The sequence below is a fragment of the Myodes glareolus genome, chromosome 16 (assembly GCF_982192425.1).
Source record: "Myodes glareolus chromosome 16, mMyoGla1.1, whole genome shotgun sequence".
Taxonomy (NCBI): domain Eukaryota; kingdom Metazoa; phylum Chordata; class Mammalia; order Rodentia; family Cricetidae; genus Myodes; species Myodes glareolus.
In genome coordinates this window covers 33751625-33823713 of record NC_142041.1, presented here as the reverse complement: position 1 = coordinate 33823713, position 72089 = coordinate 33751625, and the positions used below count along the sequence as shown (strand labels likewise).

The 72089-nt window shown below is 44.4% G+C and overlaps 1 protein-coding gene across 10 annotated transcripts; it reads right to left on the bottom strand.

Annotated features, from left to right (window-relative positions):
* Positions 1 to 40770: 40770 nt before the first annotated feature.
* On the bottom strand, positions 40771 to 61768 carry Aptx (aprataxin). Of its 10 annotated transcripts, XM_048420051.3 has the most exons (11): positions 61617 to 61654; positions 60638 to 60777; positions 60231 to 60316; positions 57884 to 58039; positions 55438 to 55574; positions 53097 to 53143; positions 52609 to 52908; positions 51215 to 51274; positions 48558 to 48784; positions 42912 to 43015; positions 40771 to 41747 (listed from the first exon to the last, which is right to left on the bottom strand). In XM_048420051.3, exons 4-11 carry the CDS (start codon positions 57925 to 57927, stop codon positions 41593 to 41595), a joined length of 1074 nt encoding a protein of 357 aa, XP_048276008.3. In that variant the 5' UTR covers positions 57928 to 58039; positions 60231 to 60316; positions 60638 to 60777; positions 61617 to 61654; the 3' UTR covers positions 40771 to 41592. The 10 variants fall into 10 exon arrangements, with proteins under 10 accessions (XP_048276008.3, XP_048276007.3, XP_085533369.2 ...); XM_048420050.3 differs by lacking the exon at positions 60638 to 60777 and having other exon boundaries at positions 61617 to 61768; XM_085677243.2 differs by lacking the exon at positions 57884 to 58039 and having other exon boundaries at positions 61617 to 61653.
* Between the last annotated feature and the right edge of the window lie 10321 nt (positions 61769 to 72089).

The following is a 72089-nucleotide window of genomic DNA, read 5'->3' as shown; positions in this document are numbered from 1 at the left end:
AAATACAACAAAAATGCCAAGATTAAAGTACTAGAAAATGAAATTGAACAGGATGCATCAGGAGCCCTCACTGGCTCGCTCCCTTCTCCTGTTAGGCTCAGATCTCCTTTCTTATTTTCTCTATTGAAAAACCAACCTCTATTGAATTTGATGTTTCAGAGTCCCAAACAAAGACCTATACTTAATTGGTTTTTATCCAACAAATGCAACAGGCCCCAGGAAAGCTCTTCTGGCATCCAGCTTCAAGGAAGCCCAATTCTGCAGATGTCTACCTTCTTGTGTTCTGGGGAGCAGAAAGGGGTCACGTGACGCAGCTGAAGCAATCTACAAGCTCCCCATCTAGTTTTCAAGGTTCTCTGCGTCTCTAATGAAATCTTCCTAGCCCTTGGCCAGAGAATAGTCTAGAAAGGTAGATAAAAGGGTAAGATTCAAGGCCAAAACCCTCGCTGAAGAGACTTTGAGGGCCAGAATTTGATGAAGAGCTCTCTATGAGAACTGTGCCTGTCCTTCCATCGCTGAGCCATTGAGACCAGGACTTTAACAAGCGCTCAAGAGGGCTAGTAACTCCGGAATACACACAGAGCGAGCACCAACGGAAAAGGCCTCTAACAATCCCCAAGGGACTAGGATCCGAAGCAGCATTTCCAAAGCCAGAAATCCAATTCAAACAGGATGTCTAATAACAGATGAGGTATAAATGAAAATGGAAGTGAATCAGTTATTTTCACTAAACCTGTAAGCAGAGCTGTTCTTAATAAATATTTTCTAAAGCAAGATAGAAGCAGATGAGAGGTGGGGTGGGGATCCCAGGAGGCCTGGTTCTAACCTAAATGTTATAAAGAAACAAACAGCAGGGGTGAGAGCTGGGGTGGGGTCAGCAAGTGAGGGTGGAGCTGGGGTGAGGGTAGGGACTAGGGGTGAGGGTGGGGTAGGGAGTCAGGGTGGGGGCTGGAGGTGAGAAAGGGGCTGGGGGTGAGGGTGGGGTCAAGGAGTGAGGGTGGGGGTGAGGGTGAGGTCAGGGAGTGAGGAAAGGGGCTGGGGTGAGGGTGGGGTTAGAGAGTGAGGGTGGGGACTGGGGGTGAAGGTGGGGTCAGGGAGGGAGGGTGGAGGCTGGGATGAGGGTGGAGTCTGGGAGGGAGGGTGGGGTTGGGAATGAGGGTGGGGTTTGGGGATGGGAGATGAGGTAAGAGTAGGGACTTGGGGTGAGGGTAGGGGCTAAGAGCTAAGAGTAGAGGCTGGGGGCTAAGTGTGGGGGCTGGCAGCTGAGAGTAGGGGCTGGGAATGAGGGCAAAGGCTAGTGGTAAGAGTTGAGGTGTGAGGGTAGGGGATGGGGTGAGAGTAGGGGATGGGGTGAGGGTAGGGGATGGGGTCAGGGTAGGGGATGGGGTGTGCAGGGGCTGGGTGATGAGGTGGGGGCAGAGTCAGGAAGTGTTCAGAGCCCACGTGGAGTCTAAATCTGCTGAACCAGCTTTTCCTTGAAATAAGTGCTGCTCGGGCCAGAGCTACAGGAAGACTAACCCTTCCTTTATGCCGCTGACCTGGTTTCTCTATCATGACTCAGAAACAACCTTAAGAGAGACGTAAATTGACTGGCAAACTGTATGAGAAAGAAGAGATGGGACAAAAAATATTTTGGCATTTAGATTGATAAGCTGCTCCCAATATATCCCTCTAAGATCCACAAGCACGCACACACACACACACACACACACACACACAACAATTACTTCATTAAATTGTTTCTTCCTTTCATCTCTCAACATCCTGATCAGTTCTTTGAGAATTTCATACAATGTATTTTGATCATATTCAGCTCCATTCCTCGCATAACTCCTCCCAGATCTACCCCATCTCCCTACTCCACACACAAACACACACACACACACACACACACACACACACCTCATCTTCCTAAAAATTCAAAAAAAAAAAAATGAAGTCCAACTTTTCTCGCCCATAGCCCTCTGGGTATGGAAACGTTCATGGGAGCATGTTGGTCCAGTTGTCAGGACCACACCCTAAGGAAAACCCTCTTTTCTGCCAGCCCCAACCCCCACCCACCATAAAGCCAGTTGCCAGTTGCTCCTAAGCTAGGAATAAAAAGTCGCGACAACCTCTTTCTTCCATGCTAGATCCTTACCTCTCACCTAGCCCAAAACTCAGCTCCAAACAGCTCAGCTCTAGAAACATAGACCTGATTGATGCCCTGAAGCTGACAGAAAGTGGGGAACTCACTTGGACTTTCAGGCACAGGGAAGGACTTCTGAGCAGGATACCAGCAGAGCAGGCTTTAAGACTAACAGTTGCCATATGGGACCCTGTGAGACTTCTTGCGTCTGCACACCACCGTTTGAGGAATCCTACAGAATGGAGCGATCTGTCTCAGCTCTATATACGATAGGAGCTGATGTGCAGAAGACACAAACAACTCAGAAAACTAAATACCAAGGAAACAAACAGTTCAAATAAATATCAGGGCATGGAACGAAGCAGAATTTTCAAGAGGATAAATTCAAATCACCAAGAAACATTTCTTAAAGCATTCAACATCCTTAGCCATCAAGGAAATGAAAATTAGAACTGCTTTGAGATTTCACCTTACCCCAGTCAGAATAGCTCAGATCAACAAAAACAAATGGCAGCGGTGCTGGCATGGATACAGGAAAGGGGAAACCCGAACTCACTGTCGGCGGGAATGCAAACTGGTGTAGCCACTGTGGAAATGAGTGTGGAGGTTCCTCAGACAGCTAAAGCTAGTTCTACCCCATGACCCAGCTGAACCACCCCAGGACATGTACCTAAAGTGTTTTCTGCCACAGAGATGCTTGCTTATCTGTGTTCTTTGCTGTCCTGTTCTTCCTTTCATTAAAAAAAATAGTAATAATCAAAATACATCTCCTCTCGACCTTCCTACTTCTGTTTACTTCCTACTTCCTACTTCTGCTCTAACAGGTGTTCTCCAGAAAAGCTGCTGTTGTAAGTTGCCTAGCGTGTGCACGGTCCTGGACTCCATCCCCAATATCACAAACAAAAGGGAAAAGGGGGGTCCTTCAACAACCCAATGGACATGCCTTCTCAGCTTTCAGGCTTCTGCTTTCCAGATGAGTGTGAGACTCTCAGATTCCATTTCTGCAAGAGCTCTGTCCCTGCTGGCAACTCCCAAATCCGCACCTCCAGCCCTGTAAGTGCTCCCCACAAACAGCAAGTCCAAATCCGCGCCTCCAGCCCTTTGTAAGTGCTCCCCACAAACAGAAAGTAGATATAATAGAACTGGCTTCAAATGCACACATCCAAAGTGGCATCTTCCTTGCTTCTGCACATCCCACTTGCCTTCAGCTGACACCAAGTCCAGGCATCATTAGCCGCCCGTTCTCCCAAGCCAGACACTTAAGAATAAGCCTTTATTCTCCTCAGTCTGCTACCTGCTGGACTCAACTCTGCATCCCACCTCCCATAACCCAGATGCAGCCCTTTCCGCAAGCCTCTAGTGCAAGGGCTTCCATGTCGGAAGAAACCTCTTACGTTTTCCCCCCGCCAGTAAAACCAGTCCTCCTTCCACAGCTGCCTGACTCTCTTCCTAAAAATTAAATTGGGTCATGCCATTCCTTCCCCTTAAAGCACTCGCTACCATCGCGGTGCTGGGTTCAGGGAACCTACCACCTAAGAATTGACTGGGGAGCTCATTAAGCTGTCAAGTCCTACTGCATCCCATCTCCTTGGAGAGAAGTCCTAGGAATCCCCATTTTTAATGAGGTCCCCAGGTGACTTTTACAGCCACTAACAGTAAAGGACCGCTGTCCAGCAGTAGACAACCCGAGATTCTTGGCAGAGGTGGAAGGCCTTCAAGCCTCTGGGACACTAGCCTCAGTTCCTCCCCTCTGTATCGTGTATCCCCAAACCTGTCACGTTGAATTCCTCACTCTTTCTCAACTTTAGCCCCTCCCGTGCTTCAGGACTTTCTCTAGAGACTGCTCCTTGGTTGTCTTCTGTGCCTAGCAGACTCTACACTCTCCCTTCCTCCGTGGACCTTTCCTACCCACCATCACAGTCCTAGATCCCGTGTTCATCCTGCATAGCCTTTCCTCACATGTGTCGGCTTCACTGGATTATAATCTGTCTGTTTAGGTGGTGGCTGCCCAGTGTGTGTGTGTGCATACATACATACAAACAGATAGGTTGTGTGTGTATGTGTGTGTACATACATACATACAAACAGATAGGTTGTGTGTGTGCATACATACAAACAGATAGGTTGTATGTGTGTGTCCATACACTCATACAAACAGATAGGTTGTATGTGTGTGTACATACATACATACAAACAGATAGGTTGTGTGTGTGTGTATCCTAATAAATTACCTGAAAAAAATTAAATCATAAATATCTAATGAATTGATTAACTTTTTTATACAAGCTAACTAACTTACCTAGGAAGTAACTAATGTTGGCAGATTCACTGAATTCAGTACCATTCAAAAGCTCAGGATCTGGGCTGGAGACATGGTTCAGTTTTTAAAAGAACTTGATATTCTTGCAGAGGACCCAGGTTCAGTTCCCAGCACCCACATGGTGACTCATAACCATCTGTACCTCCAGTTCCAGGAGATCTGGCGCCCTCTTCTGACCTCTGCAGGCACTGCTTGCCTATATGCAAGGAAAATGCTCATAGAATGTTTTTTTTTTTTTTTGGTTTTTCAAGACAGGTTTCTCTGTAGCTTTTGGAGCCTGTCCTGGAACTAGCTCTTGTAGACCAGGCTGACCTCAAACTCACAGAGATCCACCTGCCTCTGCCTCCCAAGTGCTGGGATTAAAGGCATGCACCAATACCGCCCGGCCAAGAATAAAATTAAATCTTTAAAATAACGCATTTTTTAAAACTCATGTTCTATGAAAATCAAACTTTCACAAACAGAAAAAAAAAAAGAAATGTTCTTTTTTTCCTGAGAATTTCAGTTTGTAAAACAACATTTAGAGAAGTCCTGGGCAAAGCCAGCCTGTAGGCAGGATTCAGGCTCTGCACAGGTTATGTTGAAAAGCTTCCTCACAAATCACGAACTCAGCATCCTCTGGATTCCGCCCAACTCTAAGCCAGGAAAGATGCAGAGCCAGTGAGGCTAGGTTGCTTCACCCTATGCACCAGACCAGAGGGATTGCGTTCGCAGAAGTGAGTTGCTCATGAAACATTTGGAGCACCCAGCAAGCCGTCGGACTGTTGTTCCAGCTACGGGTGCCATCCTCATGTGTTAGCACTGTGGTGCTCGAATGAGTGGCCTCCATGTTTGAATACTTGGTGGTTCCCAGTTGGTGGAGCCATCTGGGAAGGATTAGGAGGTGTGGCTTTATTGGAGGAAGTGTGTCCCTGGGGGTGGGCTTTGAGGTTTCAGAAGCCCACACCTTTCCCAGGTAGCTCACTGCCTCGCTCATGCTTCCGTACTTGTGAGCTCCAAGCTACTGCTCCAGAGTGTGCCTGTCTACCTGCTGCCAGACCCCCACCATGATGATCGCAGACATGCTCTCTGAAAGTGTAAGCTCCGATCAATTCTTTCTGTGTAAGTTGCATTGGTCATGATGTCTTCTTACTGCAGTCGAAAAGTAAGGCAACCACCCAGTCATGCTTGATTTACTCTCAGAAGACTTTATCATGGAGTTGATTAGCCAAGGCTGCCTTTCTCGACACCTGAAACCTCGCCTCTCCCTGGCCGCTCCAATTGCTACCATGCAGGAGGCTATTGAATGGCATACAGAACCCAAATCAAATCAGGAGAATTTAAACCAAATCAGGAGACTTGGTCCTCAGTGCCAAGTAAACAGGGGCCAAAGAAATCAAAAATATGCCAGCCTTCAGATCTTCACCTGAGCCCCCAGACTCCAATGGCTCTCGCACTGCGTGGACAGCATGGCCTAAGGCCTGACGGTGAGCTTGACCTGCCCCACTCTTTCCTAGGCTTTTGCCAAAAAAGGTACCAGACTGATCCACAGGCACGGCCATGCGGTGGTTATGGGAGATCTTGTTACCTGCTTGGATGCCAATCAAAATCAGCAGAGAACTCAAGAATGTCAATGGAGACCAGGCCTGGATGTCCAACCAACCAAAGAACTGGAAAACTGAGGAGCACCAAGGGAAGGTAACACCCACACACCGAAGCCTTCTAGAGACAGCAAGATGAAGAAGGCAAGACCCACTCACTGCCCTGAGACAGTTGGTTTTGGGTGAAAGAGAACAGAGGAAGACATGGTCTCTAAAATACCCCTCTTCCTTCAGTCAACCTGGAAAGGTGGGCAGTGGGCTGGGAGGTGGGAGGCGCAGCAGAGCAAGGGCTCCAGCCCAGAGCATAGGAAGGCATCACGTCTTACCAGGGGAGCATTACAGGCTTGGGAGCAGTGCACAGCATTGCCCAGAAGCTGGGCAAGAATCAGAGGCTCATTCAGGGCGCAGGAAACAGGCCAGCCACACCAAACCCCACGCCCAACACAGTCCTTTCTCGGGAGCAAGTATGCCACGTGCCCTGCGTGAGTGCCCAAGGCTCAAAAGCACACATGCATACTCCATTGCTGAGCCAGGAAGACACCCCCCAGCTCAGCTCAGTTAGAAAGGGGGGGGGGGGTGCTAAAGCCATTCAAATGCAAAATGAAGATGCCACAAGGCACACTTTCCTAAACTGTGCCTGTGCCTGCACAGCCTTGGATAGACTCTCAGATCAACTTTGTGTAAATAAAGTTTAAAAAAAGAATGAGGTAATGGAACGTGTGTGTGTGTGTGTGTGTGTGTGTGTGTGTTTGAAAAATGGCAGAGACAGGGACAGACAGAGAGAGAGAAAAGAGGGAGGAGGTCATGCACAAGTGTGCACATGCTCATGGAGGTCAGAGGTCAGCAGCAGGGTTTTTCCTTGACAACTTTCCACCTTTTTTGTTGAGAAAGGGTTCCTTACTATAATTCACCAATGTGACTAAGCCACCTGGCCAGCACACCCTGAGGCACTCCCCTGCCTCCACTCCCCAGCCCTGGAATTACAGGTACACGAACACCTCTGTGGGTCACAGAACTTGGGTCCTCGTGTTTGCCCAGCAAGCGCTTCCCGAACTGAACCATCTCTCCATACGCCTGGAGCAAGCGCTTCCTGAGCTGAACCACACGCCTGAAGCCTTCCCTCAGTTTGTATTCTTGTGTGCTGAGGATGGACTCACGCATGCTGAAGTGTGTGTGCAGCAGTCAGAGGACGACATTCGGAAGCTCTCTCCTCCCACCTTGCTGAGGCAGGGTCTTTCTTGTTTCTACTCCACAATGTATTCCAGGTTAGCTAACCCTTAACCTTCTAGGCAGTTCCTTTGTCTCCCATTTTATAGTGGGAGATTGATTGATTGATTGATTGGCTGGTTGGTTGATTGATTGACTGAAATCTAATACAGGTAAAAGACAACAGAATTCCAAAGCAATACAGTAACATAACGGTATGTAATAGAGATTGTCTCTGTGAGGCCTCAGGCAGAGCAGACTCTGCACTTCCTATGGGGTTTGTGACCGATGCAACGCTGGGACTGCTGCAAGGCTGCCTGCCCTGATGGGCTCCAGAGCTGAAGACGCTTGGGAGATTTGCCAAATGTTCTGAGGGAGAAAAGAACCTCCTCTGGGAGGAGGTGTCAGTGTATTCCCTCAGACGCAGAAAAGACTCCCAGGAACCTGCCAGGGGCTCCCGAGACCAGTGAATCACCAGAGCCCTCTCCCTGGCCATGCTTAACATCAGCAAAGAAACGCTGATCCCTGACTGCATAGTCAAGAGCTCCATGCCCAGCACAGCAACCAAGGAACTCAGATCTGACCCACAGGTAATCAGTGCAGGGGGAGGCCAGGCCTGCAGCTCCTCAATGATTAAATGCTTAAAGCTCTGGAAGACCCCTCTTTCACCAGCATTCTGTTTCAGTTTAGAAACAGAAAAGGTCACTAAAAGAATTGAGTTAATTTCCCACCAATCTAATCAGATGAGACTCAGAGTCAAAACTAAGGCAACTGGATCCACTGGGAATTTTAAGCGTTCTGGGTCCTGTGTACCTGAGTCCGATCCGAGGCGTGTCTGTTCTGTGTTCTCATTAATGTCTTCAAAAACTCTAATCCCGGCACTCAGGAGGCAGAGGCAGATGGAGTTCTGTGAGTTCAAGGTCAGCCTAGTCTACAGGGTGAGTTCGAGGACAGCCAGGGCTACAAAGTGAGACCCTGTCTCATAGAGAAAATAAAATTAATTATAAGCTAGGCACAGTGAACACTTAGGAGGATTAACCCAAAGGTAAGAATAGTCTGGAGAACCCACTGAGCTCCGGTCCAGCCTGGGCGCTCTCTCTCTCTCTCTCTCTCTCTCTGTGTGTGTGTGTGTGTGTGAAGAGCTCCAAAACCTCAACAGAAAAACTGATTTCAACTGAGTTCTAGAGCACTGTGGAGCGCTCAGACTGTAAGGTGCTTGCATCACAAGCCTGAGGACCTGAGTTTGCTCCCCAAACCCAAGTATATGACCCGTTTACAATCCCAGCACGGGGAAGTGGAGACGGTTGGACATCAGGGCGTCTGAAAAGGCTGATCTCGTGGAAGGTGAGCATCGAGAGGCAGTAACTACAAGCTGGAGAAAGTGGAGCAGTGAAGACGGGGAGAGGGGTGGGGGATAGAAATGTTTCACCTGACTTAAGCGTTATACAATATTACATTATGTGAGTTGTCAATATGTGTATAATTCTGTTTCCAGAGTATCCATTTTTAGAAGGAATTGTGTGAAACAACACCTAACCCATCCACCTGGCTTACTTTGTTTCTTTCTTCGCATTTTGGAAAGATGATGTGTCTTCCTTTCAAACGTCCATCTCTGATCTAGTCAACCCAGCCAGCAAAGAAAGGGGGTGCTTCGTGTACCCTGCACCTGCCCCACAGGGTCAAGGGACCAAGGCAGTTGTCTGTACTGGAAATAAGTCTGGCTGAGACCCAGAGAGCCTGGAAAAAAAAAAAAGATGAGGCCAGAAAGGAATATTGTGACAAAGTTACCAGAACAAGGGCTGAAAAGAAGGGGCAAGAGAGATTCTCTGTGGTTAGAAGTACTTATTCTCTTGCAGAGGACCTGAGATGCAGTTCCCAGCATTGACATAGTGGCCCACCATCATCCATAATTCCAGTTTCAGGGAATCTGATGCCCTCTTCTGCCTTCTACAGACACCAGGTATGCATGGGGCACACATATACACACGAAATCAGTGATCAGTGTTTGGACCAGTCTCAGATGTTTCTTTGGGGAGGAGGGTGATAGAGAGAGAAAGAGAGAATGGAAACAAAATGATTAGAAAGGAAATAATAATCACTAATGAACACCCTGGCACCCTTGTGCAATCCTAGCTGTTGGGAAGCCGAAGCAGAGGACACAGTTCAAGGCCAGCCTGGCACTAGAGCTGAACCCTGTCTAAAGAAGGGGGTGGGGGCTATAAGCTACTGAGAACACAGGCCAGCACCTCAATGTTTAACTTGTGTACCCAAAGAAAAGTACAAAGGAGGAAAGAAGCAGCAATCCTTATGAGAAAGGAAAAACTTGTCTGAATTAGGAAAAAAAGAAAGAATTCTATTCTCTAGGGCGGGGCAGGGAAGGACCCTTCAGGAGCCACATAGAATCAATGACCAAAAACTGTCTCAGGTTTTTTGAGGATACGAATAAGGAATTTCAAGATAAGAAATCAATCAATGAATCATCAGGGAAGTAAAATCCAAGTTCTCTGCAAAGAAAGAGAAGTGAGGTAAACTTTCACCACAACACAAAAACCAGAACTCCGGAGGGGGAACACTGTGATCCTAACCCTCCCCACCATCCAACTGGGCTTCACAGGAGAAGCAAAGTGACTTGCTGAGATGTGCAAGGCCCAGGGAGGACCTTACCACCCACACAGCCTTCCCTGGTAACTCCTCAGCCAGCTGCCTGAGCTGACAGACAGAAACTGGAGCCAGAAAGTCACAGAAGAAACCACGGCAAGGGTGTCGGCAAAAAAAGTTCAAATAATTATAGATGTGCTGTTTGTTCAAAATGCCACGGTGTCATAAAAGATGCCCAGTATGAAGAGTAAACACAGGGACATAGTTCAGTGGGCAGAGTCCTTACCTCACGTGCACGAAGCCCTGGGTTCAGCCCCTGGTTCTGCATAAATCAGGTGGTGTGCACATATAGTCCCAGTACTGATGGAGCCCCGGGGATCATCAGTTCAAGGTCATTCCCACTACAGGATAAGTTCAAAGTCAATATGGGTGACAGAAGACCTGTATAGAAAAAAAGTGGTCACGTAAACAAGATTCTGAATTGCCCAGGACTGAGTGAATATCTTTAAGATTAGTTTCTTTAAGATTTAATAATATGGGGAAAAGAGAGAGAGAGAAGGCCAAAGTAGGTCATGCTATAGGAGATCAATTTAAAGTCATCTGAGACTACAGGAAAGGTTTCTTTTTACCCTGAGGCTCTTTTCAAATCGAATAATGTGTATTTCTGCCATTGCTTTTCTTTTTAATGAAGAAATTTGATGCATTAACATATAAACATATATATGTTATTGAATTTGTGAGCAAAATTAAAATCTGGGCATATGGATCAGGAATCTATACTTTAGAAGGTATCCACTGTTCGAAACAGAAAGGCAGACTCCCCCACCATGCTCCGCGATGTAGAATGGCCAGTCTTAGCTGTAGCAACATGCTAAAGACTATGCAACTCCGAAAGCTGCTGGGAAGTCATGAGGAAGGTGATAGAAGATTCAGCTCTCGTTAAATGCGTTGTCCTCACTTAAAGACAGCTAGCTACTCTCTCACTGTGGGTACTTGTGGACTTTCCTTGACATGTACATTCAGAGAGAGAAATCTCTGCCTCTATGTACGTGTGCATGTGTGTGTGTATGTATGAGTGTGCGTGTGTGTGCGTGTGTGTGTGTGCATGTGTGTGTGCATGTGTGTATGAGTGCATGTGTGTGCATGTGTGTGTGTGTATGAGTGCACGTGTGTGTGCATGTGTGTGTGTGTGCGCATGTGAGTGTGTGTTAATGGGGATTGAACTCGGGGCCTTGTGCATGTTACACAAGCACTCTACCACCCATTCCTTGCTCTTCCATCAAAAGCATGGCCCGAGAGGACTCCATATCACGTCACCTACCCCTAATTGCTTCCCGAAGTCCCCAGCTTCAACACCATCACAATGGGAAGCATATTCAAAACAAGATTTGAAGGGGGGGAGTCACACACATCCAGCCCACAATAACCCTCCTCTTGTCAGGTAGGCAGTCAGCACGGTAGCACTCAGTGAAGCCCGCTAGCCACACCAGGGTCCTCCGCAGCATCCACATCTCCCGGTCATGTGGCATGGACTAGCCTACAGGGAAGGATCTCCAGGAGGGCGATTTCTGATTTCCTCGGAGCTCAGGTCCTGCTGTTAAACAGTCTAGCCCCCAGTGTCCCCTCCCTCCTGGCTCCAAACATCTCTGAAGGTGGCCAGTCCCCTGTGAGTCATCCACCTCTGAAATATTTCAGGCACAGGGGAGTGAGTGACTCAGAGAGGATGGAAGCCAGTTCCTTAGATCCCCAAGTTGGGGGGGAGGGGGGGGGAACGGACTGCAGTAGGGCAGCATCCATCCTAACTGTGCCTTCTGTCCCTGCAAGGAAAAAAGAGCCTGGTCAGCCAGCTGCCTGTGCTGACAGACAGAAGCCAGAGCCTGGAAAGGCACGGGGAAAAACAAACTGTGGTGACCACTGCACCGGTGTCAGCTGGCACTCATATGTGAGCGGGCTCATCTGCCTCAGGCTTAGAGTCTGGGAGGGGAAATGGAGGAGAGGGAAGAGAAGGAAGCTAGAGGGAGGGAGGTCCTTCTAGCGCGGGTTTCCCAGTGGAGATGAAGGTGTCCAGAGGGAAGGCCGGGCTGCAAAAGCTGGAGGTACACGTGCAGGAATAGATACCTATTCTTGGCTGTAGGTGTCAACTAGGCTACAATGAGTCCACCTTGTGCCCTGGCTTAACTTTAGTTTAGTTTGCATTGCAAATTGGGGTTATCCCTAACCAAGCAATTACTCACCCTGCTGCTTTTCGGAGGGCCAAAGCTGTCAAGAATTGTGTTTTTGTCTTTTTAATCTGCTATTATAGAATGGCTTACACGTTTATGTCTAGGTTCATTGCAATTCATCTTTAAGCAAAGTCTCGGGATCCTGTTACCTAATATCATTTTGCTAAGCATGGGATGGGGCTGTCGCTCAGTGGTAAAGCACAGGCTTAATATGCACAGGTCTTGGGCTCGGTCCTCAATCAACAATGACAACAAAAGTAATCACTGGGTATTTAGCCCACACCTTGCCCCTCATCACTAAGATAACTATTAAAACTGGTGGCTGTTTTTGGAAACATGACACTCTAGAGTTCTCAACTGAGAAAATAAGACTGGCCTGTGGGCAAGCCTAAGAGGGTTTTTGTTTGGTTGGTTTTTGATAAATGTTCTGAAGGACCCAGGTCATTGTAGGTGGTGCTACCCCGGGGGTAGAGAGTCCTAGGATACATAAGGAAACAAACTGAGCAAGCCAGGAGAAGCAAGCCAGTAAGCAGCCCTCCTCTATGGTCTCTGCAACATTGCCTACCTCCGGCTCTTACCTTGAGTTCCTGCCTTGCATTTCCTCAGTGACCTAATGGCTGTCACTTTCCTCCCCAAGTTACTGTTGGTCATGGTGTTTGGTCACAGCGATAGAAAACAGAATAAGATACTGACACGGATCAAGTGTGGTAGTCCTGTGATGGCAGCACTTTGGAGGCATGAGTTCAAGGCCGGCCTGGGGTCCATGTGACCCTGTCTCAAAAAATCCTGATGATGATGATGATGGAACTAAATGAAATATGTAACAATGAAATATATGATAATAAAGAAATAATAATTGAAAAATAGTTCCCAAGTGCTAGCCACAGTAAATGAAGCAAAGAATCTACTGCATGCAATAAGAAAAGAACAGACAGGAGTGTTCAGTACTGGGAAATCTCTAATCTTTTTAGGAGTCAGGAGCTGGAGAGCAGTGAGCTAAGTCTACGCAAATGCTCTTAGCTCACGGACTTCCTGAACTTTCAAGATGTAGCCAACCAGCACTTTGCTCATAAATTGGTTTCTATTTTTAAAAAAGAAAATGTATTTCTCTTCTTATAATTTTCTTTCCGAAGGAAGCATGTGATTTTCCTCCACAAGCCAGTTGGCATAACTTGAAAATGACATAGTTCTCAGGTCCAGACAACCTCCCTACCCCGGAACCCGTGCCGTGGCATTTTCCCATGATTAACAGGATGCGCAAAGCCCTGAGTAGACAAACAGAAAATGAGAAGTCAATCCTCTGATACATATCTAAAGCTGGGGAGCAAGACAGGGCTCTCCAACATTATAACTGTTTTAAATTGTTTCCAATATTTTGTCAAATGGATAATTGGGTAATTGATAAAACCAATAACTACCAAAAAGAAAAAAGTTATCATGTTCCTTTACCAAAACCTTCAGCACGACTGTTAACCTATCAAAATGAATCAAGATACACACTAAGAAGCCAGTTAGAAAACAAATTACCCAAATCAGTAACTTTTCTATAATGAACAGTCAAGCAAAATAAAATGTTAAAAGCAAGAGCTGAGGAGATGGCCCAGTATTGATAAGATAACCTTCTTATCAATGCAAGCAGGGAAACCAGGTTCCAATTCCCAGCTCCCACGGGAGAGCCAGGAAAGCAGGCAGGCAGATCCTGGGAGCTGGGTGTCAAGTTTAGCCAATCAGGGATGTTCAGTGAGAGGCCCTGTGCACTGTCTGCTCTTCCAGAGGTCCTGAGTTCCATTCCCAGCAACCACATGGTGGCTCACAACCATCTGTAAAGAGATCTGGGGTCCTCTTCTGGCATACAGGCAGAACACAGTATACATAATAAAGAAACCTTTTTAAAAAAATAAAGTGCAGGAAAAATTGAGGAAGATGTCATCAGCAGATGAATTAACAAAGAACACTTCTCACATATACACAATGGAATTTTATGCATCAATTAAAAAAAACAAAGGTATGACGTTTGCAGGAAAACAGATAGAACTGTAGAATGTCATGTGGAAAAACAGGCTCAGACAAATATGAAATGTTTCTCTCACATGTGAAATTTAGATCTAAACATGTATGGTGTGCGTGTATGTGTGTGTGTGTGTGTGTGTGTGTGTGTGTGTGTATTGAAAATAAAAAGTGCACCATAAGAAGGAAAGAGTAAATCATTTTTTTAAATTGATTTTATTGAGCTCTGCATTTTTCTCTGCTCCCCTCCCTGCCTCTCCCCTCCCCTTCAACCCTCTCCCAAGTCCCCATGCTTCCAATTTACTCAGGACATCTTGTCTTTTTTTCTGTTTCCCATGTAGATTAGTTAGGAAGGAGGGAGGAGGAAAACAGAAACTAGCAGGATTCATGTGACTTAGGAGGAGGAAGGGGAGCAATGATGGGGGAGGGCGGGTAGGGAGGGCACTGAGGCAGGGGAGATGAATAAGAGCAAACTGTAATTGTGTGTGTGTGTGTGTGTGTGTGTGAAAATGCCGTGATGAAACCCAGCCTTTTGTGCACTCACTTAAAATTAACTTTAAAATTTGAATAGTTTTTTTTCTTTTTTAATATTTATCCCTCCCCAAATTTCCTCTCCTACACTAAGCTCCATTCCATTCTTCCACCTTTACTCCAGTGCATTCTGTCCTCCCTTGATAGCTGCCCCACTCCTGGCCTCTGAGTTCTCCAAATGAAGTACACACATCTGAAAATTCAAAGTTTGCATTCACATATGAGGGAAAACATGGCATTTGTCTTTCTTGGTCTGGCTGTCACACTTAGAATGATTGTTTCTAGCTTCATCCATGTTTTAATAAAATGCTTTTTAAATCCAGTCATCCTGAGGGAAAGAGAAGAATCCAATTGAAAGGGTCTCTGTCATCGTTAATATGTGGTGTAGTGTTTAAGTGAGAATACCTCACCCTCACGACAGCTCATATATCTCCAGTTGGTCGAACTGTTTGGAAAGGATTGGGGTGCATGACCTTGTTGGAGGAGGTGTGCCACTGTGGGCGGGCTTTGAGGTTTCCATGTGCTCCATGCTCCCTGCTTGTGGTTTGGGATGTGGGCTCTTGGCTGTCCCTGCCACCATGTCTTCACTCCACCACCGTGGACTGTTTGTTTTTTAAGTTGCCTTGGTCATGGTGTCTTATCACAGCAATAGAAAAGAAAGGAATACCCATGGCTCTTCTGGCTGCCATGGGCACCAACATCTTGCAAAAGGAGAGAGGAAAAGGAAACCTTTCTGCCGGATCTAAATGAGATGCCCCTCATGCCTGCTCCTGTTCTACTCAGTGTCATGGCCAGAGAGTGTGGGACCAGAACTCACTGCCTCCCCACCCTTGTCTAACACTGGGTTGTTCAATAAGGAAAGAGGAGCGACCCAACTATCCCGTTAATATAACTGGGCCTGTCCCTTTAAATATTTTCTGAGTTTTTACACACATTTCAACAGTAGTCTTGAGTCAGGGCTCTCTAGAGTCACAGAACTTATGGAATGAATTAGTGTGTGTGTGTGTGTGTGTGTGTGTGTGTGTGTGTGTGTGTGAACATATATAGATATATGTATATATGTGTAGTTGGATATGAATTTATCAGAATGGCTTACAGGTTGCAGTACAACATCAGCTAGCAGTAAATGGGAAGTCCAAGAATCCAGCAGTTGCTCAGTCCCACAAGGCTGGGTGTCTCAGCTGGTCTTCTGTTTATGCCGGAATCACAAAGACATAGGTTCCAATGCCAGAGAAGGAATGAATGCGCTGGCAAGGCGAGAGCAAGCAGGTGAATAACGAACAAACCCTTCCTTCTTCCATTGTCCTTATGCAGGTTCCCAGCAGAAGGGGTGGATCAAAGGTGTTCTGTCTTCCTGCCTCCAGATCTGGATCGCAAGTGTGCCCTCCATTCCTGGATTGTAGTTCATTCCAGATGTAGCCAAGTAGACAACCAAGAATAATCATCACACGTAGGCAAACATGAGCCTCTCCTCTGGTCAGGACTCTCAGCAGGGCCATCAGACCTCTTCTGGTGCTGTCTTTAGGGAGTCTTGGAGAGCTGCTGGCCTCCAACTCCAGAATCAAAGATCCTAAATTACTCTAACCTCATAAACACTTTGAGATGGTCCTTAGGACATTGCTTATTGTGCATCCCTTCTCGAAGTCAGAATGGCACCTGCCAGTCCTCATTACTATCACCATTGCAGGTTCTAGATGCGCTTTCTGGCCCGCCCCATGTCCTGTTTCTGTTAAAGTTCTGAGCTAATTTCCGTTATGGCTGACATAAAAGGAAAATGCTGGCTTAGACTAAGGCCCCCTCCTAAGTAAAAAATAAAAAATTTTCATCACTTGAACTTTTTTTTGCATGATCTGATTTTGACTATCTGATTTTCTTTTTAATTTTTTCCGATTTTTAACATTTACCAATAAACAATATGCTGTTTTATGATATGATACCAGGAAAGAACATAAATCATGCCTCAAAAAATAACCACTTTACAAATAGCTCTATCTGGAAAAAAAATGTTGAAATAAGACCAAACAAAGCTGAAATGCTGAGCAACAAGGAAGCAGACCTGCTGCGTACTCACACATAAAAATAAAAGCAAGCTGCACGGTGGCTAACGGTGGCAATCCTATTTTTAGAAAAGAAATACGTATGTTTATATGTACATAAAAACCCTGAAGGAACTGGGAGTGGTTATTTATGGGACATTGCTGAGATCTTTTACTTTCAATGCATTTATCTAGACAATGTTTGGCTAGTTAATAGGAGCATGGTATCTTGGTTAGTGTTCTATTGCTGTGAAGAGGCACCATGATCAAGACAACTTTTTTTAAAAAAAACATTTAATTAGGGGCTTGTTTACAGCTTCAGAGGGTGAGTTCATAATCATCATGGCAGGAAGCATGGCAGCAGGCAAGGATGTCACTAGAGCAGTAACTGAGAGGTCACATCCTGATCCACAGTCAGGAGGCTGAGAGAGGATAGAGAGAGAGAGAGAGAGAGAGAGAGAGAGAGAGAGAGAGAGAGAGAGAGAGAGAGACTGGGCCTGGAGAGGGCTTCTAAAACCTCAAAGCATACCCCCAGTGACACAACATCCTCCAACAAGGCCATACCTCCTAATCCTTCCCAAACAATTCTACCAAGTGGGAACCAAACACTCAAATATGTAAACCTATGGGGACATCCTTATTCAAGTCTCCACATATGGTTTTATATACATAATATGGGGATTTCCATGAGAAATGCCTCCCATAGACTTCCCAGGTGGTGGCATTGTTTGGTGAAGTTTAGAGGATGTGGCTTGGAACTATGCCACTGTGGGTAGCTTTGAGAGCTTATATCCTTCTCAATTTCAATTCACTTTCTCTGGCATATGCTTCCAGTAGTAGATGTGATCTCTCGGCTTCCTTCCTCTGTCACCATGCTGACCACTTGCTTCCAGGCCATGATGGAGTCTTATCCCTCTGGAACCACAAACCAAAACAAGTTCTTTATTCTGTAAGTTGTCTTGGTCATGGTGTTTTATCATGAAAAAAAACAATAATTAATACACATCAAAACAATAAGGATGACAAGCATAGCGCATGTTATCTTCTCAAAAGCTTCTGGAAGGTTCAATGATAGCTAAATGCTCCTCTATAGACTGTCTGTTACCAGGAATAAGAACCTCATAATAAAAACTAGCCTGCTTAAGCCAGAAAAAGTATATTGAACTCAAAGTCAATGTCGCATCCAGGGAAGTTCCAGCAACTGTCACTCTCCTCCCCCCTGGAAGATTTTGTAGTATGAGGGCCAGCTTGTTGGGGTATCTGTTCCCACCCAGTACCCCACATTCGGCAAACCCCAAAGAAAATCACACACAGGACTCCATAAGATTATAAACTGATTGGCCCTTAGCTCAGGCTACTTATTAGTTCTTATAACTTATGTTACCCCATTATCCTTATCTACGATAGCCACATGGCTCAGTACCTTTTCCAGCGGGGCAGCTTACATCTTTCCTCTCCGGTGGTCTGGGCAGAACTGTAAGCTTCCTGCTTCCCAGAATACTCCCAGTCTCTTTGCTCCACCCCTACTTCCTGTCTGGCTTTCCCACCTATACTGCCTGCCTGGCCAATCAGCGTTTTATTAAAATATGATTGACAGAATACACACAATTCTCCCACACCAAGATTTTGGTTTGGAAACCTGCTGAAACTGTGTTAGACAGAGTTTCAAGAGCAGCTAAAGCTATGTTAACTGGAGCCACCACTAACCTATGCCAGAATGACAGTGAGTAGGTACATAGCTGCAAGTGATCCTATCAACTCTAGAGGCAGGCCACAATCTGTTTCAGCTCCTAATGGAAACATTGATCATTCCACACACAAAGTCAATGTGTAGTTAGTGGGAGATTCATTCCTGGTGCATCCTGAGGAGATCCTACAAGATATCTCTTTCCTACATTCTCCTCCCCCTCCCCTCTCAAACATTCACACAGATCAAGGCATGAACTTCAGAATATCCCAGCTTAAACTGGGCCGTGATGGCACACACCTTTAATCCCAGCACTTGGGAGGCAGGGGCAGGCAGATCTCTGTGAGTTTGAGGCCAACCTGGCCTACAAACAGACAGCCCTGTTTCAAAAAAAAAAAAAAAAGAATACACTAATACCTCAGTTTAACTAAAAGTACATTCACTAATATAAGTACCAGACAGTAGTCACACACACACACACACACACACACACACACACACACACAAGAATGCTGTTTAACAGATTACTTCCTTATGCTAATGTGCTTTCTGTTGCTGGGATAATACACTGACCAAAAGCACCTTGGGGAGGAAAGGGTTTATTTAGTTTACAAATTATAGTACTCCATTCAGGGAAGCCAGGGCAGGAACTCAAGGCAGGAAACTGGAGGCAGGAACTGAAGCAGAGACCAGGGGAGAATACTGCTTACTGACTCACTTCCCCTGGCTTGCTCAGCCTACTGTAATATAGACCAGGATCACTTGTCCAGAGATGGCACCGCCCACAGTGGGCTAAGACCTCCTCCATCAATTAGCAATTAAGAAAATGCCTCATGGATGTGGCCACGGACCAATCTGATAGAGACAATTCTTCAGTCAAGACTCCTTCTACTTAGTATGTCTAGGTTTGTGTCGAGTTAACAAAAACTATCCAGCACAACTCTAAATTGTTAGGCAAACAAGAAGCATTTATTGTACAAATCTAGCTGGGGCAGGTCTACCTGGGGCAGTTCAAACTTGAGCAACTGGTCTAGACGCCATTTATTCTTCTGAAGTATGTTCAGAGCAGCTCAGAACAAGAAGGCAAGTCAAAAGCCATCAGCATATTTGAAGCTGGTGCTAGCAGTGTGTCCTAATATCCCTTTACCCAAAGCCAAAACTAAAATCAGTGAGACAGGGCAATGTATTCAAGCAAGAAGAAACAAAGTTACGTGGGAAGAGGTGGGACCATAAGGAGGGAGTGAAGAATCTGGAACAATATTAAGTCTTTTGAAACTCATGAATTCACTGCTAATCAATAACACAATAACATCTCTGTTTTTGTATGTGACTGATCTTAACAGGAGGCACTAGGGGAAGAGGAAAGGAAAGAGAGATAATTTCGGACACTGTTTAGGAAAGAAGGAAGGAATGGAGTGGGTGCCGCAATGGAGGTCCCTGGAAGATGTCGTGAAACAGAGCATCCTCCTGAAGGACTAGAGTGGGTGTCACAGTGGAGGTCCCTGGAAGATGTCATGAAACAGCATCCTCCTGAAGGACTGGAGTGGGTACCACAATGGAGGTCCCTAGAAGACGTTGTGAAACAGAGCATCCTCCTGAAGGACTGGGCAGAGAAAAATATATAGCTCAATAAAAACAATTTTAAAAAAACCAGGTTATAGGGGAAAAAAGAGAATTTGAACCTTGAATAGAGGGAGATCAAATCTAGTTTGAAAGCTCACTCACGGGCTGTAATGATGACTCCACCATTAATAGCACTGTCTGCCCTGCAGAGGGTCTAAGCTTGGTCCATAGCCCCCACATGGCAGCTCACAAACATTCCTAGCTCCAGTCCCAAGGCACCCAAAGCCTTCTTCTGGCCTCTGCGAGCACCAGGCATGCATGCAAGCAAAGCATTCATGCACATAAAATATTAAAAAATACCTTTTTTAAAAGTTCATTCCTTCTCCAGTTGCCTAGAAGAGAATGTCACATGATTGCTGCCCGAGACTTTCACAGTTGCCCATATTCCTGACCTCCCTGAAGCCCCTCACCCACATATTCTGCAATCCATAAATTGGCTTCTCGCCTTACCAGTATATGTTTTTGCATAAATTAATCAAGGATGATTGGCTTCTTTGATTATTCTTAATATTTTAATTTGTTCTTTGTCAATTTCATACATGTATATAATGTGTTTTGACCATATTCACCTCTCTAATCCTCCCTAACCCCACTTCTACTTCCTATGAACCTCCTCTTCCCAATCAATTTACTTCTTTTAATCAAAGAATTTCATCAGGTACAGGTAAGTCCCTTTCTTGTTTTCTTTTTCCAAAGGCAGATGTGGGGAGAATACATGAGAGCAAGCATTAAATGCCTCAAAGAGAATAATAAGGCATGCCATCACTCAAGAACCTAATATATAAAATCATCTTGTGAAAATTACTGTTACTATAGCAACCTTTCAATGGGTATTCAGTTTATATTAACATTTTAATGTAAACCTAGCTATATCAGTTTATTTGACTCTGATTCATTTTTGAATATAGACTCCACTTAAGTGTTCAGCAATCAGGAAGCTCCCCTAAACCCTCTCCTTTGGGGTTTCTATAGAGGCTTCACTACTCAGGAATGATTGGTTATGACATCATGGACCATTGGTAATCAACTCAACACTCAGCTCCTCTTTAGTCCCTAAGATTTTGGAGGCAGCCATGTGCTGGTTTTTCTGGTGACCAGTCTTATCCTGAAGCCCCTTAAGACTGTAGGAAGCAATAAGCATGTCTTTGGGCTAAATGCCATTTTTCTTTATTAGGGCATGCAGAAGATTGAACTCTGGGCAGTGCACATGCTCACGTATGCCCTATCTCTGAAGAACACTCTTAGTTCCAGTGTCCTAATTAGGGTTTCTACTGCTGTGATGAAACCCACAACAAGAGAAAGCTGGATTTGTTTACTTACATCACAGTTCATCATCACCATCAAAGGAAGTCAGGACAGGAACTCAAACAGGGCGAGAACCTGGAGGCAGGAGCTGATGCAGAGGCCATGGAGGGGCACTGTTACTGACTTGCTCCCCGTGGCTTGCTCAGCCTGCTTTCTTGTAGAACCCTGGATCACCAGCCTAGGCACAGCACCACACACAATGGACTGGACCCTCCGCCCATCCATCACTAATTTTTAAAATGCCCTTCAATATTGCTTACAGCCAATCATACAAAGGCATTCTTCTTAATCGAGGTTCCCTCCTGTCAGATGACTTCAGCTATGTGGAACTGACATGAAACTACCCAGCACATGCAGTTTCAACCCTTCAAACGTTCCATAAACACATGCACGAGACAAGGTGTCACCTCTACTCTGCTACTATACGGATTTATTTCTTCCCTGTATGTGTGAGCACATGAGTGCATATATAGGCACATGCATGTAGGAGTTTGCTTAACATATTGTTTAATTCTTGCTTTCCTTTGATTTATTTATTTATTTATTATTACATGCGCGGACACACATGTCCATGTGTAAAGGTCGTAGGAGAGCTACTTATGAAGCTGGTTCTCTGCTCTGTCTGTGTGCTCCGGGGTCCGACTCCGGGGTTGCCAGACTGGTGCAGCAAGTGTCTTTGCCCACTGAGACACGTTATCAGCCCTTGTTTAATTCTTTTATGTCCTCACTTTTTTTTGTTTCCTGAGGATGTCCCATTTTGATGTGTATTCAAGAAGATCTCTTATATTGTTTATCTCACTAGTCGGTAGGAGTTATAATTAAGGAATTGTACAGCAATAAATTGTGTGTCGTGAGAGCTGAAGTGATCCCTTTGTTCAGCACCTCAAGAGTCCAAAAAAATTAAAAGCAATCAAGACAACCAAATGTAGCTTAATACACTGCAGATTAAATTACAAGATTTTTTTTTTCCTTCATACACACACGCACACAAATGCTCATCATTCTGCTGATGTCAAATCGAGTCCTGCAAGCCCCAGACCTGGCTGTCATGTCATTTGCTTCATTACAGCCAGAAAATCATAATTATTTCCTTTGCTTCATTTTTAATTCTCGCTTTTGTGTAGTTGGAAATTATTATAATTAGGTAATTCTGTTTTTTTAAAAAAAATAGGGCTTTCTCTCAAGAAAACAAAGCCATAATTAATATGGAGATGAGAAACTAAAAGGCAACTTGAAAATACATTTTATTAAAGCACAAAGTCCTGTTACACAGGACTACAAAGGTAATCACATGAAGTGTCTGCCTGCATTGTTCCTCTCTAATGAGCTTCCCTCTTCTATTCGATAACTTAGATAATATGCATACCGCAATTACAAATGCCTGTGGGGTTAGTCAGACAAAAACCAGAGAGGCAGAGAGTCACCCTGACCACCCTGGCTCTTAGTCACGTTGCTTTAAGCTTCATAGAATGTTTGTGGGGACAGAATAGGTGGAAACCCATAGAAAAGACCCCAGACGTGAGATTATAGCAATAGCAGGTTTTGTACTTTATAAAACGCTTCCTTTTCCAAAGGTACAACATGCGTTGGTGGTACAGCAGGAGCATGGCTGCCTCCCAGGGTACAGCAAACCAGACGGGAGGTGAATCTGCACCCGCTCAAAATTGAATTGAATGGCTGCGCTCACATCTAAGGGTTGCCCCACACACCTGTGAGTGACTCACCTCCCAGGTTGTTTCTCCACTTCAAAGTACATAGTTGATATAAGGTAGAAACTACTGCTGCGTGTGTGTTCATAACTTTGGAAAGAAAGGTAAAGGATATTTTCCTTATGAAAATTATTTTTTGTGGTTGGTTTTATATTTTTTGTTTGTTTTTGGCTTTTCGAGACAAAGTTTCTCTGTGTAACAGTGCTGGCTGTCCTGGAACTCACTTTGTAGACCAGGCTGACCTCGAACTCACTGAGATCCATCTGCCTCTGCCTCCCTAGTGATGGGATTAAAGGTGGATGCTGCCTAGCGGAATTTTTTTTTTAATTTTACCTTTTTTTTCATACAGTATATTCTGATTATTATTTTTCCCTACCCCAACTGTTGCCAGATCATCCCAATAAATATAAATCCACTCCCTTCCTGTCTGTTTTTAGAAAATAAGCAGTCAGCCGGACAGTGGTGGCGCCCGCCTTTAATCCCAGCACTCGGGAGGCAGAGGCAGGCGAATCACTGTGAGTTCAAGTCCAGCCTGATCTACAGAGCGAGTTCCAAGATAGCCTCCAAAGCTACAGAGAAACCTGGTCTAAAACTCCTAAAAACAAAAAAGAAAGAAAAAGAAAATAAACAGTCATCTATCTAAAGAATAGTAGTAAAATGAGATAAAGTAAAACCAAACAAATCAGAATAGGACAAAACAAACAAATACAAGAAAAAGGGTCAAAAGTCACAAGAAACACATAGACACAGAAATAGGAATCCCACAAAAACACAGAACTGGAAGCCATAATATATACACAAAGGGCCTGTAAGGTAAAAAAGATATAGATAGATAGATAGATAGATAGATAGATAGATAGATAGATAGATAGATAGATAGATAGATAGAGTTTGATTAAAAGTGTCACCTCAGCCCCAAAAAAATCTGAAACCAACAAGGAGGTAAGCCTGAGCCAGGACCTCTGCCAGTCCAAGCATGAGTCTGGGACCTCCAAGGCAGTAGGCTGGAAACAGAGACCTCTGTGGGTCTGGGTGTGAGTCTGGGACCTCCGAGGGAATATAACAAAGCCAGAGACTTTTGTAGGACCAAGCCCAAGCCAGGGAACTCCACAGGAGTGAGCCCAGACCAGGGACATTTACAGAAACAGGACTGAGCCAGCAACCTGGACAAGATCAAGGCTGAGACAGCGAACTCCATAGGAATAGGTACAAGGGAGCAACCATTGAGGGAGTAGTCTGGAACCAGAGATCTCTGTAGGTCCAGGCATGAGTCTGGGACCTCCAAGGGAGTAGGCCGGAGCCAGGACCTCTGCCAGAGCAGGCCCAAGGCAACAAACTCAGCAGAAGAAGCCCCAAAAAAGCAATCTTTCTGGGAGCAGTCCCAAACACCCGGGAGTGTCAAGCAACCTCCAGGAACATGGAGTGACCAATGGGGTGGCTAAAACCATAGCCCTGACTGCCCCAAGAAGAGCAACCATCTCAACCTTGGATCCACTGGCACCTAGAACAGTGATCACCAGAATCACAGACAGCCCCAACTACACTAATCAGAGGAAAATATGGGTAGACAAGGTAAGAACACACACAACACGCAAAGAGCAACATGACACCAGTAAAAACTAGTGGCCCTACAACAGCAAGACTTGAGCAACCAAATATAGATGAAGCAGAAGAAAATGACCTAAAAGATAACTTTAAGAGAATGTTTGAGGCCCTTGGGTAGGTAATATTAATATAGTAAAAATGGCAATAGTACCAAGAGCAATCTACAGATTCAATGCAATGCCCATCAAAATCCCAGCTAAATTCTTTACAGACCTCAAAAGAACAGTACTCAACCTCATATGAAAAAGCAAAAATCCCAGGATAGCCAAAACAATCCTGTATAATAAAGGAACTTTGGAAGGCATCACAATTCCTGACATTAAACTCTACTACAGAGCTACAATACTAAAAACAGCCTGGTATTGGCATAAAAACAGACAGGAGGACCAATGGAACCAAATCCAACACCCAGATATTAATCCACACACTTACAAACACCTGATTTTTGACAAAGAAGCAAAAAAATATCAAATGGAAAAAAGAAAGCATATTTGACAAATGGTGCTGGCATAACTGGATATCAACATGTAGAAGAATAAAAATAGATCCATATCTATTACAATGCACAAAACTCAAGTAAAAAATGGATCAAAGACCTCAATATAAAGTCAGCCACATGAACCTCATAGAAGAGAAAGTGGGAAGTACACTTGAACGCATTGGCACAGGAGAACACTTCCTAAATATAACCCCATCAGCACAGACTCTGAGAGAAACAATTAATAAATGAGACCTCCTGAAACTGAAAAGTTTCTATAAAGCAAAGGACATGATCAACAAGACAAAACAGCAGCCTACAGAATGGGAAAAGATCTTCACTAACCCCACATCAGACAGAGGTCTAATCTCCAAAATATACAAAGAACTCAAAAACTTGGTCCACAAAAGAACAAATAATTAATTTTAAAAAATGGAGTACAGACCTAAACAGAGAACTCTAAACAGAGGAATCTAAAATGGCTGAAAGACACTTAGGGAAATGTTCAACATCCTTAGTCATCAGAGAAATGCAAATCAAAACAACTCTGAGATTCCATCTCACACCTGCAAGAATGGCCAAGATCAAAAACACTGATGACAACTTATGCTGGAGAGGTTGTGAAGTAAAGGGAATACTCCTCCATTGCTGGTGGGAGTGCAAACTGGTACAATCCCTTTGGATATCAGTGTGGTGATTTCTCAGAAAATTAGGAAACAAGACCCAGCAATACAACATTTGGGTATATATCCGAAGAATGCTCAATCATACAACAAGGACATATGCTCAATTATGTTCACAGCAGCATTGTTTGTCATCGGCAGAACCTGGAAAAAAACTAAATGCCCCTCGACTGAAGAATGGATAAAGAAGATGTGGTACATTTACACAATGGAGTACTACACAGCAGAAAAAATAATGACATCTTGAAATTTGTGGACAAATGAATGGATCTAGAAAACATCATATTGAGTGAGGTAACCCAGACACAGAAAGACAAATATAATATGTACTCACTCATAAGTGACTTTTAGACATAAAGCAAAGAAAACCAGCCTACAGTTCACAGTCCCAGAAAACCTAGACAACAATGAGGACCTAAGAGAGACATACATGAATTTAATCTGCATGGGAAATAGAAAATGACAAGATCTCCTGAGTAAATTGGGAGCATGGGGACATTGGGATAGGGTTGAAGGGGAAAGGAGAGAAAGGGAGGGGAGCAGAGAAAATTGTATAGCTCAATAAAATCAATTTAAAATGTAAAAATAAGAAAAGAAAGGCCAGGTGGTGGTGGTGCATGCCTTTAATTCCAGCACTCGGGAGGCAGAGGCAGGCAGATCTCTGTGAGTTCGAGGCCAGCCTGGTCTACAAGAGCTAGTTCCAGGACAGGCACCAAAAACTACAGAGAAACCCTGTCTCAAAAATCAAAAAAAAGAAAGAAAGAATTGGGCAATGTTCCTTCTGTTTCTCTTTTGCGAAATAATTTGAGGAGTATTGGGGTTAATTATTCTTTGGATATCTGGTAGAATTCTGTCCTGAAATCTCTGGCCCTGGAATTCATGGTTGGTTTGTTTTGTTTTGGTATTTTGGTTGGGAGATTTATAATTATTGTTTCTATTTCACTAAAGGTTAAATGTCTGTTTAAATTGTTCATCTGATTGGTGGGGGGGGCGTTCATGACAGGGTTTTTCTGTTGCTTTGGAACCTGTCATGAAACTCACTTGGTAGACCAGGCCAGCCTCAAACTTATGGAGATCCACCTGCCTCTGCCTCCCAAGTGCTGAGTTTAGAGGCATGCACCACCACTGCCCAGCTCCGCTTATCTGTTCTTGATTTAACTTTGGTAGGTAGTATATATATTGAGAAAAATATCCATTTATTTTAGATTTTAAAGTTGGTGGAGTACAGGTTTTTAAAGTATGTCCTTATGATTCTCTGGATTTTCTCAGTGTCTGTTGTTATGTCTCCCTTTTGTCTCTAATTTTATTTATTTGTATTTTTTTCTCTCTGCCTTTAGTTAATTTGAATAAGAGTTTGTCAGTCTTAGTGATTTTTATGAAGAACTACTCTTTCTTATTGATTCTTTTTATTGTTGTTTGTACTGTTTTGATTTCAAATTTCGGATCTCTTACCTTCTACTCCTATGTGTTGTCAGGGTTTCTGTCCCACCAGGTCTCCCAGCCTTTTAGTCCCAAGAAATCACACAGAAGTCTTCATTAACTATAAACTGATTGACCCATTAGCTCAGGCTTCTTATTAACTCTTATAACTTATATTATCCCATTATTCTAGTATATGTTAGCCACATGGCTCAGTACCTTTTTCAGCAAGGCAGCATCTCGCTTCCTCTGCGGCTGGATAAATAACTGCAGAATAGGACTTCTTTTTTCCCAGAATTCTCCTGTTTTCATTGAGCTACCTCTACTTCCTGTCTGGTTGTCCTGCCTATACTTCCTGCCTGGCTACTGGCCAATCATCATTTATTTAAAATATAATTGACAGAACATAGACCACTGTCTCACACCACCTATGGAGTGTTATTCCTTCTTCTTGTTCTAGGTATGCCAGTAAGTTACTAATATGAGATCACTCCAATTTTTATGTAGGCATTTACTATTATAAACTGGCCTCTTGGAACAGCCTTCATTGTCCCAGAAGTTTGATTATGCTGTGTTTTCATTTTTATTCAATTCTAAAAAGTTTTTATTTCTTAATTTCCGTTTGACCCATTTTCATTCAGCAGTAAGTTGTTCAGTTTCCATGGTTTGTAAACTTCCTGTTGTTCTGTTGTTGATATCCATCTTTAATCTGTGATGGTCAGATAGATTGCAGGGTGTTACTTCAATTTTCTTGTAACTATTGAGACTTGTTTTGTGTCCAAATATATATATATATATATATATATATATATATATATATATATATATATATAATTCTGGAGAAAGTTTCATGATGTGCTGAGAAGAAAGTATAGTCTTTTGAGTTTGAGAGAAATGTTCTGTAAATATTCAAATGTCTATTTTGTTTATGGCATCATTTAGCTCCAGCATTTCTTTTAGTTTTTGTCTAGATGACCCGACTTTTGATGAGTGTGTAGTACTGAAATCTCCTACTATGCTGTGTGAGAGTCAATATGATTTATATAGTAGTGTCTCTTCTGTGAACTTGGGTGCCCTTGTGTTTAGGGCATAGATGTTTATAATTGCACTACGTTCCTTTGATAATTGTGTAGTATCCTTCCCTGTCTCTTTTGGTTAGTTTTGGTTTGAAGTCTATTTTGGCATATATTAAAATAGCCAGATTGCCTTGCTTCTTGGGCCCATTTGCTTGGGATACCATTTTCATCCTTTTACCTTGAGGTGATGTCCATCCTTGATGGTAAGGTGTATTTCTGGAATGCAATCGATTTTAATCTAATCTGTTAATCTTTGTCTTTTTCTTAGGGAATTGAAATCTTTAAAATAGAGAGTTATCAATGAGAAATGATTGTTGATTCCCATTAGTTTATTGTGGTTGTGTGAGCCCCCACCTCTTAATCTGCTGGTCTGAGATTATTTATTTATTTTGTTTTCTTGGATGTGGTTAACCTCTTCAGGTTGGAGTTCTCCTTGTAGCACCTTCCGTAGAGCTGGATTTGTAAATAGATACCACTTAAATTGGGTTTTATCATGCAATGTCTTTATCCATTGTGGTTGAAAGTTTTGCTGGGTATAGTAGTCTGAGCTGCCATCAGTGGTCTTTTAGAGTTTGTAGAGCATTGGTTCAGGCTCATCTGGCTTTTAAGGTGTCCACTGAGAAGTCAGGTGGTATTTGTCCTTGTTATTTAGCAATTTTTTCTTTAAAACTTTTAATATTCATTCTTTGTTCTGTACATTTGTGTTTTATTATTATGTGTGGAGGAGCATTTCTTTTCTGGTCAGTCTATTTGATGTTCTATATTATTCTTGTACCTTGATAGGTACCTCCTTATTTAGGTAATAGAGATTTTTTTTCTTCTATGCTTTTGTTGAAAATATTTTCTGGGTTTCCTCTCCTTCCTCTATTTCTATTATTCTTAGATTTGGTCTTTTCATAGTGTCCCAAATTTCCTGGATACTTTGTGTCTGTGATTTTTTTATTTAGATTTAACATTTTCCTTTGACTGAGGTATCCATTTCTTCTGTTTTGTCTTCAGTGCCTGATATTCTCTCTTCTATCTTTTATATTCTGTTGATGAGGCTTGCTTCTGAGGTTTTTGTTTAAGTTTCTAAATTTTTTCACTTCCAGTTTTCTTTCAGTTTGAGTTTTCTTTAGTCTATTTCCACTTTTGTATCTTGAACTCTTCATTTTATTCCACTGTTAGTTTATGTTTTCATATATTTCATTAATGGATTTATTCATATCCTCTTTAAGGACTGCTAACATATTTATAATAACTATTTTGAAGTCCTTATCATGTGTTTCAGCTATACTGCATTTCTCAAGGCATATTGTAGTAGGGTTGCAGGACTCTAGTGGAAATATATTGTCCTGGCTCTTGTGTTTTTTATGCTGGTGTCTAGGCATCTGGTATTGGAATGACTGCAATTCTAGGTACTGACAGCCAGTCTTGTCTTTGTTGGCTGGGTGTTCTGTTCCTTGGTTTCTATTGCCCTCTTTGGTTCTTAGAAGAATGTGGTGACTGTTGATTGCCTGGTAGGTAATTCTTCTGACATCCTGCCAAGTGTGGCCACTGGGGGTCCTAGGTAGAATGTGTTTCTAAGAATTGGGAGCTGACACTAAAGAATAGGGATAGGTTAGAATGGAGAGGGACTGAGAGGGCCCATCGGAGGAAGAAAGCTAAGTGTGCCAACCAAGCTTTTTGTAGACCCCTGGGAATGGAGACAGAGAGGAAGGCCAGGTCACAGATGTGGTCTGCCACAAAGTGGGGATAAGAGGACAGGAGAAGAGTGAATACTGATGACCTGATTCCCTGCTAGCATGGCAGACAGGTTTCCAGTGAGTGCCTGCTGGAGCTGGAAGCTGAGACAAAGGGATGGGGTAGCAGAGGAAGGCTGGAGGAGTTATGACAATTCTTAAATAAGGGCTGAAGAAATTGCTCAGTGGTTAAGAGCATCTGCTGCTCTTGCAGAGGACCCAGGTTGTGTTTCCAGTATTCACATAATGTTTCACAAATTTCTACCCCAATTCCAATAAATCAGATGCCCTCTTCTGACCTCTGTGAGCAGGATCTACACATGTGTCACACATAAGTGTTGTTGGGAGCTATGAACCCCCAGATGCTGAATTTCTTGTAAACTACTTGTTTTCTCCTGATCTGAGTGCCTACAGCTGCTCTGAGCACGAGACCCTCAGGAGTTCCTGATGGCAGGAGAACGGTTTCAGGTGCGTTGGCTAGGGCATGGCTATCAGTTAATGATCCCTATATAAGCTGCCCCTGGACACAAAAAAGGGGGCATTCTTGGGGCATTTCTGTTTCGGGGATGACCCATGTCTCTGTGTGTCTTTGTGGGTTTCAATCTCCAGCCCCTTGCCCAGTTCATGAACTGTATGGCTGTGCATAGAGTGCAGATGGGTGTGGTGCATCGCAAGCGGAGATCTCACCGAGATCCAAGAAAGAAGGGCTTCTTTTATCAGCAACTAGAGAGGTGTATGCGTGTTTAATCCTGACGTCCTTCGCTCAGTTTCAGTTCCAGGCTGTGTGGCACCACATAAGTGCAGTCAGAATACTCATACACATAAAATAAAATAAATCAAAAACACAACAGGTGTCTTGTTGTCCAGACTGGCCTTTGACTTGCTCTTTATATAATGCAAAGCAAGTAGTCTACTGTGACTGAGCCTGCCTCCTCAACTCTGAACAAAAAACTGAGAACAGAATTATTTTCAATAGTGATTTCTTTAGTCAAAGTTTTAAAATTTGGTCTGAAGGCAAAATACCACCAAAAAAAAATCATCTCTTATGCCTGCTCATGGCTATGTAGTTCCTTAGGATGGAAAAGCCAAAAATTGGAATCCATAATTGAGTAAAGTTCTTTGAACAGAACTTGTTGGTTAATGACTGCTGAGAAAAGGATAGTTTGCCTCCCCCAGGAGTGAGCCCTTTTGTAGTTGTCTGAAGCAGAGTAGTCAGTCTTGAAACCGTGCACACAGAAACAACACAAATAGGCTAAGTAGATTGTGTGTGTGTGTGTGTGTGTGTATGAACACATACATGTAAGTGTAACAGTAAAGAAAAAGAGGTTATTGAGAGTGGGGGGAACATGGGAGGGGCTCACAGGAAAGTAGCTAGGAAGGTCTGGAGGGAGGAAACAGAGAAAAGACAGTGATGTAATTCCCTAAGTCTCTGAACTATCTAGTCTCTGGTTTGTCTGTCTGTCTGTCTCGTAAATGGAGACTGTGCTTTCATTTCCCAGCCACCCAGACCTGAATAATCACACAAATACTATATTAATTACAATACTGTTTGACCAATGGTTCAGGAATATTTCTAGCTAACTCCTGTATCTTAAATTAATCCATTTCTATTATTTTATATTTTATCACAAGGCTCATGGTTTGTTACCTCACATCTTGCTTCTTGAGCGGCTACATGATGTCTGCCTGACTCCACCTTCTTTCTCCCTACATTTAGTTTAGTTTTCCTGCCTAGCTATATTCTGCCCTGCCATAGGCCAAAGGAGCTTCTTTATTAATCAATGGTAATAAAACATATTCACAGCATTCAGAGGGACATCCCATCTTCACTTTTCTGTCCAAATAAAAAGGTTTTAACTATAACATAGTAAAATTATACATAACAAAACAAGTATCATTTACAATATTTAGTCTATTTGTATCTGGAAAAATTAAAGAAAATATTCTATCATCTATTTTATCTTTGTGAGTCTAAAGTTTCATATCTAATTTATCTTTTATCATAACTAAGGAAAACTATAACTATCTGTCTTCAACTAGATCAAAGACCCCAGAAGGATATAATATTATCTAAGTAAACAGGAAGCACATTATAAGCAACTTCCAAAACTCTAAAATTGACAGAGACATCTCGCTGCCTGGACAGTCACCCAAAGTTCTTCTGTAACACTGGGTCATCCATCTTCAGCCTACAGGCCCATAGTATCCAGTAGACTTCCATGAAGCAGGAAATTTGAAAGACAGTTCTGCCTATATTGTCAGTTTGTCAGTCACTTTTTTCTGTGTCCTGCAGAATGTCTGGCAGACTCTTTCATGAAGCAGGAATGCTGAAGAATTGTCTCACCTTCTTTAGGCAAGTTCAGCAGTCATTTGTGTGTCCTGCATGTCCAGTTTATACAGCATACTGTCAAATAGTCGAGGCAAAAGCAGTTTCTTGCCTGAATGACTAGTCTTATCACATTGAAGGCAAATTCCATAACGAGTTTCTTCAATGCCCATCAACCTCTCTGAAGTAATTGGTGCTGCCAGAAGCAAACATGTCTCACTGTTAAGAAACATCTAAGTTCTTAAAACCTTTTAAATACCATATTCTGTAGATCTTTGAAGTGTTGAAGATTATCTAACTGAAATAAATGTATGTGTATCTAGAAAACCTAACATGACCACAAGTTTGACTATTGTAAATTACTATTAATCTGTAATTTCTAATTATACATTATATTTTAAATGAACTGTATAACTATAATACCTTAAACAAGAGTAGAAATACACATATAACAAAATCAACCTTAAATTTGTATTAATAAACCAAAGTTCATCTCAATGTAAAGTATTCATTTCTATATCATATTCCCTCTTTTTAAAAAAAGAAGAAAAAAAGGGCTGGAGAAATGGCTCAGAGGTTAAGAGCACTGGCTGCTCTTGTAGAGGTCCTGAGTTCAATTCCCAGCAACCATATGGTAGCTCATAACTATAGTGAGATCTTGTGCCCTCTTCTAGTGTGGTGTGCAGGCATGTAGGCTAAATAAATAAAGAACTATTTTTTTTAGAAAGAGAGAGATTGTGACCATTAACCATTTATAATCAACACTCTTTCAATGAAAATAAACATTTATAAACAATCATTTTGAAAATTTGGACTTTGTTTTCTCCAAACTGCTTCCTGCTGTTGTTAGGTGAAGTATTTTTAGGGTTCATAGAAACCTTTCTGGGTGGGGTCTTGTTCCATCAAACCATATTAGCCTGGAAGGAATCCACAAGTTCTCATCTTCTGTGGAAACAAAAGCAGAACTTCTTTTCCAAAGTAACATACCCTTAGATTCAAATTTTGAAGTCAAGATACATTTAAAATACATATGGTGGTTTAGCTTAGCAGCCCCCAGACCAAATATATTTCAGCAGTTAACTCATTAATAATCAAAAATTCAAAGAAAACATAATAATATATATAATCCAGACTCTCTGTGTATACTCCATCTTTACATGGCTTATTTTTTTACTCTCTTACTTTTTAATATTTATTATCATTACTCCTTTAATCTATGACTGTCCGTATTCTTTCTTCTCTCTCTCCTAAGCCCATGTACATTTATTCAACACTGTGGCCCATTCAGAGGTCTTTTTTGTCTGATCTGTTTCATTGTGTATCTGTAATCATTTTCTGACCAGGATGTAGAAGCTAACTCAATTCTGGAAATAACCAGGCTATCTTAAAGATAAACAATTATATCTTTATTTATTATAGGGGGAAAACTCACAAAACTGGAACAAGAAGTCTAAGCTCAGCTGTGCGGGGAGGGAACTACAATGAGAGAGCGCACCTGGGCTACACACAGTTTTTCTCCAGGTCCCAGAAAGCTACACCCTAACTTGGTCCCACCTCTTAAAGATAATTGGTTAACAAGTCAAACCCAGACACAGAGCAAGCCAAATAAGATACCAAGCCATGTGGCTAACACAAACAAGAATTATGAGCTAATATAAATTATAAGAATTAACAAGAAGCCTGAGCTAATGGGCCAATCAGCTTATGATTAATGTAGGCCTCTGTGTATTTCTTTGGGAATGAATAACTGCAGGACCGACTGGGACAGAAAACCTCAGTCAACACCAGGAGAGTTTTTTTCTTAATGCTAAGCAGGTGTGATTAGGACTAACACTGTAGCTTTGCCTGTTGGCTCTGCCCCTTCTAACATGGCAGAAGTATGTTCACCACCTCTGCAAGCCATGCTCACTGCCCCAGCTTCAGAGACACAACAGGATGTCACCATTAAGCAACTTGTAACACTGCTCACAAATCCCATTTATATTCTCATTAGCAGGACCTCCCAAAAGAACCAGAGTTGTTCATGCCACCAGTATGAACCAGGAAACCATCTCTTAGAGAAGCTGCACCTCTGCTTGTGGCCAGCAGAGCCTATCTGAAAAAAATGCAGCTACCAAGAAGCTCCAATTGACTCCCATTTCTGTAGGTCTAGAAGTCCCCCCCTTTTTTTTTCAAGCTTTCTTAGGCTTTATGTGGATGTACATTGCCCCATGTTGGGCACCATTATGTAAATGGAAACTGCACTTTCATTTCCCGGCCACTCAGACCTGAATAATCACACAAAAACTATATTAACTACAACACTGTTTGGCCAATGATCCAGGATTATTCCTGGCAGACTCATCTTCTGAAGAGACTGGTTTCTGTCTTTAGTGTGGCATCTTAGAGATCGGTCTGGGATGGCAGTGTACTTCGGCACCCAGAACACGGAGAGGAAATCGGGCTACAGGGTGGCCAGTGCAGGGTATGTGCTAGTCCCTAGCTTACATTGGCCTGGCTGAGGGTGATCTTCCGAAGGTTCTGGGCTTGTGGTAAGGATGTCCTTGTAATGACGAGAATTTCCCTGTCCCTTGTACAAGTTTAAAAACCTCACAGCTTGTATAATGCAACCATTTGGGGTCTGCCTTAACTTGAACTAGCTTAACTCCTTGATACAATAAACTGAAAAGAGCCTAAATGAGAAATAAATGACCATCGCACACGGGGATTAATTTTTGGCTCCATCTCCCCATCTTCCCACCCATTCCCCAGGCTCACCAGAATGCATGGACAGTCTCCTGCTGTGGAGGCCATCTTCCTTTCCGGATGGGGTTCCCATCTCTTCTATAAATGCAGACACTCTGTAGCATTCCTCCCACAGACTTCAGCTGGAAATCCCACTGCCTACGAACACTGTGTTTAGCAGGTCACCTGGCTCCTGCAAACTGGAGGCTGAAAACCACGAAGCCTTTGCTGGCGGATTTTGGTGGCTCTGGAGTGCGCCTCTGGGCAGATCACATGTGGTGACAAGTTCTTTCCAAACCGTGATAATTTAATCTTCTACAAAGGTCTGACTCTTCGTGCTCAGCATCCATGGTAGCTGTTCTTGCTCATCCTCACCCACATCTTGAAGTGGACTTGGGGGGCTACTATCCAGGCAGGCAGGCAAGGGTGAGGGGCTATGTTGGGAGTTACTGTGTCGCTCGGATTTGGGCTACCATAGGCAACACCGAGAGATCAAATTTGCTTTAACTCACTATTTCAGAGATGCAGGGCATGGATGTTTGGCCCTGTTGTCTGGGAGGCAGTAGCATTTAGTACTGCAAAGTACTGGGAAGCAAAAAGAAACAGGAAGGCACCAAAGTCTCAGTGTCCCCTTCAAAAGCATGCCCCCAATAACCAGACTTTCATTCACAAGGCCCCACTGGTCAATAATGTCATTATGTAGGGGCCAAGTCTTTGACATATGGGTCGGGGTGGGTATCCAAATTAAAGCAATTATCTTAGAGCTAAAAATCATTTGACAAAGCCAGCCCAGAGACAGCAGGGTCCCCCCGTAACCGCAAATCACTGACAGCTGTTAGAGGGGAAAAAAGTGTGGAAGGGGGCAGTCTCACAGTTTCATCTGCCGATTATCCATGCCTGTCTGCTAACAGCAGTGTTCTTCTCCCTTGAAAGTCTTGTCTTTCATGGCAGATTCTTATTATGAGAACAGGGATCACTGGGAAAGGGGGAGACACTTAATAAAGAGCTTCCCCTGAGAAGAGCTGGTAGAGGGCTTACCTAGTGGGGCAAAGCCCGAGGTTAGATTTTCAGCCCCACATAGATTGGCATGGTGCCTCACACGTCACGCATCCATGTCAGGACGTGGTGACGAAAGGATCAGAAGTTAGGGGTCAGCCTGGGCTACACTGAGCATTCAAGGTCAGCCTGGGTTATATGAGAGCTTATCTCAAAAAACAAAACAAAATCCTTTAACTGTGGTCTCCAGAACCAAGGTCCCTCAAAGCATCCACCCCAAAGGGACTCAGTGTTCACAAATTTTTAAAGAAACTTCCTCCATTGGATGTTTCTTAGCACATAAACTTCCCCACAGATTTGTGAGGGTTCCTCCACTTTGGGAATATGCGGGGGAGGAGGGACACACATGTGTGCTCCATTGAAGTGACAGCATCTAGCACTGAGTCATTAAAGTCACCAGAGGGAGTGTGCACCATCCCTTCCTGGCATGGCAGTCTCAGCACCGACCTACAGGAAATCTCCTGAATGTGCAGTAAATGTCCATAGTAAGAACCTAAGTCAGAATACAGAGAGAGAGAGAGAGAGAGAGAGAGAGAGAGAGAGAGAGAGAGAGGGAGGGAGGGAGAGAGAGAGACATCTTGAGATGCACAGTCCTGAATGGGATGTTCCCATCAAGCCCCTCCACTCAGAGCTCAAGGAGCCCCACAGAAAAGGAGGCAAAAAAAATTTTGAGAGCCAGAGGGTATAAAGACATCAGGAGAACAAAGCCCTCTAAACCAACTGAGCAAAGCTCCTATGCGCTCAGACTGCAGCAGCAAGCACAGGGCCTCCACGGGTCTGCACCAGGTCCCCTGGTATATATATAACTAAAGCTTTCAGTTCAGTGTTTTCATGGGACTCCTGAGATTGTAAACAAGTGGGTCTTTGATTCTTGTGCCTTCTCGGGCTCTTCTCCTTCTGTTAGCTTGCCTTATTCAACTTCGATGTGATAGTTTTTATTTTATCTTATTATATTTTATTTTGTTATGTTTTGTTATCACTTAGAAGTCAGTTCTTCTCTAATGAGAGACAGAAAAGGAGTTGTGGATTCAGATGGAAAGTGAGGTGGGGAGGAATTGGGAGGAGTAGAGCGGGGGTAAGCTGTAACCAGGACATATTGTATGAGAAAAGAATCGATTGTCAATAAATGGGGGAATCTAAGTCAGGAGAGGCCTGACTTCCATCACACACCTCCTAAGGCAATGAGATTCAACCGTCTTATGTGACCAACCAATTACTCCCAAGGATGAGAGACTGCTGTAGCCATCTATCAACTCTGTTGATTTGGCTTTGGTTTTGTTTTACAAGTATCTATTATTGAGAAGTGAATGTGCCACATGGCACAGAGGTCAGAAACAGCTTGTGGGGGCCAGTTCTCTCCTACTATCTGAGCTCCAGAGACCCAGCTCAGGTTGTCAAGCTCACCAAACTTGAAGGTGAGATCCTATGGCTGAAGATAACACACTCTGGAGACACGGGAACCGGGATAGTCAGACTGGAGCGGACCTGGAAGCCTCCCCGAGGACTAGCTTCCGTCGTGTCAGGGGTGCTATGCAAGCTTCCAAGGGAGAAAAGCAATCAGCAGTCCTGCCCAGCGGTGAAGGACAAGCCATACGATGACATCCAATGGCACAATAGTGGCATTGTCATCCTGGGGGTACCCGGGAGACGTCTAATTAGAGTCAGACTGACTCGGTAAGAGGGAATTCTTATCTGCTACTGTAAATCCAGCCAAACCACCAGTGGCTAGAGGACTACCTACCACTGCCACCTTCCAAAGCCAATATAGCTTCTTACTGCCTTTTATATACTTAGCCTAGAGGCTGGAGAGATGGCTCAGAGGTTAAGAGCATTGCCTGCTCTTCCAAAGGTCCTGAGTTCAATTCCAAGCAACCACATGGTGGCTCACAACCATCTGTAATGGGATCTGGTGCCCTCTTCTGGCCTGCAGGCTGTATACAGACAGAATATTGTATACATAATAAATATTTTTAAAAATAAAATAAACACTTATCCCACAGGTCAGTTCCATCTCACCCACTCATCAAAGCTTCTTTTTACAGTAGACAGAGGCGATACAAAGATCCACAACTGGCCGAAATGCAGAGAAATGGCTGAAACAAGCCCCAACTAGTTCATCTACAGGCGAATCTCCGAGCTTGGGGCCAGCCCTGTCTACATAGTGAGTTCCAGGACAACCAGGGCTACACAGACAGAGAAACCCTTGTCTCGGGTGGTGATGGTGAGGGGCGAAACACTGTATGACACTTTCAAAGATGTAATGAAAATATTTTAAAGAGAGTCACTAAACTGGAACCCAAGTAAGAAACAAGACAAATGAGGCAGTGGGTTTCCAAGCCCGCCAGGCATTTAACCTGCTCCGAAGACCCTCATGAGTGTAGGGTCAGGAGGCCTCGGCCTCCGTCCAGGCAGTCACCTTAAAACTGGCTTTCTCCTCAGAGTCAAATACCCTCTCCTGTCAGCTGATTGTGTATGTGTTGAGTTGTAATTACTGATACATGCTTTTCTTTCAAATTCCAGTTTTAATTAGGTGATTAGCCTTATTTAAAAAGGGGGGGGGTTAGCCTGTAGTCCCAGCACCAGCAGAGTGGGAGCAGCTATAAGCAGGAGGCCCAGGAGTTCAAGATAATCCTCCCCTACATGTGAGTCCCAAGCCGGTCTGAACTACCACAGTCTGAAGACCCTGCTTCCAAAAAAAAAAAGACAACAGAAAATTCCTTAAAAGGAGGTAAATACGACTAAAGTACATCGCCTGCATTATCAGAGTGTCATAATTAAACCGTTACCCTGCGTGATTTACATATGCTGACAAAAGAATTAAAATACATTTATGTTTTACTTTTACGTGTTGACTCTGAAGCAGGAGACTTACATAACATCGCCCCCAAATCCTTAGGCCAACAGATTAAGAATTCTTTGTTCACGTGCTGCCACCTGGTGACCAAAGTGAGAAAACTCTGAACTGCTACCACTGAAAAAGAAAACAGCCGTGTCTTCTTTACAGCCCCCACGTGCCTAGCCATGAGCTACTTTGCCTGTAAAGGGGGCAACAAGAGGCTTATTGGGCCAACAAATGGGCTGACCACACTGCAAACTTGCTGGTTGCTTTCCCGTGTAAAAGTAAGTTTCTTTGCTGCTTGCTTGCTAAGCACATGACAGCTTCGTTCACTTAAACTCTTACTGGCGTCCTATTATTTTCAGGTGGTCTGAATTCCACTGTGAAGGTGATAGAGGACCCTGTGGGAAACAGGGTCCCCACCCTGTAAGGTCATGTGACTGTGCCTCATTTGGGTCTCAGACTTAGGGGGCCCTGAGTTAATGCTTCTACATGCAGCCGGGACCTTACTCTCAGTCATGTAAAGATGTGTGGACTGTCAGCTTGTCGAGGGCAAGTTCAGTTACAGAAAGGTGAGTAGACTGGTGGCCCATATATGGAGGTAGCTCATGGCCTACACGCAGTATTCTGAGGATGCTTCCTAGCCAGGCACAGTAGCACACGCCTGTAATCCAGAACCCGGGAGGCTAAGACAGGAGGTCTTAAATTCAAGGCCAGCCTGAGCTGTGCAATTTTCAGGCCAGCCTTAGTTACACAGTAAGGCCTATCTCAGAATAAGTAAGTGCTGTCTCCGCCTTTCTGTCCCATATGGCGCAGGCTGCACATGCTCCTGCCTGCACAATACTCTGCCTCACTGTGGAACCCAGAACCCATAGGAGACAACGGTCATTCTGAGTCTGGCCAGTTTTGTTTTCCGGGATGATCCCCAGTGTATCGGTCTTCCTGCAGAGGACAAGCTTTCCTTCTTATTTACGGGTTAAATGGTGCTCCATTGTACACCTCCAGAATGTGAATGCCCTGGTGTACAATGGAACCTGAGTGACAGACATGCAACCCTGCAGCACCGTGTGGACGGGAGGTACAAGAGCTGGAAACTGAGGCCTGGGAATCAATACCCTGTTATTCAGTGACAGAATCCTAATTGTTGCATACTCAAATACTTTCCTAAAGAGTGTTCAGAACGGTGACACCAGGAACTAGGCTATGTGAGCTGGACAAGAGCAGAACTTCGAGCTGACATGAATGTGAGGTTAACTAATCCATTATTAACATTCAAAAGGAAAGCAGGTGATAGATATGAATATTTCTGCAAAAGGTAACTGTGTGACAATATCTCACTATCAGAATTAATTAAATGCTAGCAATGTCTATCTATCTAATCCTTGTATATTTGGGGATGTTTTTGGTTTGGCTTTTTTTGTTTTATTTGTTTTGGTGGTGGTGGTGGTATACTTTAATCTCAGTACCCTGAAGGCACAGAATGGCAGATCTCTGCGAGTTCAAGGCCAGCCTAGTCTATGTAGTGAGTTTCAGGATGGCTAGGGCTACATCCAGAGTTCAGAAAGCCTTTTCCCCCCTAGTGATAACAGACCATTTGGGAGATGAAGGCTAAGAGATGAATACACCTTAATACTTTGTGTCCTTTCTCTGGTTCCTCCAAGTCATTATTTACAGTTTTTCCTCCAAAGATCTAATTTTTAAAGTATTAATTATGTATGAATGTGCATGTGTATAAATGGGTTTGTACACTGGGGTGCAGTGCCCATGGAAGTCAGAAGAGGGCGTCAGATCCCCTGGACCTATAGATGGTTGCGCGCAGCCTGATGTGGGCGATGGGAACAAAACTCAGGTTCTCTAGAAAAGCAGCACACGCTCTTAACCATTAAGTCGTCTCTCCAGCCCTAAAAAATCTATTTATTTAGGGCAGAATAAAGAATGTAGGCATGCTCACCTCATTCTTCGATTGTTCTTCATTACAACTGACATTCTTACACTGTCTGATACAAGCACTCCTTGCAGTTTCTAATCAAATATTCATTTTAATATTGATATGCTAAATTAGAAATAAATGAACTGTCCTTTGCAACAAGGCACATTGGGGAAACTCTATCTGGTTTGCTATATGTTCTGTATGTTCTCTCAAGAGCCATGACAGAAGTTGCGGTCAGACCTTTGCCTGAAGCTGGCAGTACACACTGCCCCAGCTGCCCTCAGCACAGACTGTACTGTTAACACCGCACCAAATATGACCACTCCCTCTGCCCTGGCATCTCTGTGCAGAGGACTGTCACACACTTTCACCGAGACACTCAGCCTGCTGAAAGCCTCCTCATGGAGGGAAGAAGACTATCGTAGAGCAGATTAAAGTCCGAGAGCTAGAAGCCCTCAGAACCTCAGCTACCCTGATGAAGATACTGCACGGTCCGGAGTAGCAATGAAGCACTGTGCTTCTACAGCCTGCATTTGAGTCTCGGGCTGGCTTTGTCACCACCCCATTAGTTAGGCCTGGCGTGGTGGAGGAAAGGGTGATCAGGCATGTGCCAGCTTCCATCACCAGAGAGTACACCCATACAAACCCAAATTTCCAATTCCTGAACTAACCAGTCCCCCAACGTGGAGCTGCTCAAGAATAAATAAGCTTTGTTTTGGAAAGCTGCGTGCTTTAGTTCAGGGCTGCACAGGGCACAAGCACAGCACCCAGGCTCCAGGGAGAGTGTCACCCGCCCCAGTGCTTCCTGAGATGCTCCTTCAGCTGCGGGATGGAAGGCAGTAGCTGCTGGCACTTGTGGCAGCGAAGAGGCAGCTTCAGGAGCTCAGAAGTCCCATCCTGAACAGTCACTCTGCCAACTTCTTGAACCATCTTGATCACAGCTGCAAGCAAGAAATAAGGATCAGATCCCAGCTACTCTGGACAGCCAGTAAGATGTCAAGAAAAAAGGGCAAAAACATATCAATCAACAGATCTGCTATCCTAAAGCTCACACGCTTGAAGTTAGACTTCACACTGGGAAAATGTACTTGACCAGATTCTAGGTTTGAGCAACCTACCTTTGATATGACACTCTTTCAGGACACAGTCCACCTACCACACATTACGGGCTCACCACCATGGCTCTCTCCAGGAGGCTCTTTGCTAAATGGTAGTTGCCCCAATATCAATGCAGCAGTACTAGTTACGCAGAAAATATTCTAGGAAATGCTTCCATCAAATATACATAGTATCCATAAAACACTGCTAACAGGAGAGAGCCCCAAACTCTTGCTTAACTCCTGACAGAAGAGAGAAAGAACTACAGAGACCCTCGTCAACCAAAAACTCTGTGAGCATTTAGACATGAAGTGCAAAGCCTCATGCATTGTAAGTGTGGACCCCAGCTGTTGGTGTTATTTGTTGAGATGGTAGAAACTTTCGGAGGCAGGACCTAGCTGGAGAAAACAGGTCACTGGGGACACCCTTGAGGCTGTGTTGTGTCCCAAGTCCCTTCCCTAAGCCCCTCTCTCCTCTCTCTCTCAGTCCCTGGCTACCAATCAGTGAGCAGCTTTGCTCATCATCGCCCTCCCTGCCAGTGTTCTGCCTCACCATAGCTCAGCAACAGAGCCATGCACAAGTCCTCTGAGACTATGACCCTAAACACAGCTTTAACTTCTTAGGTTCTGTCGGGCATGCTGTCACTGCGACAAACAGCAAGGCCTGGCTGGCGCAGGGTCCAGCAACGCTCAGATTCAGAACCAGCTGGCACACATCTTCCCAGCCCACTAGTCCAGGACACCTGGCACATCAGCCCGGCGACTCCTCTGCTGTCAAAAGGAAACACTTCTGACCCCAACACACAGCTGACTGGATCCTTCCAGGATGCTCACAGCCAAGCAGCAATTCTATTACAATGAAGCATCCGTGTTCATTTTAGGAGTGCCTGTTTTATAGAGATCACTAAATGGGTCACCTGAGGTCAGGTTGTGACTTAGAGAAACAACTGAATCAGGTAGTAAAACATGTAAGAAAATGAAATGAATATTAAAAAGAATACTATTTACCTTGTGATTCCAGAAAGTATTCTGTATTGAAGGAATTCCAATGTTTTTTGTTTTTAAGGCAAGGAGAATCAAAATCCTGGCTGATCACATGGAGGTGTACATGGCTAGTTGGAAGTTGAAAAACAAAAAAGAACTGAGTACTAAAAACTGTGGTTTAATCAAAATGACACCAAAGTAAGTGCAGGTATATAAAGTTCTGATGCTGTGTCATTAAATGCAACACTGTCTTCCGTTTACTTGAGAACAGTTAATGTGCTTGGGAGATAACATACGGACCAAAGTGCTTGCCATGTGTGCTAGGTAGTTATGTCAACCTGACACAAGCGAAGTCATCTGAGGGGAGGAACCTCAGTTAAGAAAATGCCTCCACCAGGTGGTATTTAATCCCAGAAGTCAGGATGCAAAGGCAAGTGGAATCTATGTGAGTTTGAGGCCAGCCTGGTCTACAGAGCAAGTTCCAAGGCAGTTAGAGCTACACAAAGAAACCCTGTCTTGAAAAAAACAAAAGCAGAAACAAAAAAGAAAAGAAAAAAAAATGCCTCCTTAAGATCAGGCTGTATGAAAGCTTGTGATGATCAGTGATTGATGGGAGAGGGCCCAGCCCATAGTGGGTGGTCCCATCCCTGGGCTGGTAGTCCTGAGTTCTATAAGAAAGCAGACTGAGCAAATTCAAGGCCAGCCAGAGCTGCACAGTGAGACCCTGTCTCAAATAAATACTTAAATAAAAAAAAAAATAAAAAAAAATGCTTAGGTGGATAGATAGATAGATAGACAGACAGACAGACAGATGGGGGAAAGTAATTGGTTACACACACACACAAAAGAATGTTTAGTGTTGAGTAAGTACCTAGTCAAACCTAGAACTGGGAATTTATTAGAGAATAATACAAGAAAGGATTCTGCATTTAGAATAAATACATTCTAAAAAAGTCAAATAAGCAAGAAAAACCCAAATCACTAAAGGAAAATAAAGAAGGTGTCATGCATGCTGGCGGCGCATGCCTTAAATTCCAGCACTTGGGAAGTTGAAGGAGGGGATTCTGAGTTCAAGAGCAGGCAGGGCTATACAGTGAAAACCTGCCTCGGAAGGAAGGAAGGAAGGAAGAAGGAAGGAAGGAAGGAAGGAAGGAAGGAAGGAAGGAAGGAAGGAAGGAAGGAAGGAAAGAAGGAGTAACTAGGTTGGAAGAGAAGGGGGATCAGTGGAAATAGGAGAGGAGCAAGGACAAAAAGATTTGATCAATATACATCATATACATATATGAAAATGTCATAATGAAACCTATTATATACACTAATAAAAAACAAAAGAAATTAAAAGGAGAAGGGAAGGGGGAAAAGAAAAGAGAGAAGCAGGCTAGAAACTAGGACTAGAGCTAGCTAATACTGCCCAAAGGAGGGCTCCGCCAGGTAAAGAGGAGCAGAGGCAACTGTGTCTCAGAGTGCAGAGGTCAAATTCAAAATCCTGGGGCAAGAGGCAGCTTGGTGCAAACACGGGCCACAAAGAAGGTGATGAGACCGCGGTATACAGCCAGAAACACTAGAGTCGAGTTAAAGCAGAAGATATTATCCCACTTGTAGCTTTAAAAGACAAAGGGATGAGGGCATGTCAGGCAGAAGATGAGACCTGCGACAAGGCCACTGTGACAGTCAATGACAAAACCCAGCACAGCTCACGCTAGAGCTGGGCTGTAGCAGAAATGACAAGGAACCGCCCAATGCTGGTCAAGTTTTGGAACAAATCCAACAAGATTTACTAACTTACTGGTGCAGTTTGGGGCAGTGCCACTTGCTGAGGTTGAGAATGGTACAGGAAAAAGAACCTAGGGTTCAACCAGTAATTGTTCAGGTTGAGTTGATAGCTCTGTTGATAGTGAGCTTGCCCTACAAGCATGAGAATCTGATGTCTGAAGTTCCACACTAAGGAGATGGAGACAGGAGGATTCCTGGGGTTAGTTAGCCAGTCTAGCCTAAACAGCAAGCCCCAGGTCAGGGAGAGTTTCTGTCTCAGAAAAACAAGATGGACCCACTTGAGGTGGAGACACTTGAGGCTGACCTCTGACCTCCACATGCAGAGTACATACACCCATGCACACACATAGTTTCACTTTGCTAAACTACGTAGAATGACTTTTTTGTAGAATTTTCATTTTTGGAATTAGTAGTATTTCATTTTGGATGATTAACAATCAAAAGCCCCAAATATGTATGCAGAATCCAAAATGGGATATAAGCAGTAACGAATAAACAAATGAATAAAAATGAAGAAAGGAACCACACTGAAGATGGTGAGAAAAAAATATAACTTTGGAAAACAGTATTTTGGCTAGCTGCTATAACATTAAAGGGGGGGACTTTCCACTAACACTGTACTACACTGTAGTAAACATCTTTACACAGGGGGTGGGTAGCAATCTATAGCTATATTACAAATATGCTTGGACTGAACATGTAAGTGTTCATAATGAGGGACATCCAGTTTCTCACTGGTAGAGAAAGAAGACACAAAAAAGGAAGTTAGGAAAACAAGATGTGTGTTGCTTGTGGAGATGGACCAGGAAGAATGGTTACCAGCATGACCTGGGAGCTAAGCAGGCTAAGTCTGGGAGGAGAACCAGCAGGAATTACCATTTCCTGTGTGCAGATATGAATACAAAGTCAGAGGTGGGGAGAGGGCTTAGGATTTGTGTGTTATTTCCTGATGCAGAAGTATGTAGAAGTAAAGACACTCTAAGTCAAGCACTTCTCTCATTAGAGAAACCTGGTACTGCCAGGTGTGGGGGCTCATGCCTTTAATCCCAGCACTTGGAAGGCAGAGGCTGGCGGATCTCTGTGAGTTCAAGGCCAGCCTGGTCTACAGAGTGAGTTCCAGGACAGTCAGGACTGTTGTTACACAGAGAAATCTGTCGGGGGGGGGGGGGGGGGGGGCAACACCTGGCATCTAGACCTCTCTGGGGATGATGAACCTATGGTGCCTTGCAGGGACAGAAAGCAAAGTCAACCTTAAAAACTGTGAGGGGCTGGGCGGTGGTGGCACACTCCTTTAATCCCAGTGCTCGGGAGGAAGAGGCAGGTGGATCTCTGTGAGTTCAAGGCCAGCCTGGTCTACCGAGCTACTTCCAGGACAGGCTCCAAAGCTTCAGAGAAACCCTGTCTTGAAAAACAAAAAATTAAAAAAAAAAAAAAAAAAAAACTGTGAGGGGCATGGAGTGACAAAGAAGCCAACCTAAAGGGGCTTTCAATGACCAAAGATGGAATAATTTAAGCCTCAAAAAAATAAGTAAATAAACATCAGAGTATCTATGAGCCTACACCTGAAACAAAGGGGAAAAAGACACAGCTTCCACACACAGCAGTCCACATCATACAGTAGATGGGAGGAGCATCGACAACCCTGGGAAAAGAGCAGGCAAGTGCCCCCAATAGAGCTCAGTGCGGTTCATCAAATTAGTGATCCCAGAACTAGGGAAACTGAGGCAGGATGAAAACTCTGAGTTCAAGGTCAGCCTGAGCAAAATACAGCATTCCAGGTCGACCTGGGTACAGTGAGGCCAGTCTCAAACAAGTCAATGAAACATAAAAATAAAATAAAATCTACCAATAGATAATAAAATGGCGAGTTTAAATTTGAGCAGCAGGATAGTAATACTCTTAAAAATATTACCCCAAGATAGTCATCAGTTAAAAAGGAAAAACTAACTCTGAGTGGAGAAACTTGGCAGGTAACACCTCAACAAAATGACCAAGATTAACGCCACAGGTCACCTCAACACCATGCACCTCTGACATGACGAGGACACCACGGGAATCACGACACAGCCAAACTGAAAGAGACCTCCCTGCCAGGCATGAGCCTCACACCTCAGGCCAGCACTCAGGAGGCAGAAGCGAAAGGATCAGGAATTGAAGATTAGCCTGGTCATGTGGTGAGTTCAGGGCCAGCCTGGACCTCAGAGAAACCCAGCCTCAAAAAAAAACAAAAAGAAAAGACAGAACCCATCAAAGGTATGGAGATCAAGCTCAGACTGGAGGCTAAGGACAGACAAGGAGTGTTACACGACCCTGAGGCAGGAAAACAGCATGACAGGGAAAGTCAAACAAGCACAGCATTTGGTCAGAGGAGGTGTTATGGTGTGTCTTTGCTTGGCTTCACATTTTGTATTTTCTAAAATACTACTTTATAGTAGCTTTGTTTTCTTTTTAGTAAGTATCTCACTCACATTTTCCTTTCTATTACATTTATTTAAAAATCCCATCATAGGCTAGAGACGTCACTCAGTTGAGACGGTGTTTATCTAGCCTGCATGAAGTACTGGGTTTGATGCCCAACATTGCATAAACCCGGCATGTAATATATAGGCACAGGCTTATAATCCCAGCATTTGGATTATAGATACAGACAGAGGCAGGAGGATCAGAAACACAAGGCCAGACTTGGCTTCAGGGAGCCCTATCTTCAAATAAGAAAATAAACAAAGATAAAAATAGAGGAATTAAAGCATGCCTAATGACAATGAACTATGCTAAGGGGCTGCGGAGATGGCTCAGCAGTTAAGAGCACCACTGCTCCTCCAGAGGGCCCAGGTGCAATGCCCAGCACCAACATGGCAGCTAACAACCATCTAGAACTTCAGATTCTAGGGATTCCGTGACCTCTGCTGACCTCCATGAGTACCAGGCACACATGTGGTACACAGATAGACATGCAGGAAAAACAAACATACATATTAAATAAAAATAAATCTCCAAAAGAAATTTAATGATTAGCCGGGTACGGTAGTAAACACCTGTAGCCCCAGCCTCAGGAAGCTAATGTGAGAAGAGTCCAAGATTGCTGGGCAGTGGTGGTGCACTCCTTTAATCCCAGCACTCACGAGGCAGAGGCGGGCAGAACTCTGAGTCTAAGGCCAACCTGATCTCTAGAGTATGTTTCAGGACAGTCAGGGCTACACAAAGAAACCCTGTCTCAAAAAACAAAAGACAAAAAAAAAAAACAAAAAAAAACTGTCTCAAAATAATAAACAAAATAAAAACTTTAAAAATGTAAATTTTATGTTGTTTATTTTAGTGTAGTTTTTTAAAAGCTGCAACTGAGGATATACCCCAGAGGTGCAGCCCATGCAGCCCATGCATTATCTTGTTGCTTGGACCAAATAAGCTGACAGAACTGTCCTGCATGCACTCTGTGTGGAAAAACAATAATTCTATCCCAAATCCTTCTGCAAATAAGCCAACGAAGAGCAGACTCCACTTTTCCTCACTTTATTTGAAACTGTGCACACCCTAAGCTTGCATTTACAGATGTCTATGATGTTCTGTTTCCTTTAGAGCCATGGTCCTTAGTCATTTAGGAGTTAGAGATAACTCCAAGAATTCTAGCAACCCACTGACAGTAAATGCTCATCTACAAGTTGTGAAGCTACTTCATCCAGTCTTCATGTTAAAAGGCTTACATTTTGAGAGAATAAAAAACTTCAAAGGAGTGAATTACAGGCAGACGCGGGAACTTGCGCTGCTCAAGTCAGGCAGGTGCAAAATTCAGCCCACCTGCTTGGAAACACCTCCTTTGGTCCTTGAAATGACCTGACTCTCAAGTCCATGCTAATCACTGGAACCAAACCAGAGGGCACCACATCACCCAAGGCTTACCTCATGCTGGGAATGGCGTGGTAACCCAATCGGAAGCTCAGTTTACTGGATCCAGCGAAATCTGCAATCACCTTTTCCCCTACAGTGTGCATATGTTTGAGAAGTTCAAGGTGTTCACTGGTCACAACCTTCAGACTGGAAATGGAGGCCCATGGTAAGACCAGCCAATGGTGACGGGCCTTGGGATATTTGTCCTTAATCACCACCACCAGATCATCTTTGTAGACCTAGCAGAAAGCGCACAGGACAGGAAGAGATGTCAGTTGAGGACCTCTGTGCATGAGTAGTCGTACTAGACACTTACTGACAAAACCTTGTGCAAAGAGTTTCAAGAAGTGAGGCAGACACTGATAGCGTCACATAACTAGGGTTCCAACCCCAATCACACAGACTCCAGAACCTGTGTTTTCAAACACCACACTAGGTAGGATTCAGAGAAGATACACAGTACAATAGAGTTCTCGAGGCTTCCATGTTAAATCTCCAGAGGGAGAGTTCAACCGCAGCCTCTCTAACACAGACCTGAATACATGTGTGTAGATTTCAAGGAGCCCTCACTGAAGCGAACCTCGAAGGCTCCTCCAAGGATGACAGCTGACTTCTGACACGAAGACGGATGTTACTACAGTCACCACACCTTATCTGATGGTCCCTTAAGAGGGACCATACTTGGGTTAGCACAATTTTTTTGTGTGTGCTATTATTTGGAACAATCATAGAGGACAATTTAAGGAGTTAGTTCTCTCCTTCTACCATGTTGGTTCCAAGAACCGAACTCACTTTAGGAATCCGCCTTGGCAGCAAGCACCCTCCCCAACTAAGCCAGCCTGCTAGTACAGTTTCTCTGAATAGCAGACAATATCTGAAGAAGTGAGCTGCTCCTCAAAGGACCTCCAGGTACTACTTTTAAAACTTTTATAAAACCACTTTATTGTAACAAACTCACATAAAAACCATCTTGCAGCTAGATTAAGACAGCCACTCAAACACTTGCCTATCACCAAATACATCTCGGTGAACTTTTCTATAGTTAGAATGGTCACTCTAAAGTGCGGAGCTTCACTTAGGGCTTAACAACTTCATTATCACTTACAATCTTATGTACTCATCTGCCACAAAAAAAAAGAAAAGAAAAAAGAAAAAACTATGGCATAGTTTAAAACAATCCATGTGCTCTTTCATGGTTCATATGCCCATCAACAGATGAATGGATAATGAGCATATGCTATATATACAAAATGGAGACTTATTTAGGAAATCAGAGGCTGGGTATAGAGGCGTACCAGCACTCATGAAGCAGAGGCTAACAAATCTCTGAGTTTCAGGACACTGAGGGCTATATAAGAGACCCTGTGTCAATAAAAAAGAAGGAAGGAGAGAGGGAGGGAGGGAGGGAAGGAGGGAGGGAGGGAGGGAGGGAGGAAGAGAGGGAGGGAAAGAAGGAAGGAAGGAAGGGAGGGAGGGAAAGAAGGAAGGAAGGAAGGAAGGAAGGAAGGAAGGAAGGAAGGAAGGAAGGCAGGCAGGCAAGAAAGCAGGCAAGAAGGAAGGAAGGAGGCAGGCTAGAGAGATGACTCCGTGGTTAAGAGCACTGGCGGCTTTGTTTGTCATAGCCAGAACCTGGAAACAACCTAAATGCCCCTTGACCAAAGAATGGTTAAGGAAAATGTGGTACATTTACACAATGGAGTACTACACAGCAGAAAAAATAACAACAGCTTGAATTTTGCAGGAAAATGGATGGAGCTAGAAAACAATATTTTGAGTGAGGTAACCCAGACACAAAAAGACAATTATCACATGTACTCACTCATAGGTGGTTTTTAAACATAAAGCAAAGAAAGCCAGCCTACAAACCACAATCCCAGTGAACTTAGACAACAATGAGGATACTAAGAGAGACATACATAGATCTAATCTACATGGGAAGTAGAAAGTATAAAAAGACAAGATCTCCTGAGTAAATTGGGAGCATGGGGACCTTAGGAGAGGGTGGAAGCGGGGGGGGGGGGGGGGGGAATAGGCAGGGAGGGGAGCAGAGAAAAATGTAGAGTTCAATAAAAATCAATTAAAAAATAAATTAAAAAAAAAAGAGCACTGGCTGCTCTTCCATTGGATCCAGGTTTGATTCCCAGCACCTATATGATAGTTCACAATCATCTGTAACTCCAATCCCAGGGGATCCACCTTCTTCTGGCCTCCTCACACACCACGCACATACAAGGTACACAGATATACATGCAGGCAAAACGCCCTACACATTAAAATAAATCGATAAAATTTTTTCAAAAAGAAAATGAAAAATGAAATCATAAAATCTACAGGAAAATGGATGGACTTAGAAAGTATGTTAAGCAAGGTAAACCAAAATCAGAAAGAAAAAAACCCCACGTTCTCCTTCGTATGTGGCTCCTAGCCTATAGTGTATGCATGAGTATGAAAAGGAACTCAAGAAAGGGTAGTATGAAGTTATATGAAGGACATACTGCAGACGAACGGACACGGGTCTAGTGACTACTCTAGGACCGATGTGGAAGCCTTGTCCTCACAGAAAAGTTCAGTAATCTAGAATCCTTTGGCTTCATTTATAATTACAAAAATTCTGTAGAATGGTCATGTACAACATGACAGACACTTAAATTATATAATTTTATTCTGACCTGCATTTTGGGATCCTTCATAGAAATCTTCAAGCCTTGACTCCAGTGGCCCACTGATTTCTAAATAAAACAGATAATGTAAATATAAATGCTAGTAATTAAACGTAGTTGATACTGCATGAGAGCAAAGTCCAAAGAAAACATAGAAGTAATGTTAGTTCTTGAGAATTAAACTTCCTTTACCTCAGTCTATTGCCCTTTAGGACCACAAGCCTCCCTGTTGTCTTCCTATTTTTAGAACAGGAGGCCTATGAGGAACTCTGTCCTCTGTGCAAAGATTGCTGTCCTGAATAAGAGCAGCTGCGATTACCTAAACAAGACTTTCACAAGACTGGGCCAAATAACATTCCCTTGTTGGGGGTGGGAAGGACTCCTGAGAGGGCTCATGAAGCTCCTCCCCTCCCAGAGGATATACAACCACCTCACACTGCTGGAGAGAGAGACTGCTCTTTGATGGGGTGGTCAGCCATAAGCTGCCCCTGCTCCTGTAAGTGCCACAATTAAAACTCACTAGTTCAGCAAGTTAGACGTGGCTGGAATGGCTGGTTTGTCATTAGTGTCCCATCCGGGATGAACAGGCGTTCGTTCACACCTCCCCAGGAAAAGCTCCATACAGCCAACACGGAGCACGAACGAGTCAGCCTCCTATTAGCCAACAGGTCAACAAGCAAATGACCCATGTTAGTGTTCAATGTTAAACACACTATTATGGGCAGTGAAGGAAACCCTGAATGAATGTGTAACAAGTGCACCAAGTCCTGATGAATGTGTGTTGTTGGCATGACCAGCCATGACAAGGACCTCAGCGCCCAGACCCATGGAAATAGCAAAGCCTTCCCAGGGTCTAAGTACCAGTGTTCACGAACGGCTGACCAGAGGATGCAGACACTACCAAGCACAGTTTCCTCCTCCCAGACGTTTACAGCCCGAGACTACGACCTTCTAAAGACCTCCTAACCCTGTCCCCTTGTTCAGCTATGTATGATAAACCCAGCTCCTCAATTGAGATGTACAGAGTAATCACTCTGAGTTTCTGGGCTGCTGCTGATGGTACATCTCCACTAGAAAGAACAGCCCACCCAATCCCAGCTTTTCTGTACGTGTGTCTGTCCCAGTTAGGTCAATCCCAAGGCCACGCAGAGTGCAACACAATGCCATTACTGACTGCACCATCTTCCTTCAAGTGGTTTACCCCAGGAATTTAATAGAAAAGCATATAAAGGAACATTCACCAAGTGATTTTCAGGCCACAAACAAGTGACTCTTTCATCACGGTTAACAACCCTCATTATGACTAATACCACCTCACCCGTGTCCGAGCTTTATAGTGTACAAAACAATTAAGCAGTTATTATATTCATCTCCACATCACCTATCGATCACACTATTCTCACCTCTTTGATGGCTCCATCCTTGCTCTTCTTAGAAGGCACAGCACACAGGCTGGGGCTGCTCTCAGGTGCTAGCCCTGTCCCAGACTCAGTTTCCTGAGCAGCATCCATCTCTTCACCATCACAGTCTGACCTCTTTCTCTTTTTTTGTGTTTCTAGGTCAGGACTCTTTGCTACTCCCTCAAACTCTACAATATATGGATAAAGTTCATTCACCATGTGGAGAACCTGGCCAGGCTGCAGCTTCATCTCTTGGTCCTTCCCAATGATGACAGAGTCAATGCTGCTGGGATTGACCCCCACCTGTAGACACACAGCCATCATGTAAGAATAAGAGCGACAATGCCATCAGTGCTAGAGCAGCTGCTGGATCAACATTTCCTGTGCTGTCAGCTGCCTACAGTTCCTTCCATCACTGGCTGACACAGTCTAAAGCAACAGCATAAGACCATCAAGTAATACATGGGCATCCAAGTCACAAACACACGTACCTGCTTCACTTTGACATACCCCTTGTTACACTCTGCTTTCAACTGGACTGAAAGACAGAAGAAAACATTAAGCACAGATGCAACCAAAACCAGGTACTCTGCTTCCCTGAAAGACAACTAAAAACCCGACTGCTGCAGGCAGTCCAAAGACGAGCCTGATGTGCGTGTGCCTGGGCCTACAATTTCTAACAGCTTCAAACGCTTCCAGAAAATGTCCCTCGGTGAGCTGGGCATGGAGGCACATGCCTGTAACCCCAGACTTGAGAAGTAGAGTCAAGATCAGGAGTTCAAGACCAGCCTTGGCAGGATAGTCAGTGTGTGCGGTTAGTCTGGAATATGTAAAAATATCTTAAACCCCACTTCTCACCCACAAAAATAATTTCTATCAGTGCATGTACTCCCTTAGCTACTGCTAAAAACCTGGGGTTGGGGAATGGAGAAATGGCTCATTGGCTAAGAGTATTTTTGCTGTTGTATTTCCAGAGATCTAAGTTTGGTTCCCACCACCCACACTGGACAGTTCATTACTACCTTTGACCCCAGTTTCAGGGGAATCTGATGCCTCTGGCCTCCACAAGGAACTATACTTAAATACACCCACACAGAGAGACACATATAATTTTAAAAAAAAAAAATAATAAAAATAGATCTTAAAAGCAAACAAATGCCTAATATCTTTCCCTTTTTAGGTTGGTTGGGGTGGGACACACCTTTAAATCCCAGCACTTGAGAGGCAGAAACATATGGATCTCTGAGTTCAAGGTCAGTCTGGTCCATACAGTGAGTTCCAGGACAACCAAGACTACATAGTGAGACCCTGTCTCACAAAAATAAATATAAAAATAAAAAACTTGGAAGCAGCTTTCATGAATCCCTGCAGCTCTGACAGAACCCTAGCCAGCTCAGGACCACAGACTCTGCCAACAGGAGGAAAACTCCTATGTCATGGTTAGATAAGACTTCTACTACTAGGAAGCAGAAAAGAATCTATCAAGAGTCGGGGCTGAAGCTAAGTGGTAAACAGCATGCCTGACGTGAGCCTCGGGGGTAGGGAACATTATTGCTAAGTGACTTCAACAGAGAAAGAGGTAAAAGATAGGTCTGTTCTTGGAAAACAGAAGCTCAAGCTGGCCTGAAGGAATGGAAAGAATGTTCTAGAAAGAGCACTGCAGGGCTGGACAATATGTGAGAGAAGGGAACTTCAAGCACTCGGGTTCAGATAAGTCAAAAGAGCATGTGTGGTCGAGAAGGGGAACAGGAAGAGGCACCACAGCGGCTCAGTAGTGGGGACGGGCAGAGAACTGGTGAGCCCCACACCCCTACACTTGCTGCTGGGAGGGGGAACAGACAGAAGCAGCAGCAGTTGGTATCCTGGACCTACTCAGCTCAACACTCCAGCACACTTGGACGAACTCACACAGGAAAGTCCATACTCACTGCTGCAGACTCCAAGTCCAGAACCTTAGGGTTATGGGGACACACTGCAGGAAAGGGTGAGCATGCCCATGGTTTGCAGGCAAATCTCTCTCTCTCTCTCTCTCTCTCTCTCTCTCTCTCTCTCTCTCTCTCTCTGTGTGTGTGTGTGTGTGTGTGTGTGTGTGTGTGTGTGTACACAGTTTTTCCCTTAAAACATATGACAGACAAGCTGTATGCCACAGTTAGACAAAGATCCAGCCTCTGGGTAAGGAAGTACGGAAAGGCTGACACCATCCCCATTGCATCTCAGACACAGTTTCAGCTTGGAGAGTCCAGAATTTGTCTTGCTGCTCAATGCATAACCCCCGGGCAAAGCAGAGTCCAAGACTCAATCCTACCACGTCAAGGTGGTAGGATGGCAGCCACCTCTTCCCATCCCTTACCTGAACCTGCCTTAAGTGTTACTGCATGGTGAAGGCAAAATCCAGGCTGAACCAGCCCTAATGTTAGCTAAAAGAACACAATTTATGAGCCTTGTGTTGGGAATATAATAGGTTTTCCAGCAAGGGCCAGGTGGTGGTGGTACGCGCCTTTAATCCTAGCACTTGGGAGGCAGAGGCAAGGGGAAATCTCTGTGAGTTCAAGGCCAGCCTGGTCTACACAGCAAATTCCAGGACAAGCTCCAAAGCTACAGAGAAACCATGTCTTAAAAAAAAAAGAAAAGAAAAGAAAAGAAAAGAAAAGAAAGAAGGAAGGAAGGAAGGAAGGAAGGAAGGAAGGAAGGAAGGAAGGAAGGAAGGAAGGAAGGAAAAGAAAAAAGAACTAGGTTTTCCAGCAAGAACAGCAGGAAATGTGTACCGCTGGTAACCATCATCCCCCATAACTAAGCAGAGTCATCTCCACATTCCAATGACCAGTTAGTTACCTTGCTGTCGGGAACATTTCTTATCTGTGATCTTGGTCTCTGGGCTTCGACCAATCACAACTGCTTCCAAATGGGGAAGTCTGATTCGCTGATGCCGGCTGTCCTGTCTCACCAACCAGCACACCCGCATCATGGCTCTGAGAACAAAAGAGGATCATGGGAGAACAAATCACCCAGGCCATGGCCTCCTCACCACATACATGACTGTGAGAATGCTCCCAGAAGCAGGAGACTTCCCCTTCCTGGTCCCCACTTCCTCACCTATAAAGCTATGATAATTATAGGACTCAGAACATTAATGAGATAATGCAGGTAAATATTTACCTCTACTAATCACACTACGCATTCAAGTATGTGTTACACACTTGTTGATGCCCCGTGCTAGGCATTAGGTTACATGCAGAGGGTCTCTGAGAACTGAGTAACCCGTGGAGCCTGGAGTAGGGCTATGAGCAGACAATTCATACACTTGTTACTGTGATACAATACAAGCACTGTAAGAGAGGAACCAAACATGACATAGCCCGATGATAAGACTGACCCGTGAGAGTACTAAGAAAGGCTTCGTGAAGAAGGGGTGTATATGCAGGGTGTGAGGTTGGGAAGGAGTGTGCCTGTTAGAGAACCAAGAACTAAACAAGGAAGATGTGGACCAGGAGAGATGGCTGAGAAGTAAGAGCACTTGCAGCTCTTCAAGGGGACTCACGTTTGGTTCCCAGCACCCACATCGTGGTCATAACCATCTATAACTCCAAATCTAGGGAATCTAATGCCCTCTTCCGACCTCCATGGGAACTACATATATGGTTCACTTTCAGTTATACAAGTAAAACACACACATAAATCTTAAAGAAAAAAAAAGTTCTTTAGATCTCTGGTGTCTTTATATGGTGTCTTATATATTAAGTTTCTCTCTCTCTCTCTCTCTCTCTCTCTCTCTCTCTCTCTCTCTCTCGTTTGAAGGCGAGGGCTTTGCACATGCTAGGAAGTATTGTCCCACTGAACTATATTTCTAGCCCTCACTAGAGAGAATGTGCTCGTGTACGTGTGTGCCTGTCAGTATGTGAACCACATGTACGCAATGCCTGCAGAAGCCAGAAGTGACATGGAAAAGCCCCGGAACTAGAGCCACAAGACACTGTGAGCCACTACATAGGTTCAAGTGCACTAACTGCTAAGCCATCTCTCTAGTGCCGCTCTTCCTCATCAGGGTCTCCTTCAGCACTGTAGATAGTGCTGGCCTCTGTCTCCCACATACCACATCTCAAGCCAGCCAAGACTGTATAGTGAGATCCTGTCTCAAAAACAGGAGGAAGAAGAAGACAAATCTAGGAGATGCACTTATCTCAGGTGCCATTTGGAAACTGGCAAAGGAGTGAAGAGACGTAGCAAACCAAAGCCTTCTGATCCAGCCAGACATGGCACATGCCTTCAACCCAGCACTGAGGAGGCAAAGGCAGGCAGACCTCTCTGAGGTCTAGGGCAACCTTGTGTACTTAACAAGGTCTAGAATAGCTAAGGCTACATGAGACTATTTCAAATAAAAAAAAGGGGGTATCCTAATTTGGAAGATGCACTAGACAAAACAAAGAATTTAGAGGAAGATACTATTTAGAAATGATGAAACCAGAAAGATGGCTCAAAGGTCTACAGCACAGACTGCTCTTGGACAAACACTAATCTGTTTCTTTGCGTCTAAGTTGGGCAGCTTCAACTGCCTGCAATCCCAGCTCCAGGGGATCTGACCCCTGCAGCCTCTGTGGGCACCTGGGTCACATGTACCACCCCCAAGACCCGCAAATACTCACATAATTAAAAATAATAAATCTTGTTTCTCTTGAAAAAGAGATAGAGAAGGAGCAACATCCCTTGGCTATTGTTTTGTTGGGGGGTAGTGAGTTTTGGGTTTTGTTTTTTTATTTTTTGTTTTTTGTATGTTTGCTTGTTTGGAGTGGAGCTGTCTTTTGTGAGAAGTGGAGGGGTATGTATTGGGGACCAAACCCGGGACCCTGCCCTTGCTACACAGGCAGTCTACCACTCAGCTAAATCCCCAGTCCTGAATTTTACACTGGAACACAATCTCTGACACAGTTTCACAGTTTGTGGAAGATCCAAGAGTTAAGCTGAGATACACAAGTAGGAAACTCAGGAGAATGGATGAACTGAATATATTTGACAGGCATGAGTGTGTCATAGAAGTTGAAGAAAAAAAAAAAAAAAGAAAGGTTGAGGTGACCCAGGAAGGCAGAAGAGAGAATTAGGGCAAAGCTAGGAGTGGGTTTCAAGATATCTCCCCAGTCTGAAGAGCAGTGGTTCCCGACCTGATGCTGTGACCCTTTAATATAGTTCCTCATGCTCTAGTGACCCTCAACCATACAATTATTTTTGTTGCTACTTCATAACTATAACTTTGCTACTGTTATGAATTGTAATGTAAAGATCTTACATGTGACCCCTGTGAAAGGCCCTTCGACCCCCCAAAGGGATCATGACCCACAGGTTGAAAACCACCGCTCCAGGACCTTCTCAATGTTCCAGCTTCTGACAGTTCAGGGAAATCTTGCCTCCTCCCCAAGCTGCTCACAGGCCTTTTACTCAAGTGCTGCATTCAGAAACAAAGAACAAATAAACCATATTCTCAAAAACAAGAATATTGTTACCATCTGCAAAGACAAGACAGTACAAGGCAGAATGAGCTAGAGGTACACGCTCCCAGGAATTGATTAGGTGAGCACAAGCAGGCCAGGGAGGCTCAAAGTCCTCTGTCAGTCAGGAACGGTTCCAAAACCACCCAGTCAGAGAAGGCCAGGAGCCAAGGGGACTGAGTCGTCAGGAAGAACCAGGAGAGGCATCTCACATTAACAAGTACAAGTGACAGCACAGGTTCCCACAAAGGGAGAAGGCATTCTGGGCTGTACCAGAGATGTTGCCCTCAACAGTGGGCAAAGATAGTGCAAGAACAGCAGGATGAGAATCTGAGCTCCACAGAATCAGCAGGAAACAACTGCCAACTTTCACACTCAGAGGCAGACAAGACAGTGAAGCCCAAGAACACCTGGCCAGCAGCGACTTGTAGGCAGGAGTGCAGAAAGCTAGGCTAAGAGACTCGTCCAGAAACCACTGTTATAACAGAGGCCAGAAAGCCCAAAAGACAATTCAACAGGTCTCTGAGAGGAGTTAATATGCATATAAAGTCAGCTGTTCATCTAAGATCCTAAGCCTGGACCCAGCTGTGACAGTATTGCAGGCAGGTCCCATTTACAATGCTATGTTCCATGGGGCATCTGTTTGTACCTGCTACAAACTGATAGGTGGACAGAGAAGTGAAGCATGTCCTCACTGGGCACTGAGAAACAAGTCACATGATTGACTACTCCCTGACAAAGAAGTCAACAGACAGCGCAGCTTCTGAGTAGGAGCTGAGAGGCTCCAATAGACAGCTAGGAACATGACGGGACAATGGAAACAGCCCTCCTTTCCGCCACAAATACATACACATTTTATCCCTGAAGTTCTTACGTGGTGATGTCCCAACACACTACCCCTTAGGGAGCTGATGCAGTGACTGCTCAGTGCTAACACAACAAACCTTAAGCGGCAGGTTGGCCCAGCTGGATCTCCAGACCCAGCTTACAGGAATGAATGACTTTAGAATACAGGGAACATGGCCAGGTGGTGAGGGCACACACCTTTAATTTCAGCATTCAGGGAGGCAGAGGCAGGTGGATCTCTTTGAGGCCAGTCTAGTCTACAAAGTAAATTCCAGGACAGTCAGAGATACACAAAGAAATCCTGTGTCGAAAAAAAACAGTAACAAAACAACAACAACAACAAAAAAAAAAGGCCTTCAGAAATAACCTACTGCAGTACAGCTTCTGAGTAAGTTATTCTAAACAGGTTTTCTGGGGCTGACGTCTCCTCCTCTCCTTCCTAAAAACTCAAATCTTTGTCAGATGTCAGGTCCCATCTCCTCCCTGAGGCCGATGGAGTCGCCATCTTTCTTGTACATCTTCCTACACACAGTACAACTACTGTCACAGTTCTGATAGCCTTGGGGAGAGACTCCCCACTGCCTCCCCTTTAAAAAACTGGAAGGAAGGTCGCTGGAGACCACTGCTATGAGCGCCTGGTCTTATGTCCCAGGACCCCAGGTGCTCAGCATAACTTAAGAGCTACTACTACATGACAGGCCCTGTGCTAAATGTCCCACTTTCACTCCACGGAAAATGAAGGTTTAGACAAGCAAGTGCCATGTCCAGTAACAAAGACACTGTGTGCCAGAGAATCCGAACTCCTTCCAAATAGGTTCTTAGCCACCAATGATATTGTTTGGGGGTTCACTCAATCAATCAGGATTATTTTATTCCAGTCGGGCAGTAGTGGCACATGCTTTTAGTCCCAGCACTCGGGAGGCAGAGGCAGGCGGATCTCTGTGAGTTCGAGGCCAGTTTGGGCTACAAGAGCTAGTTCCAGGACAGGCTCCAAAGCTACAGAGAAACCCTGTCTCGAAAAACTGCTGCAGGAGCTCCTTCCGCTCCTTTAGCCAATAGCCGCTGAGATACAAGCCCAATGGGGCGTGGTCTCTCTCTCTTTAAAAAGCGGCAGCAGCACTCTGCAACCAAAAAAAAAAAATTATTTTATGCCTATATGTTTCATGATATTCTAGCAGTGGCAATCAAGAGCTAATACATATGCCCTGCCTTCAAAAGCCTCCAAGCCCAGAGAAGACCTAGAAATAATTATAACCCGTGTGGTATGATTTGTTTGTAAGAAAGTATTATGGAAACACAAACCTTTAGAGTACCATGTGAAGTGCAGTTTCCTGGAGATGGAAGCAGTCTTGTACACTTGGTTAATTTGGTAGAAGCGGGCAGCTTAACTGAGCAATAAGAAGCAGAAAATGGAATTAGGAAGACATTCTAGGCAAAGGAAACAGCAAGTGCAAACACACAAAGACAAAGCACCCTGTGCATGGAGAAGCTCAAACTGAAGGCAGAGAAGGGACTGCAGACCCAACAAGGTCTAGATAAAGCAAACCCTCGGGTGACTGGCTGACAAGCTGAAAGCTTCCAAGTTTCAACAGATATTTTTTCTTAATTCAGTAGACAATGAATGTTGGTTGAAAGAGTGGGGTAAAGAACAAATATATGAGCAGACAAATCAATAACGACCAAGTGGGAATTGAACAAAATTTCCTTACACAGATCATCGTAAAGATTTCTACGATAGAGCTGGAGAGATGGCTCGGAGGTTAAGACTGCTCTTCCAGAGGTCCTGAGTTCATTTCCCAGCAACCACGGGGCAGCTCACAACTATCTGTATGGGGCCTGAAGACCTTTTCTGGCATACAAACATACATGCTGTTAGAACACTCATGCATAAAATACACCAAAAAAAATTTTTTTTGAAGAAAAAAAAGATTTCTGTGACAAAGGGGTGTGATCTCGGTACTTAGGAGGCCCAAGCAGGATAGCCGAAATCTGAGGACTAATCTATATACTGTGACCCATCTTGAAAAAGAAAATTTGCTCAGACCCAGTGGCAAATACCTGTATCCCATCACTGGGAAGTGGAGACAGGGGGATCAAGAATTTGAGGCCAGCTGGACTACATGATACCTAGTCTCAAATTAAGGGGGAGGGAGTGAGAGAGGGGCTCTAAGAAGTCCCCAATATATGTCAAATTCTCGAAAGTAATTCCCCACCAATTCCAAACGAATGGAATTTGAAATACCCCTGCTTTGTTGACCCAGTCTCCGCACTGCCTCGCTGCTTCCGGCATTCCTAAGGCCTGCTGAGGACACGGCTAGAGCAAACACCTCAAGTTACTCTAGGAGGGCGTTTTTGGCAAAAACACTTTCCCGACAAGCTGAACGGCCCCGTTGGCATGACAGTGTCCGCTGTTATCTATAAATCTTTTCATGCTGATTTTGCGGCCAACTAGGTTCAGGAGTCAGGCGGGGAGGTGGGGGGGAGGGCGCAGTGGACCAATGGGGCGGAGACTAACACGCTTTCTCCTGAAACACGCCCACCGGACCGGGACGAGAAGGAGGAGACCGGTCCGCAAAGAGGATGCCTCGAACTCAACGCTCGAGGTCACCGCTCCGGGTTAGCGGCTCGGGCCGAACGCCCGCGGCCATTTCTAACCCAACCAGCAGGGGAGGCCGACTACCAGCTTACCTCGACTGCAGACACCCACAAACCCTCTCCCGACTCCTCTGCGCCTTGCCGCTTCCGGTGCTGAAAGATGACGTCATAAAAGGCTGCCTAGCAACTGGCGATGGTCCATTATCTCCTCAAGAACTGGCTGAAACGACCACTCCTAGTCGTTCCTACCGGCTAGTTGTCCCCCAGGAGGACCTCTGACTGTCTCTCTCTGAGACATCTGATTGTCACTGCCTTCCGGAGAGGTTTCAGGGAGCAATCTTCTGTGGCTTATATACGCAGCCATGTCGTCTCTTGGCACTTCCTCCTCAGGAAGCTTGCTGCGTTTTAAGGCCATCTTTGAAAGGGAAGGAAAGAAAGAGGTTGGAGGTAGTGAGGCAAAACTCATTCTGTGGCCCAAATTGGCCTTGAACTCGCGAAAATCCTCACGCCTTAGCCTCCCCGGTGCTGGGATTGCAGGTGTGAGCCACCAAACCCAGTTTTGAGGCATCTTTGAAGCTGCAGTCTAGACTACCTTCCCCACGTTCAAATTACACTTTTCTTTCTCCCTTTAAGGAAAAAACTGAAGACAGAGACAGAGGGAACCCTGCTAAGATTTTTTTTTTAACGATATCTTTGTAAATGATCTGAGGGCAATCAGAAAAGCAGGAGGTTGGGATGACATATTTGTACAGATTTTTATAGTAATTCCAGGACGTTCCCTGAAAGTCTTGTATTGTAAATCACCAAAGACTTCTTGGCAAATGAAAGAATTCCTATCTCGTGAGAAAAGCCAGAGTGTAGACTCTTAAACGCAATAGAAACTGAACCTTAAGGAGTTCTCTCTCTCTCTCTCTCTCTCTCTCTCTCTCTCTCTCTCTCTCTCTCTCTCTCTCTCGGCTGTTTAAACAGTGTCTCACTGTACCCTAGGCTGGCCTCAAACTCAAGATCCTTTTGCTTCTACCGCTGAAATGCTGGGTCATGGGCCTTCACCATCACGCTCAGCTCCGAGCTCTCTTGTTTCTTCATCAAAATGGGTTACTATTGTTTCCTTCTGTAGAAAGTCAGACTCCACTATCTGATGGAGCTGACAAGACAGAATGGGAGGATGTTCCAGGGAACAAGAGAGAGAGATGCTTTTGTCGGTGGAGAAGATACGGGTGTATATTAGGGTCAGAGCAGGAAGGAAGGAAGCACCTAAAGCTATGCAGGTCTCAAGGCTGAGAATGTGGTCCCCAACTGCTTAAGATACCGAGGCACCTCTGGTGGCCTGACAATTTCCCTCGGGATTAAGCCTCTTAGCCAAAGCTTCTACCCACCCTGTCTTTGTGCCTCTTACAGCTAAAGGATGAACTGGGTCATTTGTACAAAACTGGGCAGGGTTTTCATAGCCAGCATATTAGATCTAACCCATTGTCTACTGTGCACTGACCAGGAAAACAAGGTTGTTTGGAACAATGCACGGGCGTCGGGCATGGCAGGGACTTAAGACATTCTCTAGTTTCACATTGATAGAAGACTGAGCACCATAAATTCAACCTCTCTATGAATCAAATGGCCACTAGTGTTCGTCTCCCTGAAGCTCTGAGCTTCCATGGGTTTGACAGTTCTGGAAATATCATGTAAGTGAAATCATACAGCGTTGTCTTTTGTAACTGACTTCATTTGCCTTGGTGTCAAGTTTCACCTACAATGTGGCACATGTCAAAACTTTCTGTTTAAAACTCAATTTGAATATTTATTTTAGTATTCTTTTATAATTTGCTTTTATGTGTGCCGGTATTTTGCATGCATGTTTGTCTGTATACTACGTGTGTGCCTGGTGCCTGAGGAGGCCAGCAGAAGACAGATCCCTGGCACTGGAGTTACAGGAGGTATGAGCTACCGTGCATATGTTGGGACTAGAACCAGGATCTCTGGAGGAGTAACCCGTGTTCCTAACTGCTGAGCCATCTCTCTAGCCCCATATATTCTTTCTTGTTTGTTCTTTTTGCTCCCATCTTTTTAAAGACAGGGTCGGGCTGGCCTTAAAAGATGATCTTGAATCCCTGATCCTCCTGCTTCAGTTTCTTTTTGTTTTTGACTTGTTTTATTTTTGAGACAGGGTCTCACTATGTAGCTCTGGCGGTCCTGAAACACTCTATCTAGACCAGACTGGCCTCAAACTCAGAAAGTAAGTTCTGTCTCCTGAGTGCTGGGATTAAAGACCACATCCAGTTTTGCTCTCAGTTTTTCAAGTGCTGGGGTTACAGACATATGAGACTATTGGTGACATTTGGGTTGCTCCTGCCTTTTGGCTATTGTGAATAATGATATGTTTATGAACATGGATGTTCAAGACATCAAGATCTGCCTTCAGTTGCTTTGGAAAGTAGGATTGTTGGGTCACTTAGCATGTGTGTTGGTGTGTGCATAGGGATGTGTAGGTCAGCAGTCAGCGTCAAGTGTCTTCTTCAGTCACTCTCTGCCTGCCTTTTTGGTTTGGTTTTTCAAGACAAGGTTTCTCTGTGTAGAAACTCTCTTGTAGATCAAGCTGGCCTCGAACTCACAGAGATTCGCCTGCCTCTGCCTTCCAAGTGCTGGGATTAAAGTGCATGACAACACCCAGCGTCTAACTTAATTTTAAGATAGCATCTCTCGCTGAACCTGGAGCTCACCAGTTAGGATAAACTGGCCCACAAGCTACAGGATCCTCTTGTCGACCTCCCCAACCCTGGGATAACAGGCACAAGCTCCCACACTGGCCTCTTTCACTTGGGTACTAGAGATCTGAACTTAGGTCCTGGTGCCTCTGGGACATTGTACCGACTGTGTCGTTCCCCCCAGCCCTAGTCATTTTATTTTTAATATTTTGAAAACTTCCATAATGCTTTCTATAGCGGCTGCATGGTTTTACATTCCCACAGGAGTGCCCAGACACTGTTTCTCCGCATGCTTGCCAAAGCTTGCTATTTGTAGCTGGTTGTGTTATTGTTGTTGAAAGTAGCCACCCTCCCCCACAGTTGTAATGTCTCAGTGCGGTTTTGATTTACAGTTCCCTGATGGCTAACGATGTTGATCTTTTTTTTTTTTTTTTTTTTTTTTTGGCTGAAGCCTCTTATGCAATGGGACTCAAATTTTTTTTTTTTTTTAGTAAATTTTATTAAATTATAAAAGTTTCCATTTCCGCCCCCCCTCCCAACACCCTCCCACTCCCCCCCTCCTTCCCCTCTGTCCCCCAGGGCAGTCAGGGTTTCCTGCCCTGTGGGAAGCTCCAGCTCCCTCCCCCTCCCTCCAAGTCCAGGAAGGCGAGCGTCCAAACAGACTGGATCCCCAAAATCCAGCATATGCAGAGGAAACAGGTCCCAGTGTCATAGTCAATGGCTTTTCAGAAAGACCCCGGGCCAGCCACAGTCAGAGAATCCGGCCAAATTCCGAGAATCTGGCTAGATCACGTCCTCGTTCAGTCCCAGTCCGACTGGCCCTGGTAAATTCTCATCAGATCCGTTCCCTTGTATCAGTGGGTGATAGCATCCCTCGCAGTACTGATTTCGTCTTTCATGTTCCTCCTCCTTCCGCTCCCCCTCCGGACCTCGGGGGGCTCAATCCGTTGCTCCAATGTGGCCCTCCGACTGCATAGCCGTCCTTCTCCAGACAAAGGATCACTCCGAAGGCCCTCTGGATCCGATGTTGATCTTTTTATATGATTATTTTCCACTTGTGTATCTTCTTTGGAGAAATGTCCAGATCTTTCAGCCATATATATATATGGATTTTCCATATATCCAAATATATATATTTGGATTTTCTAGACAGGGTTTCTCTGTAGTTTTTGGTGCCTGTCCTGGAACTAGCTCTTATAGACCTGACTAGCCTTGAACTCACAGAGATCTGCCTGCCTCTGCCTCCCAAGTGCTGGGATTAAAGGCTTGCGCCACCACTACCTGGCTCTTTCAGCCATCTTATAATCAAGTTATTAGTAATTGTGTCATACTGTAGGAGCTTGGGGGCTCAAGGATAGAGCTCAGTGGTAGAGCATCTGCCAAGAATAGAAGAGGCCCTAGGTTCAAGCTGCAGCACTACACGAAGAAAATTGTAGGACTTTTTACATATTCTAGATATTACCCTCTGATTTCTTCCCATTTTTCAGGTCACCTTTTCAGTACCTTAACTGCAACCCTGGATGCATCGGAGCTTTTGTGTCCAGCTTCCTGGCCTATAATCTTGCTGCCTCTACTTTTGGTGTTGAGTCTGAAAAACCATTGCCAGATGTGCCACAAAGCTCTGTATGACCGTCTAAGAACTTCAGAGTTTTAAGTGTTAGGTGTTTGGTTCATTTAGTGTTTGTCTTTTAGACTGTCTAAAGCAGAAGCCCAGCTTCATCTTTTCCCCTCATTATCTATTTTCCCGACACCATTTGCTCAAAAGTCTGTTTTTTTCCTCGTGGATATGTCATCCCTGTTGAAAATGCACTTGATCACATATGTAAGAACGTATTTCTGAGCTTACTGGTCTATCTCCTTTATGTAGGTGTGCCCATGCGCGTGCTCCAGAACCACACTGTTTTAATTACTAGAGCTTTGTGATGATGGTGGAAACCAGGAAGTGTGAGAACCGCCAACTTGGTTCTTGTTCCAATTGTTTTGTCTTCTCTACTGAATTTGTTTGAGTGTTTTAGTCAAACAGTCTGAAATGAAAATCAGTTTTGTGGTCTCTTGAAAACAAATAAATAAATCTAGCAAAGATTGGTGATAACAGCTAGAGTAATTAACATGATCTCTGGGCTAGAATTGTCTGCATTTGGCCAGTTGACACACTGGCTGTTTCTGTGAGAGATTAAAGTCATTTTTGAAACTTTGGAAGACTTCCAAGACTCCTGGTCTAAGAGAAATATAATTGCAGTCAGAGGCTGTGGTTCACTGATACACAGACATGTCCCAAAGGAAGGCAGAGAGTCCTGAGAGAGTGTATGGCTGGAAAACTGCACTTTGTTTTTGTATTTGGGTATACTAAGAGACTTTGTATTTGGGAGGAAACCCCAGTTCAAAAGAGGGGACTAGTTCAGACGTCATGAGGTGGATAGGGTTAGTGAGGGCTGCATTCCAGGCACTAGGAAAGGTTTGGTCAGCAAGAGACATAACGACACAACAAAATTAAAAGTACATGAGATGCTTGTCTTGAGCTGCCTTCTTTACAACTCTGAAACCCGGACATTGAAACACTTCTCAGAACAGCGACTGGATGTGTTTGAGATGGCGTGTCTCAGGAGGATTTTAGGTATCACACGAAGAGATGACATTCAGAAACATCTCCATCTACAGAAGGAAGTAAACTACAGGATACAGCAATGGCGCTTGAGATACTTTGGCCATGTTATAAGAATGAATGATGGCAGATACCCAAAGATAGCACTGCTTGGAGGAGTGCATGAGATTAGGTGAAGAGGATGCCCCCCCCAAAAAAATGCTGGAAGACTGTGGAACCTTGGACATGACCAAAGCAAATCATCTAGGACTGCCCAGTGTTGCAGGGAATCTACTTGTTTGTTCCTGCCAGAACTGAAATAATCACACAGAAACTGTATTATTTAAATCACCGCTTGGCCCATTAGCTCTAGCTTCTTTGTAGTGAGGGGCTGCGGGCAGGCCTGCTTTTCATCCTGCCCAGATCCCGCACGGCTAGCTTAGCCCCGGAAATAACAACACACAAATTGTATTCATTTAAGCACTGCCTGGCCCATTATCTCTAGAGAGTTAGTTACTGGCTAACTCTCACATCTTGATTAACCCATTTCTAACCATCTGTGTAGCATCACGAGGTCATGGCTTACCGGGAGAGATTTAGCATGTCTGACCTGGTGGCTGGCTCCATGGCATCTGCCTCATAGCCCTCTTCCCAGCATTCTGTTCTGTTTGCTCCGCCTACCTAATTTTCTGTCCTATCAAGGGGCCAAGGCAGTCTCTTTATTGACCAATGAAAATAACACAATAGACAGATAACCCTCCTCCATCACTTCTTATTGATGAACTCTTACATATTAATTTAACCCATCTCCATTAATCTGTGCATCACCACGAGGTCATGGCCTACCAGCAAAGTTTCGGCACATCTGTCTCCAGCAGTGGCTCCATGGCTTCTCCGTACTCTGCCCTTCTTTCTCCCAGCATTCAGTTTAGTTTTTCTTGCTCATCTCTTTCTGCCCTGCTCTGCTATAGGCTCAAAGCAGTCCTTTATTAACCAATGGTATTCACAGCATACAGAGGGGAATCCCACATCAGCCCAGGGTAGGAATAACTGGAGAACTGCCATAAACAGGGTGCCCATGCATGCTTAAGCATTGTCAAGGCATAAAATGATGATGATGATGATGATGATGATTGATACTGAGTCCCCAGAGAAACAGTAAAGAAGAAAAGGATGAGGAGGATGGTCAAGAAAGACCCATCTCTTGCTAAATGTAACAATATATGCCTGTTACACCAGGACCCAGAGGCAGAAACTGGAGCATCTTAAGTTCAAGGCCAGATATGGGCTACATAGGTAAAGCCCAGCCTGAGTTACAGAGGGAAACAATGGCTCAAACAAGAAGGGGTCAGGGCTTGATGTGTAGCTCAGTGATAGAGTGCTGCCAAGTCTATACTCTAGGCCTGGGAGCAGAGGATAAGGAGGCAAGAAAGAGCACAATGCCTACAAAGATCCCATAGCAGGGCTCTCAGCTAAGAGAGTCCAAGAGAGCTGCAAGTGCCGGGGAGTTGTTAGTGGAAAACAGACGGTCAGATCTGAGCAAGGATCAGATGTCAGACAGTAGAGACTTCTGAACAACTTAAACATGGGCTCATCATTCAATAAGCACATCACAACTAGAAAGGGGCTGAGGAGATGGCTAAGCAAGTAAAATACCTGCCCTGCAAGCTTGCAGACCAGAGCCTGGGACCCAAGAGCACATGCAAAGAAAGCCTGGTGATTGTGGCAGCCAACCTGCAATTCCAGCGGGCAGGAGCAGAAACGGATCCCCAAAGCAAACTGACTAGCAGGGCAAGCTATATCATCAAGCTCTGGGCTCAGAGGAAGACCTTCCTCACCGTGAGGTCAATGTACACATGTGGACATGACTACATACACGCACTGCCCCCCCCCACACACACACAAATACACCTCTGGGGAGTCAGCTGAGGAGTACCCCAGCTTGCTTTCCATTGCTATAATAAACAACATGGCCAAAAGTAACTTTGGGAAGAAATGGTTTATTCCAGCTTATAGCTTTTGGTCCATCATAAAGGGAAGGCAGGGCAGAAATGCAAGGTAAGAATCTGGAGGCAGGAGTTGAAGCAAGGCCATGGAGGAATGCCACTTACTGGCTCGCTCAACTACCTTTCTCATACCACCAGTGAGAGTACCTGGCGTCAGTGAAATTACCTGGCGCGAGTGAGAAGGAAGCACGAAGCACGTGACAAACCCGCTTAGGAGTTTATTAGAGGAGAAGAGTACAGGCCTGGGGAAGTCAGTGTGCAGAGAGAGAGAGCTGAAGATGGCACATACAGCGGTTAAAGGCTGCCTAGCGCATGCGCACGGGGGGGGGTGTGTGACGTGGCTACATCATACACAAATGATGGAGCTCACGCATGTACGCAAGGGCTTACATAGCTGCGTCATACGTAGGTGATGCAACCATACCGCACGTGGATCGCGCAGGGCCTTTTAAGGTCCCTAGGGCAGCTAGGTATTTTCGCCTGAAGGCTTATCCACACAAGGCGTGGCCCTCGAACCCAGAAGTGCCAGCCATGCTGATTGGCTAAAATCATAACAACCAGGACATCAAATCATCAAAATTACCTTGTGTGATGGCCCAAACCCTACTGAAACAAATTTAGGTATATTGTTTAGGTTCATGCACCCTAAAACGGCTCTGTAAAAGACGTGATGTTGCCTGCAAGCTTCCCCGGACTCCGGTGATGAAAATAACACACAGAAGCAGATGAACATGTCCTTGCCTAGGATGGAACAGTGCTGAAGCCTATAGCATACCGTCTTCCAGAGGCTACCCAGCTATCAGAGATGTCACCTGCACGTGTGCCTGCCCTGTACACCCTCCTTCCCATTTCCGTCTCAATTTTTCTCTCTCTTCAGCGTGCCTTGGCATCATCTCTAAACTACTGATGCTCAGATTCTCCCATGAGTAATCTGCTTGTGGAAAATCTCACCCGAGGCACTCGCCTTGGTCAGCCTCTAATGGTGTTACTCTGACTTTCTAGATAATGACTCCTGCTGTTTCCCAGCTATTTTATGCCACAACACAAAGATAAAAGTACAACATTTGCAGAACACATTGTGTGGGGTGTAGTAGTGCACACTTGTAACCCCAATACTTGGAAACTGGAGGCAGGAGGATTGGGAGCTCAAGGACAGGACAGCCTAGACTACATGAGACTCTGCCTTGAAAATTAAAAAAAAAAAAAAAAAAGGCGTGGTGGCACAAACCTTTAGCCCTTGAGAGGCAGCAAGGACAAGAGCATCTCTGTCAGTTCAAGGCCAGCATGGTCTACAAAGTGAGTTCCAGGACCACCAGGGCTGTTATACAGAGAAACCCTATCTTGAAAAACAAAACAACAACAAAAAACTAGGGTAAGTTTAAGGGGATTTGGAAAGTCCTTGGAGGAACTTCACTGAAGTGTTTTCATTCTAATGGCAATAAAGATTTTTAAAGGAGAGTTGTTCAGGGGCTGGATAGGTTTCATCCCTGGCCCCAATAAATAGATGCTTAACAAACTATTATTAATTTAGCCAAATAGCAATAGCAAAATCCGTAAGTTTTATGAGAAACTTGTTTTGGAGACTGTGCTTTTTCTGGCTCTGGTTTCCCTGCTGAGGTAGTGACAGGATCTATGACTGTGTTTTAGCAATAGCATTTTCAGATCCCTGGCTCTCACATCTGGACTTGGCACACCTGTTAGAGTCTCTGTTCTATAAACATCATGATCTGCAAATAAACTGTACCCTGCAATTTCCCTTAAAATACTCCGCCTACCATTTACACTTTATTGATTTCAACTCCTGCTTCTAGAACTGGTGACCTTCTGATGTGTGCTCATATCACAGCTTAACTCTCTGAAGGCCTAATCTCTAAGAGGGGAGCCCGGCCACTGCACCCCAAGTCCTCGTGTTCATTCCGCTAACAGACATGGTTAGAATACTTTTTTCACCTTGTATATTTGTCTTTGTGTGTGCATGTGTATGTGGGTGTGCTCATGCCCCATTGAGAGTGTGGAGGTCAGTGGGTAACTTTTGGACGTCAGTTCTCACTCTTCACCATGTGGATCCTGGGAATCTAGTTCAGGCGGTCAGGCATACCGATAAAAGTATAAATGTATACAGCACACTGTACGGCCCTCACCTGTGGAGCCATCTTGCTGGTCCTCTTAGGACCTCCTTCAATTCGGCAATGTTTATTCATGTAAATTATAGATATGTGGTCTATATTAGAATTTTTTATACACATTAAGAAAGACACAAACAAAAAGGAAAGTAGAAGGCATTGGAATTGCCTCAGACTCAACCCATTTGCCTTCCACTGAGTTCTATTGCCCTCAAACCCCTGAATTCATGCAGAAGAAAAAACTGGCAGGTTTTTTGTGGGGGGTTTTGTTTTGTTTTCTTTGTTTTGTTTTTGTTTTTGTTTTTTGTTTGCTAAGAATCAAACCCAGGGCCATGCACATAAAAGTTACCCACTTTACTGCTGAGTTAAAATATCCTCTTGTATAAGGGAACTAGAATATGTGTTTGAGGAAAGAGACATAAATTTCTGTCCTGCGCTCGGCCTCACCTGCAAGAACCACGCGGGACACAGGATCCTACTGCAGAAATAGCTTTAATGCCCCTTGGGAGAGCGAGCATCAGCCAACATGGCGGAGACCCAGATATGAAGGAAGCCATCCCTTATATATGAAACAGACCCTGCTTCGGACGTGTCACTCTTGGATTGGTCCGCTGCTCCCAGTCCCAGGTGATGCCTCGGGAGTAGGCGGGGACAGTAGTGGAAAATTACCAACACGTGTGCGTTCACCTGGCGGTGAAGCCGGATGTCAGCGCCATCTTGTGATGGAGAATGTGGCTGTGGCCCTCTACAAATTTCTTTTTTTTTTTCTTCGGGGAGAGGAGCGGTTGAGACAAGGTTTCTCTGCAGCTTTGGAACCAGTCCTGGAACTAGCTCTTGTAGACCAGGCTGGTCTCGAACTCACAGAGATCTGCCTGCCTCTGCCTCCCGAGTGCTAGGATTAAAGGCATGTGCCACCACCGCCCGGCCGAGACATAAATTTCTTATAAAATGTTTAGCCTTTCTCCCACTGGCAGTGTCTTCTTCATTAGATCTATTGATCCTCACAGTTGTGTATTTCCCCTCCCATGTTGACTCAGGACTTCAGAACATGACTGGCTTTGGCCAATGGAGTATTAACCAGCATGGTAGAGCAATGCTTTAATAAGAGTTTACATGTTGTGGCCAACGTGTCTAATCTCCGGGGGCACTTCTGTTCA

Bases quoted from the DNA above. Each gene is read 5' to 3' on its own strand.
- Aptx (XM_048420049.3), bottom strand. From the start codon at position 61,693: ATGACGTCATCTTTCAGCACCGGAAGCGGCAAGGCGCAGAGGAGTCGG. The intron at 48,785-51,214 runs GTCAGAATAAAA...GCTTTCTGCTAG, and splicing joins TGAAGGATCCCAAAATGCAG to GTCTACAAAGATGATCTGGT. The intron at 41,748-42,911 runs GTAAATAGTATT...TCTTGCTTGCAG, and splicing joins ATACTTTCTGGAATCACAAG to CTGTGATCAAGATGGTTCAA.